Genomic DNA, 71,711 nt, shown 5'->3' on the forward strand with positions numbered 1-71,711 from the left:
GCTGCGGGGCAGAGTTGAGTGCCTAGGGCGAAGGAGCTGTGATTGGCACTGCCAATCAAAACAAGACCACCTCCTCCCCACCACCCCCACCTGAAGCAGCTGTTTGGCACTCACAAATCAGGTCGCAATTCATTCCCCAGGGTCAGTTAGTGAATGACAGGGCAGCCAAGCTGTAAACCGGCCTCTGTTTAGACACAGGGAAGGAGAGCCAAGAGCAGGTCAAATATGCAGACCGCAGGCCACTCCATGGGCCTTGCAGAACTTGTTCAACACGGCTCCCTGTGAATGGGCAAAAAGCAGGTGGTTAGGCAAAATCCCAACTCTTCCGAAACCAGGGTCTTCTATTCCTAAGGGTGCCTGGTGGGTGTGGGTGGCCGTGAGTTTCCGGCATGGCTTTCCCCCGCCTCCCTGCAGCAATCCTGTTGGCATTTGGAAAGAATTTAGCATCATTCCCGTCAATTCCATGGTTACGCTACAAGCCAGGGCAATGGGCCTCCTGGGAGCCTCGTCCCCTGGTCTCTGGAGATACACATCGAGGCTTAAAGGGCAGTTTCTGTCCACAAAAGAGTTATTCCACTCCTTGGTGGACCCCAGGGACTTGACTGTAGAAGGAAGCCAATAGTGTTTTATTAAATTATCGAACTTTAGAGCTGTGAAGGGAAGTTCCCAGAGCATAAAGGGCCTCGCCTGCGTTAAAGTCTACAAGGTCAAATGACTGAACTTGGCGATTACGGAGCGTTGAAAACGCTGCAGGCCAGACCCAAATTATCTCGGGTTATTTTCAGGCCCTTGGAAAGCCATTCATTGCTCTCCCTGGTGTCTCTGAAAGGAACATCCTTGTGACTATCAAAACTTCTAAAGTGCACTATTAGGGGCCAGGGGTGGCTCAGTGGTTAGGAATGTTCGCTGTGCAAGCAATGAGGATGGAGGGCAGGGTTTGAATCCCCAGAAGCTTGTAAAAGAGCTGCATGTGAAAGTGTGTGTATTGGGAAGTGAAGACAGACAGATCCTGGGAGCTCACTGGCCAGACAGCAGAGCTGAGACCCTGCCTCGAGGCAGGAAGGAACCTGACGTCCTCTGGCCCCTACATGTATACACAAGGGAGAGTGTGCCCCCCATATTCACCTACACACCACACACACACACACACACACACACACACACACACACAAAATGTATTCTTAGCAACTTCCTGACTTCCACCAATTCAAAAGGCAAGGATGTTAGATAGCATCTGAAACCTAGGACATGGCTTCAGATGTAAGCCATCCCCTCTGAGGCTCCCGGCCATATCTTTGGTAAGTGCTTTGATTTATGACTTTCTTTCTTATATAACTAATAAAATCTCATACAACCACTTGTGCAGTGGGACTTGGGATTTGAAGCAACCTGTATTGTGTCTATAAGCCTCTCATATTCGGCTCCAGAATAAACTATCCCTTATTCCCTTTGAGCTGAGAGCCGTATTTTCTTGTGGACGGATCTGAAGTCTTTGAGCGTTTGATGTGTGCGGTTGTGAATGGCCCAGTCTTCCCCACTGCCAGCGTGTGGGAGTGTCGTTGATAATGACAAACGTTCACTGTAGGGCAGGCCGTTGTCTAAGGTCTCCTGTGCCATCTCTGTGATTGGCAGGTATGTCCGCTTTGATTCTGCATGGCTAACAGGGACTTAATGCTGCCTTGACTGCTGCTGTGGAACTCGGTCTGGTGAGTCAAACAGCCGCCATCTTTGTCGGGTCAGCCAGTACTTGTTTACAATGGTTCATCACGGTCGTGGTCGTGCACACCTTTAATCCCAGCACTTGGGAGGCAGACATAGGCAGATCTCTGTGAGCTGAAGATTAGGCTGGTTTGTAGAGCAAATTCCAGGGCTATACAGAGAAACTCTGTCTCAAAAAAAGAAAGAAAGAAAGGAAGGAAGAAAGAAAGGAAGGAAGGAAGGAAGGAAGGAAGGAAGAAAGAAAGAAAGAAAGAAAGAAAGAAAGAAACAAAGAAAAACAGACCATTACTATATTGTTGACATTGTTTTACAGGAATGGGTGGGAAGGGTCATTGGACCCTCACCTGAGGTTCCAGTATGCAGTTTGTCCCTAAATGCTTATGCCTCCGGGTGCATAGGCCAGGCAGGGGGATATTGGGGTGGGGGGAAGGTTAATGGAAGGGCTTCATCCATGCAGCTGTGGAGAAACCACTAGTGTACTGGGTATAGACTTTCCATGTGGTTGCTTTGGGGTCACCCATGCTCACCCCAGGGTGAGCTATGGTGGCATCTACTCTGGTTTATTGTTGGGACCTTAAGAAGAGGGGTCAGACATCCTTTCTGTCTTCCCTGCAAGGGATTCTCTCAGTCGGCGAAGAGCCCCCTGGGTCCGCAGGATGGAGCCTGGAACCTCTGCCCTCACTTTAGGTCTGTCTCCTTGACTTTTCTCGAGCTAACACTAGGCATACAGAGGTGAGCTCACTGCCAGGGAGTCTGCCTAACGCAGATCACCGCCTCTGGAGGTTGAAGGCAGAGAAGCAGGTTGAGGTCTGTACACCTGTAGTCCTCTTGGATTCCAGCAACAGCAGAACCCCAGCAAACAGCACCCCAAGGCAGAACAGTTATCTCGGTTGGAGAGACTGAACCTTCAAACAGGACATCTTGGTGGATCCAGATGTGGCCCCAGGTGATTAATACTTACTGGTCCACCTGGGGGGAGGCTTGAGCCAATCGTGACAGACCACAGATCGCCAGGACTACAGAGTTGGGCAGATCCAGCCCCGACTCAGTTCCTCCTCTGCTTAAACATAGAGTTTGTATCGGCAAACTTGGGATCACTAGACCTGTTTCCTAAGGCTGTGGTTGATTTACCATATCTGTTTCTTATCATTGCCCAACTGGTGGCTCGGTCTAGCTTATTGGGACTGATGGACTTTAGGCATTTGCCCCCAAACCCAGTATCTGGGTCAGGATAATGTGTATGCGCACGTGTACACGTGTGTGTGTGCATGTGCACACGCAAACACACACACACACACACACACACACACACACACACACACACACGTAGAGGTCAGGGGCCAACCACCTTTGGGGTGATTCCTCAGGAGCAACCTACCTTGAATTTTGAGACAGGATCTCTCACGGGGAGCTGGGGCCTGGTTGGTCAGTGAGCCTGAGAGTTCTACCTGTGTTTTCCTCCCCACTGCGGGTGTTATAAGCCAAAGCCTTCACGCCCAGTTCCTCCTCCTCCTCCTCTTCCTCCTCCTCTTCTTCTTCCTCTTCCTCCTCCTCTTCCTCTTCATCTTCCTCCTCCTCCTCCTCCTCCTCTTTTCCTCCTCCTCTTCTTCCTCCTCCTCCTTCTTCTCTGTGTAACCTGGTCTCACACCCGTAGAGATTCGGCTTCTGGAATTAAATGCTGGAATTATAGGCATGTGCCACCACTCCTAATTCATATCCGGCTTCTTAGGTGGGGGGTTATGGGGATGGGACTCCTGTTTTCATGCTTCAAAGCAGGCTCTTTATCTCTCCCTTTTTTTGTTTTTCCTTCCGTTTCTTTTTTCTCCCCTCCTCACCTCTCTCCTCTCCTTTCCTCTTGTCTCTTCTCCTCTTCTCCTTCATGGAATTGGGGATGGAACCCGGGACCTTGAGTGTGCTGGATGAACACTCTGCTATTGAACGGCATCTTTAACCTCAGCCCCAGATAGCTCTTTGCCTGCAGGGCTGTCCTGAACACCGAGTCTGCTGAGTGGCGTCTGGGGGCTCTCCTCCACAATGAACAACCCTCCTTAGAGGGTGACCCAGTGTCTTAGACATTTTGGAACCTGGATGGAGCATTGCCTGCACCTAGAACTAGAGTATTTAAGGAGGTAGAGAAACCGCAGGGAAAGGAGGAACAGGAAACCAGGGGAGAAGCGGGCAGAGAAAAAGGGATGGGGCAGAGTGGAGGGACCCAAGTTAGGCTTAGCCCATGGCCTGGCTCAGGCTCTAGAATCTGTGCTGTAATGGTGAGGGGACCCTAGAACACCCCTGCCCCCCATTCTTCCATCTGCAAATTGAGCACCTGTCCCTCCGGATGTGCCGTAAAGAGCGACTTGGCTGTCTTTTGGGGCATGAAGTGCACTGGTTTGTCTTGTCTGACTTAAGCTGTAAATTGGACCCCTTTGTAATTCAGCCAGTGTTACCTGAGTCCATCCAGAGGTGTTCCAAGGTCTCTGCCACTGCTGCAGCCTCAGTCACTATCAGAGCGGAAACCAATGAAGGGCACACCTGGGTAGAGCTGAGACAGGCAGGAGTGGTGGGAGCCCAGGCACAGGGGACCGTGTTGTAGAAGAGAACACTGAGGCTTCTGACTACAGAGCCCCTGCACTGCTGCATTCCTGCGTTCCTGTCTCCTCCTTCTTGTCACCCCTCCCCCCAGTCCAGCGCAGCCCCTTCTGGGAGTTAGAGATGGAGTTCTGTGTGCTATTCTGTCCACACACCAGCAGGAGAAACAGAGGCTTGTGTGGTCACCCTCTAAGACTAGATCAAGGGACTTCACTCATCCAGGGGCCTCCCTACACTGACCCTGCCCAGGAGGAGAAGCATTTGGCATCTTGTGTAGCCCCAGAGACCTGGCCCCCTTCCCGGGGTCACTCAGCCAACCCAGGTCTGCTGTTTGTCCCTGGCCACTCTTGGTTAGGTTAAGACCCTGTGGCAATTTCCACCTGCAGCCCAGCCACAGGCCAGAGTCAGGACCTGTTGGGAGGTTCAGAGTCTAAAGGAATGGTGTAGATTAAGAGGGCAATAGGTAGAGAAGGAACACAGAGTCAGGCTCACTGAGACAGCGGCTTCTAGATAGGACAAAGAGGGAAGCAGAGGTCTCAGGGGACCCCATGGAATTCCCGAGCAAGCAGCTATCTAACAGACTCCCAGCCATAGGCCTCTCCCACCCTGAATGTCTGATGTTGGGTTTTTCTCTGTGGTTTGGCTTCCTGTCTTTCCCTGTCTTCAACTCTCTGTTTTGTGCCAGGGAATAAAGTCGACAATCCCCTAGACAACCACTGACACCTCCACTCCAGGAACACTGTGTCCCCTTGCACGCTGAGCCGGGACACGTGGCTGGTTCTCATCTGTGAACTCTTGGGATTTGGTTCAAAGTTTCATCTTTCTCTCGTCTACCATTTCCACCCAACCTCTCCCTGGCAAAGTAGAACTGACCTTTTAGAATGGGGGATGGGAAGGTGACTGGACAAGGGTCACCTAGACTTTATTATTATTAGGTGTTCAATGTGTGCGTACATATGTGCGAGAGAGAGAGAGAGAGAGAGAGAGAGAGAGAGAGAGAGAGAGAGAGAGAGAGAGAGAGAACGAGAGAACAAGGGTCTTATGGTGTGCACGTGGCGCTCAGAGGACAACTCTGTGTCCATCTTTATGTGACTTTGTTTGGGAATTGAACTCAGGCCACCAGGCTTGTGTGGCCAGCAGGCTTGTGTGGCCAGCATCTTTTGCTTACAAGCCATCTTGCTTACCCCATGACTTTGTCAAAAAGTGGTCTGGTAGGCTCTACATGTTTTCAGAGTTAGGGAGAGACTTAGTCTTTCATGCTGTGGCCCTCAGTGGACATTAAAGGACACTTAGCTTGGGGCGTCCCTAGCATGGCCTTTTGCAGGTAGGAGTCACCGTTGTCTCCCCCTATGGTGGCTCTGTGAGTCCCGGGGAGCCTTGTGGCTGTGACAAGGACCTTTTCTTCTGTGGTGTGCCATCCTAACTCTGACACTTCCTCAACCCTGCCATTCCCCTTTCATCTTCACGGTTGTCAAGGCAACGGTTCCCTGGGTAACCTGTTGACTTATTTGACTGCCAAGTTTGTATGATCCAGAGTGGGGAGCTGTAGTGGAGGACTTTAAAAAAAATGTCGTCAAGGTAACCGCCAGCAGCCATGTAATTATAGTTTTAGGTAAAGATAAATTCTCTTTTGCAAATGTTACTGTATTTTTGGTTTGAGGAGGGGAGACTCACCCAGAGATGAACGTTCTCAAAATTAGAAGCTTTCAACCGTGGACAAGTCTGTAACTTGGTTTCATTCAGGGCTAATTCCTCTCCTAAAAGAAAGAAAGAAGAAAAGAGAAAAGAAGGGAAATAATGAAAACAAAGAGCTAAAAATAAATCTGATAGGAAGCAGGCACCAAGCATGGTGGGGCGGCCGGGGCAGGCACTGCGGAGGCAATGCCAATGCCTTTGCCCACGCTTTTCTGAGGCAGACTCTCTCCAGATTTGGCGGGCAGTGTGGTACAGTGGTTATCCATCTGGTCTCTGAAGTCAGGCTGCCTGGGTTCAAATCCCACCTCAGCAACTCCTCAGCTGTTGACCTTGGACAAAGGGCTTAACCTTACATATACATATACATATACATATACATATACATATACATATACATATACATATACATATACATATACATATACATATACATATACACATACACATACACATACACATACACATACACATACACATACATATACATATACATACATATATATGGAGTCTGTGATTTCCTAAAGGGGCAGAGAAGTCACAAAGTGGCCATAGGGAACCAGGAGAATGGGGCCCACAGGCTGCCGTAATGGTCTTTCTGGAGCCAGGGTCAACCCTTCCCTTAGAATTCTGGGAGAGTATGGCGTCTCTCTGTGCCTCAGTTTCCTCATTGGCAAGGAAGCCAACTCAGGGGTGTGTGGCCGTGACCATGACAGTGTGGCTGTCCACCAGGAGTGGTTTTGGAAGTTATCTGGGTTGTAAGACAATAGCCAGCTACTACTTACTGCCAGCTTCGTGGCCAGGGGACACTAATGTCAGTGCAGCCTGGGGTGAGGAGGGATGGCCTGGTACTTTCTTACTTACTCTGAGCTCACCATCTGTAGAGTGGACCCACAGGCATATGTCACCTTCTGGATACCTTCAGACCCCCGTCTCTCCCCACCTCTCCCACCGCCCAGCTTTGCAGACCTCTCCCCACTGAGACTCAGCTCCCTGCGCTGGTTCTGCTGGGAAAGCATTTGTACCTTCTACCTCTTCCTGTGGATTCCAGGCGTCTTCATCATTTCCCAATGAAGACCGGCATAACGATGAGGGCACAGAGAGGCTGGGACCGTGCGATCCCTGAAGGAATATTCCAGGGCTAACTGGGTTGATGGGGATATGGGGCACAGTGGCTTTGGTGGGGCTCTGCTCCATCCCATCTCTTTGCCTTTTACTTTATAAACATCATGGCCTTTCCCGGGAACCACGGGTACAGCCAACATGTTCTTCCCCGCTCGTCTTCCCTCTAGGGGCCAAACAAGATTTATTGTTTTTTTCTGGGCATTGCAAATATAGCTTCTTCATTCCTTGCCCTGTGGGTTTTTTTTTTTTTTCCTCTAAAAAAGGTTCAACGTTAGATGGAAAGACTGTGTTCTGCCAGGATGATTGAAGAAAGGTAATTATGTAGTATTAGAAAAAAAGAGAGAGAGAAAGAAAAGAAACTGTGTATCAGCCCCGAGGCTCGGTGGGAAGGGGAATTGGGACCGCTTAAGGCTACATTCTTGCCTGGGGGTGAGGAGGCACTGTGCTCTAGATTTAAGGTCAGCGTTTCCGGGACTGCACAGTGATTGGCAGGGGGTGGGTTGGAAAGACCCTGTGACAAGGGATCCCTCAAAGGGACGTGGGTGGGAATTTGGGCTCTGCGGAATTCCCAGCAAAGCCTCCGCCTTGTGTCGCCTTGTCGTCTGAGGTGGGTGCCCGCCCTGTCGTGGGTGTCACAGAACCTTCCATGTGCACTGGCAATAATGACCCCTACATCTCTCCAAATCCCACGTGACCCAGTGCTTCCCCTTTCTAGTCTGCAGGTATGACAGGCGTGGCCGGGAGGGCGAAAGAACCCCGAGTCTCAGGTTTGCTGCTCATCAACTGCTGTGTGTCCTTGGGCAAGCTACGGAAGCTTTCTGGTCCTGAGTTCCTCATCTGAAAAGGGAGTTGATGCTGACATTCACACCTCAGAGCTGCTGCAGACGGAGCGGACAGGCGTAGAGCAGACAGAGCTAGGGCTGCAAGCCGTGGATTAATAATTACGTTGCCATCCATGTTCATCACCGGCATCCACACCAAGGAAGCCGGAGACCAGCTCTGCTTCCTCACATGGCCACCGACAGGGGAAACCCAGGGTTTATTGGGTTTATTTTGCGGCACTGGGGGGGATCAACCACAGTGCTGCATGTGTGTTTTGCAAGTGTCCTCCCAAAGGCAGCCTAGCATCACCCCGGGGACCACAGGGATGCTTGTGGACACTCACGGGGACAGCATGACAGGAGCCGGGCAAAGAGAGGCAGGTGCTTCCTGGTGTCAAGGCTTGGGGTCAGAGCTCTGTCCTCACAGTGTCAGGCTGTCTGTTGCTCTTTCCTGTGCGCCTCTTGAAGCATGGAGCTCCTCGTCTAAATCCACACGGTGAGTGGGACCCATGTCTCGCTCTCTCTGCTTCCCAAGAGAACGGTTGTAGACATTCCACCCTCTTTCCACCCTCTTTTTAGGTCCCCAGTGACAAGCCAAAATCCAATTCCACCAACATCTGCCTGGGTGAGCGATGAGTTCCTTGGTCCTACTTCCAGGGATAGGTGAAGGGTTACTCACAGGAGAACGGGAGACATCATTCTAGCATGGACGATGACTTAGAATAGCAGCAAAGAGGGTGTCCCCGTCTCAGCTGACCTTCCACAGTATATACATACACTCTAGCATCTCCTGTGGCCACAGGGCATGTAGTTAGGATAGAATTGTACACAACTAGACACAAGGTGCGAAGAGCTACAACATCTCAGGTGAGACTCCGGTGACCTTCCCCACACCCTCCTAGGAGGGCCTCTCAAGAGGCCGCAAATCTGACCTTAAGGGTCTCTAGCACGAAGTCACACCTCCCTTGATGAAACGCTTGGAGGGTGGCACCCTACCTACAACAGGGAGGCAGCGGAGGGGGTTGCCTGCAGCTCTGCACTAATTGCACCTGGTTAATTGAGTAATTGGCAACGGAGTGTTTGGCACTACAAAGAGGGAGTGACTCTTCTTAGAGTCTCCTTCGGGACCCATCACCTGACCCGAATGGGTGGTAGGATTTAACTGCGTATGGTAGGGAGAGGCTCCCAAGGTGAATTGGGTTCAGACTCTGAGAAGGAGGCTCACTGTTGGGGGATTCCAATTATATTCACTGTTTAAAGCCAAGGGTGAAATCCGGCTCAGGCTTATCTCCCCTGCACATCACCTGGAGCTAGAAATTCAGTTCTTGCCTTTAGCCAAGCTGTGAAATGTCAAAGAGGCCCTGAGAGTCATCTCTCGGCTAGGGGTCTGGCGTTCTCAAGTCAGAGACCTCAATTTCTGTCTGTAACAAGATAGCGGAGCCTTGTACAGGGGATGTGGAGCCGCAGGGATCTGTAGAGTACTCAAGGTGGGAGGCACTGATAGTGTCCGTCCCATGTCCCTATCTGCCCCCACCCGAGCGGGGTGCATTAGCATTTTGCCTGGGTGGCTTGGGATGAAAGATGAGGACTTTACTATCGCTGCCAGCCCACAAGATAAATGCTCATTTTTGCTTTTAAGTTTAATTAACTTTTACCTTTTATTTTTTTAAATCAGTGTGAGTGTCTATGACATGTTTGAGCTGCCTTTGGGGTCTAGAAGAGAGTATTGGCTTTGAATCCCCCGGAACTGGAATTACAGGTGGTGTGAGCTGCCCAGAGCTGGTGCTGGGAACTGAACTCTGGTCCTCTGGAAGCTCAGCAAATGCTCTTGCTAAGCCGTCTCTCCAGCCTGAACGCTCATTTGAAAAATTATACTGGTTCTTTTATTTTTTATTTTCTTGACACAGGGTCTCATGTAGCCCAGGCCGATCTCAAACTCACGATGTACCTGAGCTGACCTTGAAGCAAAAGCTGGCAGCCGTTGAGGGAGGCGGCCAGGAGAGGCAGGCACGCAGGAAGGAAGTTTCTGACCTCCTATGTCATGCCTAGACTCCAGAGCTGTGGGAGGGGAGCATCAGGCAATTATCCTCTCTGAACCCAACACAGTTATTAAACAGCACTGAAGCCTTTAATTACCAGCGTATTAGCATACTACAATGGGGAGCAACACTTGGTGGATAACAGCCTAGGGCCTGCGGAAGCAAGGCCTGTTCTTACCACTAATTAGGAGAAAACTGTAGAAGCCGGAGGAGGGAATTGGTCTTTCCCGGGAAGATAATTGGATAAAGATTAGTTCTTCCTCCGCCCATCACTTGCAGGCAGATGGTATCGTGCCTGAGATCCGTTTGCCAAGATGTTTCTGTGCAGCATGTGATGGTTGTGTGGATGGCTATAGCACTTTACAGTTTCCAAACCCATTCTCTGTGCATTACCACACTGAGTCCTATGGCATGGCCAGGACACCACTGTCCTCTTTTTTATGGTGATGAGACAACAGAGAGAGACTTCAGTGACTCCCCACAGCTCAGAGCTCTTGGGCAGAGGCGACTTCTGGGGTGCAAGCCCGCTGCTGGGAAATTTGAAGGGTCATGGGCTCCACTTTACCAACTGCAATCCCAAGGCAAGTGATGAAATCTTCATGTGCTTCAGTCTCTCCATATGAACCGGTGCGTGTGTGTGTGTGTGTGTGTGTGTGTGTGTGTGTGTGTCCTGGACTCACAACATCATCACAGGGCCTAGATGTCCACAGGAAAAGGAGAAACACCTGGTCTGGATTCACTGATCTAAATGAGATCCATCAGTAAGTAAATCAACTCCCATCGCTTTACTAATGAGGTAATATGCCTGAAGTCACACAGCCATAATCAGAAAGATGGGCCAGAGATCCAGCTCAGTTTCTCATCCAAGTGGCAGAGAAGAGCAGTGTGTGTGTGTGTTTGTGTGTGTGTGTATGTGTGTGCATGTATGTGTGTATGTGTGCAGGCGTGTATATATGTGTTTGTATATGTGTTGTGTGCATACATGCATGTGCATGTATGTATGCATGCATGTGCGTGTATATGTGCATGTGTTCATGCATGTGTATATGTATGTGTGCATGTGTGTGTATATGTCTCTGTGTGTGTGTATTTTTTGTCTGTGAGTGTGGGTGTGTGTGCATGCATGTGTGTTTTTGCGTGTGTGTATATGTGTATTATGTGTGTGTGTTCATCTGTGAATCCGTGAATGTGTGTGTGTACCTGTGTTGTGTGTGTGTGTGTGTGTGTGTGTGTGTGTGTGTGTGTGTGTGTAGACGTGAAGACAGAGCCAAGAGACACTTTGTTGCTGGAGACTCTTTTTAAAGCTCGCTTATCGCACAGGGGTTTTATTTTCCTGTCTTCTATACAATAATTCGAAGCTCTTTTACTCTGTGTGTGCTTATACAACCCCCACTCAGTTCCTGGTCCCTAGCAATGCACAGTGATGGAGACCGAGCAGGCTCCTGCTGCCATGGGGACGGTTAGTGAGCAAGCCCAAGAATAGTTTTGTTGTTTGTTTGCAAGATCTCCCATAGCCCAGGCTGATCTTCAACTCATTGTCCAGTGGAGGATGACCTTGAACTTCTGATCTTCCTGTCTCCACATTCCAAGTGCTGGAATTCCAGGTGTGAACCACCGTGCCTGGTTTATGTGGTTGGGGGAACCAAACCCAAGGCTTGATGGGTAAGCAAGTGCTCTACCAACTGAGCCACACCCCAGTCCCTCTGCCTTTTGTTTTAAGATAGAACCTCACTTTGTATTCCAGGATAGCCTTGGTCTCCCAATTGTCCTGCCTTAGGTCTTGTCCTTCCAATACCATGGCAGAATGCCCGAGACAGCCCATCCATAAACAGTTCTGAGCCGGGAGTGATAGTGCCAGGTGTGATGGAGCCAGGTGTGAGGGTGCCAGGTGTGATGATGCCAGGTGTGAGGGTGCCAGGTGTGATGATGCCAGGTGTGAGGGTGCCAGGTGTGATGGAGCCAGGTGTGAGGGTGCCAGGTGTGATGGAGCCAGGTGTGAGGGTGTGTGCCTGTGATCTTAGTGCTTATTTGCTAAGGCAGAAAGATCAGGAGTTCAAGACTAGCCTTTGTTGAAAAACAGTCTGGGCTAGAAAGAGAGCCATCTTAAATAAACAAATGCGCGCGCGCACATGTGCGCGCGCACACACACACACACACTCACACAGAGGTGGGTATTTTGGCTCAATGCTTTCAAAGAGTTCAATCTAAGTTAAATTGGTCCCTTGCTTTTGGGTCTGTGGCGGAACAAGGCAGGAGAGCTGGGTGGAGGAACACTGTTCACCCCACTGTGGCCAGGGAGCAAAACCAGAAAGGGACCAAGCTCCCAATACCCCCTCCATGGGCATAACCCAATGACACAACGAGCTAACTTCCTTCTATAAGCCTCACTTAAAAAAGCTTAAATTAACTCGAATGTACAGCTCAAAAGGGCAGCTTGCAGGAGTTGGTTCTCTCCTTCCAACATGGGTTCCTGGGGATGGACTCAGGTCATCAGGTTTGGTGGCATGTGCTTTTACGGATGAAGTATCTCACTGACTCACCTGGGTCCTTCTTGTCACCTCCTTAGGGAGACCTGTGATGCCTGCTATCAGCCCGGGGCTCTGTCATGAGTCAGGACAGAGCTTTAAAGCCAACTTTGTAATACCCACCCTGCTGTGCCCTGCTGTGTCCTGCTGTGCCCTGCTGTGTCCTCCTGTGTCCTGCTGTGCCCTGCTGTGCCCTGCTGTGTCCTGTTGTGTCCTGCTGTGTCCTGTTGTGTCCGGCTGTGCCCTGCTGTGTCCTCCTGTGTCCTGCTGTGTCCTACTATGTCCTCCTGTGCCCTGCTGTGCCCTGCTGTGTCCTCCTGTGTCCTGCTGTGTCCTACTGTGTCCTGTTGTGTCCTGCTGTGCCCTGCTGTGCCCTTCTGTGTCCTCCTGTGTCCTGCTGTGCTCTTCTGTATCCTGCTGTGTCCTCCTGTGTCCTGCTGTGTCCTCCTGTGTCCTCCTGTGTCCTGCTGTGTCCTGCTGTGCCTTGCTGTGCCCTGCTATGTCCTGCTGTGTCCTGGTGTGCTCTTCTGTGTCCTGCTGTGTCCTGCTGTGTCCTGCTGTGTCCTGCTGTGTCCTACTCTGTCCTCCTCTGTCCTGCTGTGTCCTGCTGTGCCCTTCTGTGTCCTGCTGTGCCCTGCTATGCCCTGCTGTGCTCTGCTGTGCCCTTCTGTGTCCTGCTGTGCCCTGCTATGTCCTGCTGTGACCTGTTGTGCCCTGCTGTGCCCTGCTGTACCTTGTCTCAACCCTACCCTGCTATACATACTTGCTATGGACCCGGATATGGACTTGGGACTTTTCTGCCACTGTGCTCAGAGCCCCAAGGGCTGGAAACAAAGGTTGGTGCACAGGAGACCCTCTGCATGTATTTGTTGTTGAGCGACTCTGGGGGTGGCCAAGCTGGGAGACTTCAGAGCTGTCTTAGTTAGGATTTCATTGCTGTAAAGAGATACCATGACCACGGCAACTCTTAGAGAGGAAAAGATCTAACTGGGGCTGGCTTACAGTTCCAGAGGTTCAGTCCATTATCATCATGACAGGAAGCACGGCAGTATGTAGGCAGACATGGTGCTGGAAAGGAGCTGAGAGTCCTACATCTTGCAGCAGAGCGAGACTGTGTCTCAAACTGGGAATAGCTTGAGCATATATAACCTCTAAGCCCTCCTCCACAGGGATGCACTTCCTCTAACAAGGCCACACCTACTCAAAAAATGCCACTCAAACACATGAGTCTATGGGGGGGGGGTCATAGCTATTCTAACCACCACAAGAACCATGGCTTCATTTGTAAACAGAAAGAAAAGTTCACCAAGGGTTTCAGAGCCAGGATCTCTGAGACTAGAAGCCAAGGTCAGAGGAGGACTCTGGAGGTCTGGCCATTAGGGCTTATCCTTAGAGTAGTTCTGAGAGACATGGGGGCTGCTCTGTGGACCAACTGAGGCTGGGCTGTAAATACCTCCCAGGAGGCCTATGCTGGGCATAGTGTGAAGCCAGGTGGAATGGAGAAGGGGACCCCCCATGAGGAACCTCCATAATGTTATAGGAACTCAGAGTCACAAGGAGGTGACTGAAGAGCCTGCCTCACATACTGTATGCTATGGGGGACAGCGGGAAGCCTTTGGTGACCTGTGACCTCGCTAAGGAGCCACCTGCCATGCTGTAATACACTCTGCCAGCTTCCGTCTGCCTTGGCTTTGCCATGGTAGGTCTGTGTCCCAGCCTGCTCATCTTGTGGGACTAAGATGATGGTTTATGCTGAGAACCCTGCATAGCCATAAAAGTTAAGTGTGTTTATACGCTGCAGGGACCTGCCTGCCAACAGAGGGAAGGAAGAACAACTTCAGCCTTTAGACAGCCTCCTAGAGATGGAGTCAGGACCTCCAAGCTCTGGGTGGCACCACGGCAGGAGATGAACAGTCGGTGTATGGGGGTAGGGGGTCCTGGGGTGGGCAGACTGGAGAGTGGCATACCATCCGGGGAGTAAGAAAACAGCCAGCAGGTAGAAAGCTTTTCCAGGATTCTACTGCTGTGAACAGACACCATGACCAAGGCAACTCTCATAAGGACAGCTTTTAATTGGGGATGGCTTACAGGTTCAGAGGTTCAGTCCAGTATCATCAAGGCAGGAGCATGGCAGCATCCAGGCAGGCATGGTGCAGGAGGAGCTGAGAGTTCTACATCTTCATCTGAAGACTGCTAGTGGAAGACTGGCTTCCAGGCAGCTAGGATGAGGGTCTTAAAGCCCACACCCATAGTGACCCTACTCCAACAGGGCCACACCTTCTTCTAATGGTGCCACTTCCTAGGCTAAGCATATTCAGACCACGACACAGGCCACTTACAATGGCTTGTTCCAATCTCACAGTCCATCAGCTGGGTAGGACATAATGTCTTTGTTGTGGAGTCAGAGAAACCGAAGCACGGAGAGGTTACCCAAGTTCTATGTCAGAGGTGGCAGACCCAGGCTTTGAGTGAGCCTGGGGTATATCTATGCTGAGTCTTAACTAAACAAAGTCAGGGTATAAGAAAGAAATCATTCTAGTCTGTTCTCAATATGAGGTCCAGTATGAAATGTGCTTGGAGCTCATCGGAGGGGCAGGTAAGCAGGAGCCTATCTCCTCATTCCCGGCTGGTACTTGCGTGTCCCAGAGCTCTCAGGATGAAGAGTCGAAGGCAGAGTGCTGTGATGCTCCCTGCCCTCAGTGATCGTTGGCCAATACGGTCCATGAGGGCAAAGGGAGCCGAGAAGACACAAGACACACTGGGGCCAGCTGCAGGGAGGAAGGTCAGCTTTACTTGGGGTGATTCAAGGCTCATATAATTTTGGGGACTGGGGATAGGAACATCCAAGATGGGCAAAAGTCATTGGCTGAAGGTTTAGGGTACTGAAATGCCTCATTAGCATGGGGAAGCATTTCAGGACTCTCGGGTGCTGGTTGAATGGGTTCTTATCAGAAGAAAGGAACTTGAATTCGTAATCTAACTAAGGCTAGATGACAGTTTGCAGGTAGAGGTGCAGGGGGTTTTAAACTCCCCAGATAAGGTCAGAGAAGGTGAAGCCCTGTGAATGGAATCTTCCATATAGCCCCAGAAGGCTATCTGGTCAGTGGTAGACTTCCACCTTAACTAGAAGAATTTTCCCGCAGTCAGCTACACAACTGAGCCCACAATCAGAAAAGGAGGCCACCGGGCGTTCTAAGAGAGTCATCCGTGAAGGCCTTGTGCTTTGAACCAATAGGATGGGGGGTTTGCTAAGAAGACTGTACCACATGGTCCAGACAATCGCAGCTCTCAAAAGCACCAGCCTGTGGGGGAGAGGGCAGGGATTTCTCAAATCAAGGACTTTAAAAACCACTGCCCCAAACCAAATCTGCGCTCCAGTCATGTGCCTTCTCTGCAGACTGGAGTCCACTTCCGTGAAAACCAAACAATTATTTTCTAGCCTCTTGAGATGCTATGGCAGAGCAAGGGTCTAGTTCCTCACAACCTGGAGTTCCTCTGTCCAGCTATCTTATGGCCACAGCAACGTGAACCTGGTCTGCCGGCCACACTGTAAAGGCCTTTGAAGATGCTTGACCCTCGACTCTGCCCCTGAGGCTAAGGGTCAGCTGAGTCCGGCTCCCTGGCAGGGTGGGAGGAGAATGAGTGCTTTATCCTGCCTGACCCTTCACAGTGAGCCCTGTGACTGTCCTATCTCACAGATGAGGAAACCAAGGCACAGTGACAATGTACTGTGTCCAGGGCCCTGCAGCTGCCAGGCCATCAAACCAAGCTGGACTGGAAAGCCTTTGTCCTGGGGCTGAGAGACGGCAGAGTCAGTGGTTAAAACACTGACTGCCCTTCCAGGGGATCAAGGTTCGATTACTATCACCCACCTGGCAGCTCACAAGTGTCTGTAACTCTAGCTCCAGGGGAGCCGATACCCTCGCACAGGCATACATGCAGGGAAAACACCAATCCACAAAATGAGCAATAAACAAATAAATAAATCATTTTTTTAAAAGACAAGGAAAAGAATAAAAATCCAGCATTTAAAAAGAAAAGGAGAAAGAAAAAGAAAAAGAAAACCTTTGTCTAAAGCCCTTGTGTTTCCTTATACTGGCTAGGGTTTGTATTGTTTGTTTGTATTAAAGATTTATTTATTTTATGTATATGAGTTCCTATCTGCCTGTACACTTGCACACCAGAAGCTGGTTTCCGGGTATTGAACTCAGGACCTTTGGAAGAGCAGCCAGTTCTCCTCTTAACCACTGAGCCATTTCTTCAGTCCTGCACTGGCTAGTTTTATCTCAACTTGACACAAGCTACAGCCATCAGGGAAGAGGGAGCCTCAACTAAGAAATGCTTCCACAAAATCAGGTTGTAGACAAGCCCGATGAAGGACATATTGTTAAGTGGTGATTGATTGATGGTGGGTGGGTGGGGTATTGGGGGGGCTGCCACCCTGAGCTGGTGATCCTGGGTTCTATAAGAAAGCAGGCTGAGCAAACCATGGGACCAAGCAAGTAAGCAGCACCCTCCATGGCCTCTGCATCAGCTCCTGCCTCCAGGTTCCTGCCCTGTTTGAGTTCCTGCCCTGACTTCCTTCAGTGATGAACAGTGATGTGGAAGCATAAGCTGGACATACCCTTTGCTCTCCAAGCTCTTTTGGGTCATTGTGTTTTATCTCAGCAATAGTGACCCTGACTAAGTGTCATCCCCTAAGTGTCAGCCACTGGGCTCATCTGTTTCTCTGAAGCCCCCAGGCTGTGGGTTTTTATTTCTTTTGCCTTCTAAGTCAGGATATCTTTATTCCTTTGGTGTACTGAGACCCAGAGAGGGAGAGAACTGGGTCCAGGGCAGGATTCAAAGTGGGAGGGGCCTAAGGTCTGTCAGTCATTTTTCCCTTCTGTGTCACTTGTCTGAGCAGCTCAGATCATCGTGACTTAAAATAATGGACGAGGCATCTTTCTCTTCGATGAGGTCTTTTCCATTGGGTAGCTGGGGATGATGGCCTATAGTCCAACCAAGAAACCAAGAGGCAGGGTTGGGATCCAGGTCTGGAGTGGCCTCATCTGTCCCTGACCACATCAGGTCAATCTCCTCTCTGGGCCTCCAGCCTAGGCTGCAGAACATGGTGAAGAAATGCCTGGGTAACTATAGTAAATTCTTATAGATGCTTCCTTTCCCTATACGAAAGTCAAAACTCCAGCCTGATGAAGTGTGGGACTGACTATCCTGGAGGGGAGGGGGGTAGGAGGGGAGAGGAGGAAGAGAGGGGAGAGAAGGGAGAGGAGGAAGAAAAGGAAGAGGAGGAAGAGAGAGGAGAGGAGGAAGAGGGGAGAGAGGAAGAGAGGAGAGGGAAGAGGAAAGTGGAAGGAGGAAGAAATGGGAGAGAGGTGGGAGGGGGCACATGCTTGTACACACACACACACACACACACACACACACACACACACACACGACCAATGGGTCAGAATCCCTTTGTGAGTGTCAAATGACCCTTTCACAGGGCTCCCCTAAAACCACCAGAAAGCACCAATGTTTACATTACAACTCATAACAGTAGCAGAGTTATGAAGTAGGAAGAAAAGTAATGTTATGGTTGGGGGTCACCACAACATGGGGAACTGTGCTAAAGAGCCTCAGCTCTAGCAAGCTTGAGAGCTGCTGCTATAGGCTGAGAGGAACCCTGACAGCGTCCTTCCTGAGCAACAGCACCCTGTCTGAGCTGCTTGTGCACGACCTTCCTCCCCACAGGGCTTCGCCGGACAAATGCATTGATGTCCTCTGTCACAAGTATCCCAGAGTGGCCCCGCCATTGTAGTGATTACATCTTTCCCTGATTGCTCCCACCAGAAAGGGAATGATCCAGATCCGGGGGCCAGCTCGCTGCGTACTCTGAACTCTCGAGGGGGTCTGCAGTCTAAGGGTGTGGCAGCAAACCCTGGGCTGTATGGGAACCAGGTAGCTGTGAGTTTCTTCTCACCCTGACAGCAAAGTCAGACCTGTAACTCCGTTCCTGTAGGGAACTCAGAAACCTGTTGGGCCCAGTGTGGGCAGGCCCCACGTGTGGCTTTCTGCTGCCAACTGTGAATCACAGACGTCTTTCATTTGAGGCGGCCATCTGCTCCAGCAGGCAGCCTGTGTGAGCAAGCGTCTCTCTCCTTCATAAATGGGAGCCACCGAAGAGAGCTGAAGACGCGGTGTTCGACGCCCAGGCCTGGGCAGGGGCCAGATGCTATGGATCTGTTTGGAAAGCTTTGGGGTCCAAATCTGGGGACTGTCCCTGGAGCCCCTGGGGCGCATGCTACGTCCGATTCTTTCCCACTGCCGCTCACAAACAGAACCCATTTCTGTAGGACAGATAATGTTGGTTAAGTCAGAATCTCAGACTTAGTGAATTCTATGGCAGGAGACATACACTCTTGTTTGTTGTCTCTCCAGGTCTACAAGGCCACCTGGGCTCCCTGCAGCTTCTCTGAGAAACCGCTTTCTGGGGGAAGCTTCTGTGTCAGTGCCGTAGACGCTCACCAGCCCCATACCTCACCGTGAAGTGAGCTGTAGGCAGGGCACTCTAACTGCCAGAAGCTTCAGTTCCCCCCCCTCAGTGAACATAGATAATAAGAACGCACGTGTCTCTGGCTGCCATCACTAGAAGATATAACCATCTTGAGATGCTATGCTCTCAGGAAGCGGTAACGCATTACATTATACCTGTACAATTGGGGGAACTACCAGAAGCATCTTCTTGTTTTCAACTATCAATGTTATAAATTCTCTACTCCTAATTATAAGATTGCATGCACATTATGAAAAGTGACGGGCTGGAGCGATGGCTCAGCGGTTAGGAGCACTGGCTGCTCTTCCAGAGGTCCTGAGTTCCAATCCCAGCAACCACATGGCGGCTCACAACCATCTGTAAAGAGATCCGATGCCCTCTTCTGGTGTGTCTGAAGACAGCTACAGTGTACTTTTATAAATAAATAAATAAATCATTTTAAACGAAAAAAGAAAGAAAAATGAGATATTCCTGACAGAAGAATGGCCTGGTGGTGCAAGCCTGTCACCCTGTCTGCTCAGGAGACTGAGGCAGGAGGATTGCAAGTTTAGAGCCTGTCTAGGCTTCAGAATGAGTTCAAGCCCAGCCTGGGTAACTTAGTAAGACCCCGTCTCTACATAAAAAGAGGGCCAGCAATGCAGTCCAGTGCCAGAGTGCTTGCCAAGACTGTCTGAGGCCTTGGTTTCCATCTCCATCGATGCAGAGCACAAGAGGAGGAGGGGGAACGAGTTGGGGGCCTCGATTGAAGCATGAAGAGCAGATGGAGTCCAGTGTTGTTGGCCTGGGCCCAGCCGTGTCAAGGACCCAAATGCCCCAGGCCCGTGAGGGCGGCCATGCCTCCCCGCACTGCCCCACCTGAGGCTCCAGCTGATAATGTCTTCTTGGGTCCACACGTGAATGATAGGAATGAGTGCTTCTGAACCATGGATCTGCCGTTGTGCGCAAAGACAAGCTGCCGTAGCCCCCTCCTCTGGTAATTTATAGCCCGAGTGTGCTCACCCACAGACATGGCCTACCAACACCAGCCCCACCCCTTACTGTACATAAACACTCCGAGGGCCTGGGTGGCCAATAGTGAGTGCTGCGTCAGCAGAGCGTGGGTGGTCCACTGGGTCTGTTTTCAGTATGTGTGTCCGTGTGTCTGTTCTTTCTGCACTCCCCCTCACCAGCCCAGTCAGGTCCCTAGGACCAAGAGGCTCAGGGGGACCATCCCTGGTACTGCAAGAAGAGAAGAGAAGATGAGACAAGACGAGAGAAGGAGGGGAGGAAGCGATGAGTTCTTTGATGATTTATGATTATTCTGCTTTTTAAAAATGCACAGAAAAGTCCAACATGGGCTGTAGCTGCTGTTTCCCCTCCCCGCAGCGCCGGGTCTTAAGTACTTCTCTAATTTGTTTGATCTTTGAAAATCCCTCTTCTCCCTGTGGGTGCCCGCCCTCATCCCCGGCCTCCCTGGCTCACCCAGGGTTCAGCGCTGCTAAGTAGCACATTCGTGGAGTCTTTGACTTTTATTAAGGACTGCGTAGCCCGGCCGCGTTGGTCCCGAAGGACTCCTCCTGGTGGTGTCTGTGGTTCGATGGCTGCTGCTGTCACCAGGACAGCTTCGGGAGGGCGGAATGAATGGGCTTCAGCTGGGGGCAGGGACCAGAGCTGCCCAGTGATGCGAACTTACCTCACTGTCCCAATGTGAAACCCATTACCCTTTGATCCGTTGGATGGAAGAGGACCCCGTTTGGATGGCCTTTTCTGTTCCCAGCTGCCTGGATGACATTTCCATGTGCACTTACTTCCTTTGCCATTCCCATTTTATGGAATTGGGGTGGGGGTGGGCTCGGCTTGTGCGGCCGAGACCCCCACGGTCCACTGGGCCTTCAGACAGTGTTCCAAGGCCTGGAAAGAGCCTCACAGCACCATGCTCCTGTTAGCTACCTCAGGAACTTGGGTGGTCGTGCAGCGTTTGGGAACCCCACAGGTATCTGTCATTTGTGAAGAGAGTATACAGCCCAAGGCTGGCCTCACCTGGGAGCATGACTTCCCAGGAAAGCCGCTGTGTGAGAAAGCCTCCCCTCCCTGCCTCCCCACCCCTTCCTCTGCCACCCCTGCCGCTGCAAGCTAAGTCACAAAGAGAGGCAGGCACAGGCAGAATGAGGCCCGCTGGGTGCTCAGGCTCTGCTTTATGGGTGTTTTAATGTTTGACATTTTAAGTTGGGGAACATTGTTCAGGTTTATAGAAGAACTCCGTTCCAAGGCAGACCGTATAAAAACATCCTAATGAGTTTCCACGGGTGGAGGCTGGCACACAGGACTCCATCTCACCGCACTCCTGCCCCAGAACCTTCTGGAATACGAGGCTCAGAGCGGATTTGAGCCAGCCAATTGATTCAGTCGTGAGACTCAAGTAAAGCCACAAACATCATACAAACATTTGGGGCACACATATGTGCTCGTGGGGGGGTCAGAGGTTAACCTTACGTATTTTCCTCAGGCACAATCTGCTTTCTTGTTTTGAGACAGGGTCCCTCACTGGCCTGGAGCTCGCCACGTAGGACTGGAATCGAACTCTGCTCCACTGTGCCTGGCTTTTTAAAAGAGGGCTCAGTAGATTTGAACTCAGACCATCCAGCTTGTGTGGCAGTCCCTTTATCAACTGAGCCATCTAAACCCAGCCTGGGCAGAGTTTTAAATTAAAAATAATTATATGCAAATCCACCCAGCTCTCTTGGTGTTTGGTCCCACTCTTATGGCTTAGGTACGAACCCATCCCTGACAAAGGCTTGTGCATTGGGTGCTTGATCCCAGTTGATGGCTCTGTTCTGGGAGGTTGAGGCCTAACTAGAGGAAGTAGTCACAGGGGGCGGGTCCTGGGGTGTGCTTCCTCTCAGAGCCTTCCTGATTCTCTCTGTGTTTTTGGGCCACCCTGAGGTGAATTGCTCAGTTCTGTCCTGTCTTCTCTACCATGATTGACCCATAAAATATCTCTGAAACCATGAGGCAAAATAGATAATTCTTCCTAAGTTGTTTCCATGGGTATTTGGTCACAAAAGCAGTGAACATAGGTGCCCTGGTTTCTGTTTGGGGGCGATTCTAGAGAAATGAAAGCAATTGTCAGTACCTAGAAAGTAAAACCCGTGGGTTTCTGAGAGTGTGCTGTGCAACGTGCTCTCAGTTTCTCTGTGGCATTGTGATGTCAGTGTTGCTGCTGTACCCATTTTGCTGCTGAGTAAACTGAGGCTCCCAGAAGATGCGGAACTAAGCCAGCACTCGGCAGAACTCTGTCTATTCTCTAAGGGGAAGTAGACTGTAGGAAGTAGAGACCGGGGAGATTTGGGCAAGAAAAACAGGTGGGGTCTCTGTGAGTAGAGGACAGGGTGCCGGGCAGGGATGTATGCCTTGTCCCTCCAGGTGCCATAGCATCATCAAGTGTGTCACACCTTCCACACAGACCTAGAGCTGAGCAAGTTTCTCAGGTGTTCAAAGGGCAGTAGCACGAGCAGCTTGTGGTGAGTCCGCAGCTGAGCTGAACTTACCCGGCTGCTGGTACAGAGAAGGAAGAGCCACACTGTGTCACTTCCCAGGCTAAGCACCAGGCACACAGGCAGTTTTGTGTTTGCAGCTGAGCTTACAGCCCGGTCGGTTGGCAAGGTAGGGTTGACAGAACCCAGAGAGCCATAAAAGGCCACCCCAGAGCGACGGGGCCACACACACTGTTAACCAGATGGTCTAACTCTACCTGACCGGATCCCACTCCCCGGGGAATAGTGATAACCATTTGGTCGAGATTCACCTGGTAGACACCTCTGAAATCAGTGCTGGTGGGAACCCTGCCTGGAGAATTTTGTGCCCTTTGGGCTACCATAGCAGTAACACAGGGAGGCTGGGGATAGATTCTAGTTGTCTGAGCTTGGAAGATGTTCAAATTCCTGGGTAATAAAAGTTAAGCACATTAAAGCAAGGTGCTTGAGAATGGAGGTGGGTTGGGGGTTAAAAGCACTGGTTGCTGTCCCACACAGGGGACCTGAGGTTGGTCTTCAACCCAGTGTGTTGGGTGAGGGGAGACCCCCATGGCTTGTATCTCCAGTTCCAGGGAGTTTGATGGCCTCTTCTGACCTCTATGGTATACATGTGCATGCACTCTCCCTTTCTCCCTCCCTCCCTCCCTCCCTCCCTCTCTCTCTCTCTCTTTCTCTCTCTCTCTCTCTCTTTTTCTCTCTCTGTCTCTGTGTCTCTCTGTGTGTCTCTGTCTCTGTCTCTCTGTGTGTCTCTGTCTCTGTGTCTCTGTCTCTCTCTGTGTGTCTGTGTCTGTGTCTTCTCTCTCTCTCTTTTTCTCTCTCTGTCTCTGTGTCTCTCTGTGTGTCTCTGTCTCTCTGTGTGTCTCTGTCTCTGTGTCTCTGTCTCTCTCTGTGTGTCTGTGTCTGTGTCTTCTCTCTCTCTCTCTCTCTCTCTCTCTCTCTCTCTCTCTCTCTCTCCAGTTCCAGGGAGTTCGATGGCCTCTTCTGGTCTCAATGGATACACACAAGTACACACACACTGGCACTCACGCACATACACACACACACACACTCACACACACACACACTCACAGATGCATGTGTGCATACAACTAAATCTCGAAGCAAAAGAAGATGCTTTTTACTACTTTTCTGTGGCCTGTGAGGTTGGCCATGATTAGGAAAGACAGCACTCTGTGTTGGTTGATGTAGAGAGACGAGCCTAGGGGCCTAAGCACACAGCACTTCTCAGGAGGCGGACATAATGCTTTTTTTTTTTTTTTTAAGATTTACTTATGGGGTTGGGGATTTAGCTTAGTGGTAGAACGCTTGCCTAGCAAGCGCAAGGCCCTGGGTTCAGTCCCCAGCTCCGAAAAAAAGAAAAAAGAAAATAAAAAGATTTACTTATTTACTATTTATTTTACATGTATGGGTGTTTTGTCTCCATGTATGCCTGTGCACCACAGGTACTCAAGGTGTCCAAGGAGGCCAGAAGAGAGCACCAGATCCCCTGGAACTGCCACTGTAAACGATGCTGCGCGGCCATATGGGTGCTGGAAATCGGACCTCTGCAAGAGCAGCAATGCTCTTCAACAACGAGCCACCACCCAGCCCCGGAGGATGTGATCTTAGAACCCAACATCCCGAGAAATAGGGAGACGGCTGTGGAGAAGGCTCAGTGGGTAAAATGCCTTCCTTCCAGGTAAGTGTAGGGATCTCAGTTTGGAGTCTATGTAAAGGCCAGACTTGGCAGTGCTTGTCTGCGACCCTAGAGACGGGAGATGGGAGACTTCCTGGAAACTTACAGGCAGGAAGCCTGGAGCGTAGGAGCGTACAGTGGCAAACAAGAAATCCTGTCTCGGGTTGGGGATTTAGCTCAGTGGTAGAGCACTTGCCTAGGAAGCGCAAGGCCCTGGGTTCGGTCCCCAGCTCCGAAAAAAAGAACCAAAAAAAAAAAAAAAAAAAAGAAATCCTGTCTCAAGGAAGGCAGAAAACAAAGACTAAAGTCTGCTGGTCTTCTGATCGTCACATGCACAGTGTGGCATGCACATGCGCACACCCCCCGGCACACACACACTTAGACATACATGTACTTGCACAATGTGCTTACATACATATGCTTACATACACGCATGTACATGCACACACATATACTTATACACACCCATATACACTTATACATGCATGTGCTTACATACACGCACTAGCACAATGCACTTGCACACACTTGCACAACACACAAACATGCACACACACATACACACTTGCACACACACTTATACATACTTGCACAACACCCCACACACATGCACACACTTACACTCACGCACACTCACACACACTTGTACAATGTACTTACACACATACACGCACACTTAAATGCTTGCACACGCACACACATGCACATGCACGCACACACACATTTTTAAAAGTGAAGATGTGAGAACCAAGATATGTGCTCAAGGACAGGGTCTGCATTTGGATCACGCACAGCGTCCGGGATAAGGGGGTGAGTCCCTAGCTCTAGGCAGGCGTGCCATGGTAAAGCACTGCTTTTTACGTTGCTATGGCACAATGGTCCAGACATATCGCCGGGTAGAACATATGTTAGACAATAGTGCACATGGTCTCAGCTCGATTTGCAAAGAAGCAAACAGGACCATCTCTACCTGTGTCTGTCTCTGCATGTGTAAATGAGGGGGAAGTAGGAAAGCACTCGCCCCTGGGAGTTGGAGTTATGGCTGAGTTCTGCGCTTTTTAAGTTCCTTGTGTGTGTAAAAATAAAGCAAGGACCAGAGTGAACCAATTAGAGCCAACGGGAGCCAATGAGTGGGTTCTTCAAGGGAGGGTGGCATGACGGTCCTGGGTTTGCAGCTTCTCTGATCACTGTGCAGATGTGGACTGTCCCCACAGGTTCATATGTATGAACGTATGGTCCCCAGCGGGTGACTCTGTTCTTGGAGGTTGTGGAACCTTTAGGAAATGGGTCTTTCCTGGAGGAAGTGGGTTACTGGGGACAAGCTTGTGGGTTTATATCCCCACCCCACTTCTGGTTTCTCTTTGTATCCAATCTGTCCAGATATTTGAAAGCTCCCTTACCCTCCATTGCCACAGCTCTGAGCTGCTCCCAGCACCATGCCTTCCCTGCCCTGACAAACCTTTAAGCCGTGAGCCTATTTGAATCCTTCCTCTTTCGGTTAGTTCTTGCCATGTGTTGGTGTCAGTGATATTGCTAAGAGGACAATGTCTGTCAGGTTCATGGCCCAGAGAACACACTCAACTGTACATGAACGAGCTGTGACCAGAAAGCTCTGGAGGAACAGAAGCCCCAGTGCCGACGATGATGCACGAGAGTTATAGGTGGGCAGGTCCAGCCATCGGGGCTTCTCTGGTCCTCACCCTGAAGTCTCCAGTGTGGGAATGAGAAGATGGTGCAGTCAGGACATCTGGGGCTCCTTCTCGGTCCTGCCCTTCATGAACTGCAGGTGACACTGGGTGGCATCATCTCTCTCACCTCTGTGGAAATGTTATATGAATCGTCAGTAATGAACCCTGGTACAGTGTGACCGGCTGCCCAAGCTCCTGCCTCTAGGCTTTCCCTGCTGTGATGGAACGGCACTCTCAGCCTGTGAGCCAAAATGGACCCTTCCTCCTGATAAGCTGCTTTTTCTCGGGCGTTTTGTCATGGCAAGGAGCAAGTGACTGATGCTATCGTCGTGTGCTGCCTTGCCTGCAATTTTGTGTTATTTTTTGCTGGGCTCCTATACTCTTACAAATACCTCTTGGCTTGTGTTTTTCAAGAAACGTAGTCCCCTTGGCAGTGTCTAAAGGCTGTATTAGCTTGGAAGTCTGTTCCCAAGGACAGAGGCCCTGGGAATAAAGTGCTTCTGGTTCTGCGCGAAGCTCTCTCCGCTCTCGGTGTCCTTTGGGAGCCGTTTCAACCGTGATGGGGCAGCGAGCCTTTGATGGAGCGGTTGGATCTGCCCAGCTGTGACACATGCTAAGTCCCGTTCCTATCCCTGCAAATCTAATTTTGCTGCTCCAAATCTCTACTCCAAATATTGAACCGGAAGAGGGAATTAAATTCTCTCAAGTTCAAATGTACTTTGCTGTCACTTGAGGAGAATGGGTTTGTCCCTAGAATCTCCGTGATGTTTCCTCACAGGCTACTTAGGTTGTAGGTTTTCCTGAAGACAGCGAACATTTGCTCAAATGAAACTGTGATAAAAATGACCTCTGGGGGTTGGGGATTTAGCTCAGTGGTAGAGCGCTTGCCTAGCAAGCGCAAGACCCTGGGTTCAGTCCCCAACTCCGAAAAAAATAAAAAAAAAATGACCTCTGTTTGCAGACCCTAAGCAGGTGGGGTGGAAACTTGCTCAAATCCCAGACCTGCCATGAGAGCAGACTTCCATTCTTCTGCTTCTCCTCACGTTCAAGCAGGAACAGACTGTCCTTGGCAACTGTGCCACCTGGTTCTCCTCACATGGCTCTCTGGAGCGTCGGCCTATCCACCAAGCCCAGAAGTTTAGCCACATGCTTAAGGTCACCCAGCAGGCTATCTTGGAAAGTGGAACTTGAACCCAGGACCAGGTGAGCCTTCCAGACTTCTGGGCACTTGGGCACCTTGCTGAGAGCCCACAGTGAGGCCGAGTACCAGGCTTGCTGACAGGTGTGTGCGGGAAGTCGATGCGTCCACGCAAAGTAGGTGACAAGGGATGGGGCTGTTCTCTGCTGCATCCACACTGCTGAGACCACTCTCTCCCTCCAAGCTGCAGCGGCTCCCTATTGCCTTCTGGGCAAGGTCTCTCCCCCTGAACTATTCCTTGTAGAAATGTTTCCTCTTACATCTCTGCGGGGTCCACAAGGGATTTGTTAAAGGGCTTTGCTGGGCACAGCATCGGCAATACCTCAGCTCCTCCACCTTCCTTTGTACCACAGGATACAAAGAGGCGTGGTTTAGCGCTAAAAATGCACTGGGGCCCACGAGCTTGTCTCAGAGGTCAGAGGTCACTGCCAGCCTAGGCTGATTAGGAAGCAGCCAGGTTAGCGGGACACATTAGCAGGATGTCATGAGATGTTCGCTAATAATTATAACCAAGTAAAAGAAAGGACCGGGCTGGGGAGATGGCTCTGCAGGTAAAGTGCCTGATCTGGGTTTGATCCCCAGAATCCAAAGTCAAAAGCATCTCCTATGGACAAGACAGAGACACACATGCACACACAGAAAGACAGACACAAACACACAGACACACATACAGATAGACACACAGACACACGCACAGACAGATGCACACACACACACACACAGACAGAGAGAAAGGGAGACAGAGAGACAGAGAGACACACATGCACACACAGAAAGACAGACACAAACACATAAACACACATACAGATAGACACACAGACACACGCACAGACAGATGCACACACACACACATACAGACAGAGAGAAAGGGAGACAGAGAGACAGAGACAGAGACACACATGCACACACAGAAAGACAGACACAAACACACAGACACACAGATAGACACACAGACACATACATAGACAAACACAACTGCAGACATACACACAGAAAGACAGACACAAACACACACACAGACGAACACACACACACACACACACACACACACACACACACACAGAGCTCCATGCTCCCAGGGAGTGGCAAGCCCCTACCTGATCCCTTTAAACAACATAGAGGAGAGAGGCACATCTGCTTCCTTAGCACACAGACCCAAGGCAGCCGGAGCAGAGAAAATATCATTAGGGGCAGAAGATCCATGCTTATTCAACTACCTGCCCTGCTTGGCCACAGGTAATTGAAGTCGGAGGAGAATCGTTGAAAAGTGTATTATGTTGTCCTGTAGCCTGGGGCCTGGGGCCTGCTATGACCATTATACTCAAGTATGCGGTTCTGTGGTTTCAGAGACCATCTGTCAGCATCTGTATGCACATTGATCCCATGAGCCTTTGCAGGTGACTTGCTGTGCTTGGTCTATCACCAGGTAACCATGGTGATATCTTTAATCCATGGTCTCAGCAACACAAGGGCTCTTCACCCCTGATCACCTTTTTGTTTTGTTCTCCTGGCCCAGAACTTACCCATGTAGCCGAGGCTGGTTTTGAACTCCTGATCGTCCTGCCTTTACCTCCCAGGTTTTTATATAGACTACCATCCCTGGCTCTTTGCTTTTGTTTGTTTGTTGGTTTTATTGTTTTTTTCCCCCCAAGACAATGTTTCTCTGTTGTAGCTCTGGCTATACTAGAACTAGCTGTGTAGACCAGGTTGGCCTCGAACTCACAGAGACCTGCCTGCCTCTGTTTCCTCAGGGCTGGGATTAAAGGTGTGCACCACTACCCCTGCATAGTCCTTTGCTTTTGTCATTAGACTCTCGGGGCCAGCCAGTTGGTTTGCTGAGTAAAGGGATCTGCTTTGGAGACCTGGGTTCGATACCCCAGACTGACATGGTGGAAGGCGGTAACTGACTCCACACACACATGCACTGTGGTACACAGGTGCCCCGCCAACACCGTACACACAGCACACACATATTACATAAATAAAAAATTAAAACGAAGCCTAAGTATAAAGTGGCTTTTGCATCTGCTTGTGGTAGATTTCCGTTGCTGTGATAAAATACCTGAGATTAGAAGGTTATAAAGGAAGAAGGTTCAGCCGGGGGTTACTTTACTTCATTGCTTTGGGGCCAGAGAGAAGGTAGGAAACACGTAGTTGGACAAAGCTGCTTTCCTCATAGAGAGGAAGCAAAGAGGAAGCTGGGGCAGGCCCCCCAGTAGCTCCTTCAAGGATACTCCTCAGGACCTACTTCTTCCAGCTACGCCCCACCTCCTGAAGCGCCCTCTGGCCATGGTCGTGCCACCAGTTGGCGAACAAAGCTTCAATGGGTGAACATCTCCCATCCCAATCATGTCTTTGCTTCAAAGTAATATTGTGTTTTCTAGAACGGTGTTTGGAACCAGAAGGACGGAGATGGAGATTCAAATTTAGTCACTTACTTGTTTCCTTGTCAAGTGGGTGATTTGGGGGCAAACTCATTTAAGATTTCAGAATTTGGGGTTCCTTACTTACAAAGGGGGGTGGTGGAGCCCCAATCCTCCTTAACGAAGGCGACATAGGCATCCGTGTGGCCCTCCATGCTGGGCACCTAGGAGAACATGCAAGCATTGCTTCATACACCACAGTGGCCCTGTGAGGATGGACTCTTCTCTCCGGCTTGTGTGTGCAGTGTGCGTGCGTGCGCATGGAGACCAGAGCCTGATGTCCTGTGTCTTCTTTGACCACCCCACATCTCCGGTGGCACTTAGGTGCCAACATCTTCAGGCTCTTCTCCCACCCTTGTATCCTCCTGGTGAGGTGGTAGGGACCCCATGGCCAGGTCCCCAGTGCTGGCGTTTGGCTTCCTGAGTTCCCAGGTCACATTGTTATTCTGATTGGCTCAGTGTGAAGGAATCTGCTTTGGTGTGCATCTCAGATTTGCCTTATTAACATATCATCCATAGTTTCACCGTACTTGTATACAAACCAGACTATGGTTAACTTAATATTTTGTTAACATAAAGCTGTATACCTTTAGTTATATGTCACTATGGTAAACCGAGAGCTGACATCTTGTTCTATAAGTAAGCTTAACTAGGAAAGCACTGGAGGCATTATTAGATGGTGGTAGCCCAGGACCCACCCCTTTCTAAATGGGGGTGTACAGGAGCAGAGGTGAGCTCCCCCACAGCCTTCCCCTCATCTTTAAGGGTAACTCCCTCAGAGCTGGCCTGGGTCTAGTGAATGCATCTGGACTGCAGCTGGACTCCTGGAGAACTGCTTCATGGGAATGAGGAGAGTGAGAGGACCCACACTGGCCACCTCACCTCCGCATTCGGCTCTTCTCATAGGCTGTACGAACAGGGCAAAGGTCATGCTTAGAGCAGCGGTTCTTTTTTTTTTTATTTTATGTATGAGTACACTGTCACTCTCTTCAGACACACTTATTCAGAAGAGGGCACCAGATCTCATCACAGATGGTTGTGAGCCACCATGTGGTTACTGGGAATTGAACTCAGGACCTCTGGAAGAGCAATCAGAGCTCTTAACCGCTAAGCCATCTCTCCAGCCCTAGAGCAGCGGTTCTTAACCTGTGGGTCGGGACCACCTCAGAGGTCAAAAAACCCTTTCACAGGGTCCCCTGAGACCATCCGAAAACACAGATATTTGTAGTACAGTTTATAACAGTTATGAAGTAGCAATGAAAATAATTTTATGGTTGGGAGTCCCCACAACACAAGTGTAGGAGAAACAGCAACGGCCACCTCTACACTGCAAAGGCATCTCCTGCTGGAGGACCTAATTGAGGACTGCCTGAGAGACCAAGGGTTACTGATGCAGACAGTGTCAGCCAATCGAGAACTGCTGTTTCGAAGAGATGCTCTCTAGGGACCAAAGGGGCCCGGGCGATGGTATTAAAGGAGATTGCAGCAGTGCTTGGGTGAGCTTGCCGCTGCTCACCTGCTGTTTCTCACCTGCTCTGAGTCTGTGGTACCTCACCTCTAACCCTCAAGGACAGATAGTATCACACAGTGAGTAGTCCAGGGCACGGGAAGCACACGAGGAACTGTATTAAAGGGTTATAGCATAAGGAAGCACTAGGAAGGTTGAAAACCACAGGTTTAGAGAGAGAACATCTCAGGGCTTTGCAGTGAGGGACCTTTTAGGGAGACATAGAAAGTGTTAGCCATGAATAAAATACCTGTGAACGGGACTACACACATGCACACACACAAAGATGTACCCAGACATGTACACATGCATGGACACAGGTACATACATACGCATGCACACAGGCGTACACACATGCACACACAGTATACACATATACACATTTACAGATACATGTACACACATACACACGTGTACACAGAGAGATGTACCCAGACATGTATACATGCATGGACACAGGTACATACATACGCATGCACACAGGTGTACACACATGCAGACACACTGGTTTACATATACACATGTATACACACATACACACATGTACACACTTCAGGTCCACTAAAATGATTGACTAAACAGACTGACAATTCTCAGTATTAGTTAGGATGTGAAATATTGCGGACTCTCACGTGCTGCTTTGAGGGTCATAAATTCAAACACTTTAAGAAACAGTCCTCTCTTCAAGATCCCCGCCCCCTCTATCTCTATATATCTCCTGGTCCAGTGTTTTCTTTCCTTAGGCATCTTCAACAAAATTACACATGTCTGTGCACCAAAGACACAAACTAACTCAACAAGCTCAAAGTACACTTTATCCATGATCAGCAACAGTTTCCATTTTGAATGAGTTTATTGAGAGGGAGCAAGAAAGAGAGGGAGAGGGAGAGGGAGAGACAGAGACCAGGGAGGGGGCATCGCCAAATCACATGCCCAAATCATTCATCAGGAAATAAGCCCCTTTAAGGCAGCAGCTGGGAGAAGCAGAAGCCCAGAGAGTCTCCACAGGTGAGGCATCAAAGTAAAAGAACAAACAGCAAGAGAGAGAGAGAGAGAGGGAGAGAGAGAGAGAGAGAGAGAGAGAGAGAGAGAGAGAGAGAGAGAGAGAGAGAACTCCAAGACATCTGCCAGAAACCAACTGGGGCGATTGAGGCACCAGCTGGAGTCCCTGACTGAGCCTTCTCTCCACGACAGAGCCGGCAGCTTCTCCTTCCCACTGCGGGTCATAGAATAGACACTGGTGACTGCTGCCAGGGCTGGAGACCTGCCAGCTTCTCTCAAGGGCACCGGGGTCTCTTGGGCTGTTTTATTGTTCTCGTTGCCTGCTGTTATGGAGTTGGGGGCAGCCCATCCCCAGACAAAGGCCTCTGCTGCAGGAAGGACACTGTGAGACAACACACTGGGGTCTGAAATCAGCCCCCCTTCCAGAGAAGTTTCCGAGAGCTCAAAGAGTCCCTAGGAGTTTATGTCTAAGGAGGATGAAGTCAGTTCCAACCCCCACAATGAGACAGACCACAAATACCTGGTGAGCAGAGGGAGGCGTAGAGGAGCCTTGCAAGTCAACGCAAAACCAGCTAATACGAATATAAACATAAAGCCATTACTATGAAGGTTAAAATTGGCAAGGTCATGTAGTCACAGATATCAATAACAGGCTGTCCTTGGGAAGGATGGCGGAGGGAGGAAGGCCCGGTGTAGCAGTGCTTTTGGACCCTTTCTTTCCTTTCTGCATTTTATTTATTGATTTTTTTAACTTATGATGCAGACTGCCCTTGGACATGGAGGTGGTTGAAAACAGCCTTGAGCTCCTGGTCTTGCCTCAGCCTCCCAAGGGCTGGGATTGTTGCTTGTGATCCGGGTTTGGCTGTTCAGGTGAACTCACCCTGTGATGACCTGTGTGGGGTCTGTGACTTTCCCACTTGCCCGTGTGTGTGATGCTTCAGTGAAATACGTCGCCTGGAAAGGATAAATGTTGGAAAAATAAGCTTGCTCGAGCCGGTTCTCCTGGACCAAGGATTGTGCCGGGAAACTGAGTGAGTTGATGAGGAGCCCTGACATAGACTGCACATATGTGTGTGTGTGTGTGTGTGTGTGTGTGTGTGTGTTTATGCTCAAGAGCATAGGTATGTGTTTGTGTTTATGGATATGTGTTTATGTGTGTACATCAGTGGGTGTATGTTTGTGTGTATTGTGTATATGTGTGTGTGAGTATGTATGTATGGTGTGTGTATGTGTGTGTATGTGTATATATATGTGTGTATGGTATGTGTGGTATGTGTGTGCATGTATGTGTGTATATATGTGTGTGAGTATGTATATATGTGTGGTGTGTGTAGTATGTATCTGTGTGATGTGTGTGTATGTGTGTACATATGTGTGCATGGTGTGTGTATATGTATGGTGTGTGTGTGCATGTGTGTATATGTGTGTGAGCATGTATGTGTATGTGATATGTGTGTATATGTGTATGTGGTATATGCATGTGCTTGTGTGTGTAAGATGGCCTCCGGGAAGCTTTTCCTTTCTGGTCACATTGCATGTTCTGGAGACAGTTTCTGGCTTAACCTCCATATGTTAAATTATCGTGTGCCACTGCAGGGTACTCTCAGGGATCCTTCTGTGGAAGTGTTCTTCCTCCCTTCTCAGTCAGCTGGCTCCCCAGATCCCTGACCACCCTCCTCACTCCTCAGGTTGTGTGTGGTGCCCTCTCCAGACCCAGCTGAGTGGCTCCTGTGAAAAGATCTCACAAAGCCCCTGGGTCAGTTGACCTCCTTAGGGTCGCACACCCATCGAGGCCAAGCTGCAGCTGGGCAAGCAGGGCACTTGAGTTGGACCTACATGTGCTACCCAGCGCCTGCCTGTTACACAGGACGGGCTGAGCATGTCATGTGACAGAAAGGTCAGGGTGGGGATGGAGGGTGACCTCGGTGCCTGCTGGCTTATGATCCAACCTCACTTCCCACACCTACATGGTTTTATCCTCCTAGTTGCCACCTCCCTCCCCTTAGCAACAAAGTATAGGCATTCGCGTCTCTCTCTGCATTGTGCTGCACAAGGCTCCCTGGTCACTCAAAGCTGCCGCAGACTGAACACGGCTGGAGCTGGCCCACTGAATTTGCTATGCAGTCTGGTTGTTCCCCGACTTTCTCTCTCCAGACTCTTCAATGGCCATTCATTCGTCTTTAGAGCTGACCCACTGGGCTTAAAATATCTTAACAAAGTTGGGTGCGGTGGTGCACACCTTTAATCCCAGCACTTGGGAGGCAGAGGCAGGTGGATCTCTGTGAGTTTGAGGCTAGCCCCATTTACATAGCAAGTGTCAGGACAGCCAAGACTACATAGAGAGACCTTATTTAATATATATTTAATGTATAAAATATATTATAATAGGGGTTGGGGATTTAGCTCAGTGGTAGAGCGCTTGCCTAGCAAGCGCAAGGCCCTGGGTTCGGTCCCCAGCTCCGAAAAAAAGAAAAAAGAAAAAAATTATTATAATAAAATAATGAATTATTGAATAATATTAAATATAATAAATTATGATTACATATAACATTAATTATTTTATTAATTATGTAAATTATATATCCATATCCTCAACAAGGGCCAAGGAGATGATTGTCTTCAAGACCCAAGTTCAATCCCCAGGACCCACATGGTAGGACAGAACCAACCTCTTACCTCCATATGTGTAATGTGGCTCACACTCATACAGACGTACACACATGCATACATGCAGTCACATGCAAGCATGCACACACACATATACACATGCATATACATGCACTCACATGCAAGTGAATGTGCACACTCATATATATGCACATACATGCACATGTGCACACTCACACACACACACACACACGAGCGCTAAATAAATAAATGTGTAATAAGAGAAAAGTTTAGATCCTTACAGTTTACTCTCTTTTTTTCTGGAAGACTGAGGTAAAATTTACAGAGTGCAATGCTAACTGTCATGGCTTGAAAGTCGAGTGTCACCACAAGCCCTTGTGTGTGAGGACCTGTCTGCAGCTGGTGGTGCCGTTGCGGGAAGTTGTGCCGTCTTCTGAACGTGGGCTACAGCTGCTTGCCTTAGGTTAGGGGACGAGGGGAGGCGGGACTTGCGGGTTCTAGGGCTCTTTTCTTTCAGTGCTCAATGGGATTCCTTCTGATTCCGCCATGTCTCTACCGTGATGGACAGTATCTCCTGAACCATGGGCCTAACTAAGCCTCTTTCCCCCCAGGACCTTCTGTGGTATTTGGCCACTAACTCGGTCTTAGTTAAATGTCATTGGCTGGATTCAATTCGCCTCATTGTGCTTTTATCTATTTCTAAGCCATCATTATTTCCTAAATGGAGCCTCTGCCCACCATACAGTCCCTCCTAGTTCCTGCCTCTTCTTGGCTGCTGGCAGGCACAGAACACCCCTGCCCACCCAGGCCTCCGTCTCTTCTTACATATTCTGGACATGTCATAAAAACAGAATCGTACAGTGTGTGGCCTGGGTCCAGATGCTTGCGTGTGACACTGCTTTCATCGGTGATTCGTATGGGGCTGTCGCGTGTACCAATATTTTATTCCTTTTTAAGGCTGAATAATGTTCCATCGTGCGGCTATAGAACATTTTGTTTCACCGGTGGGTAGAAACTGAGGGCATCCGAGCCTCTTAGGTACCCGGGTAAAGCCTCTGCACCCACATTCTTTCTCTGGAACATTTGTTGATTTGTGGGTGTATGAGTATGGGGCATATGTGCCACAGCTCATGCATGGAGGTCTGAGAACAGCTTGTAGCAGTCAGTTCCCTCCTACTGCCATGTGGGTCCTGGGGACGGAGCCCAGGTCGTCAGGCTTGGTGACAAGTGCCTCCACCTGCCTCGCAGTCCCTGTCTCTCCACATTCCCCCGACCACATGCTTTCCACGAGGTTGTTTTACATTCTTATTTGCCAGCTGGCCTCTGCTGATGGATCTGGAAAGCTCCAGAACACAGCTCTGATGACGTAGGCAGGGTATTTTCTGGGGCTTCAGGCCCACTCTGCAGGAGGACCTTGTGGACAGCTATTGAAGCCACAGCTGATGCCACTGCCCAGGCTCTCTGTGAAGCTGGATTTGGTGAGGGTGATCTGGGGGTGGGTTGCCTCTCCAGACATGGTCCTCACAACCTGTATCCATTCTTCTTCTGCCACCGGGATGGGAGACTCTCTGGGAGGATGGGAGCTGGATTTCCACACCTGACCCCTGGCGCCCCCAACAGTAGAAGGAGAAGCAAGGTGAGGACAGACGCTTTTGACAGTGACTGTACCCTGGTGACAAGTGACAGGAGGCAGGCAGGCTTGGGCAAGAACAGCTGACACCCACAGAAGCAGCTTCCACTCGGGCAACACCAATTTCAGCCCAGGTACCCCAGACTGGAACACCCGGAGCGGTGTCCATGGAACAAGTGCCAGTTAGGGTGTACAGGGAACTCCTCCAAGGACCTGGTTTGGGGACAAGTCAGAGAGGCTAATTTGCAACCCAGTCTGTTCTGAGTTCTGATGGGTGAGTTAATTCACCAGCTCCTAGCTGAGACGTGGAGAAGGCGGGTGGTGCTGGCCCCTTGTTTACCCAGGTCAGTTCAAACAGTCCACGGTTTGACCTCCAGACCTCCCGCCAGTGTGAAATCAATCCTTCCACAGTCTCTGTTCCTCTGAGGAAACAGGGGCTGGCCAGCACCTGATCTCCCTCCAGCAGGTCAGAGGCCAATCTCCTGGGCCCGGGAGCTAAGATGAGCTAAGGTGTGTAACACACTCTGCTCCATGGTGCCGAGCATCTGCCCAGGTGTGAGGCCCGCCATCTCCCCCGACAAGGAGCCAGATTTACAGAGATGAGTCTGACCTCAGGGCCAGACCTTGACCCTTGGTCTCAAGTCTTAGACCTTTGCATCAGCGCATGAACTGATGGCCCTGGGGGTCCAGGGACTCATCTAAGAAACAGAAGCTCATTAGGCTGTGAGGCAGATGCATCCATGATAATTCAGAACATGCAATCTTGCCAAGGAGAAGAAAATAAAACCCGCAAGCGTTCTCACCGCCTGGGGACCGCCAAGGCTGCCGCGTGTATTTTCAGCCTTCGGGGGAAACTTTAGAAGCTAACATTGGAGGTGCCCTGCTGGCTCCCAGCCACAATCTGGGGCTTCTGCCGGGTTTCCTACTGCACAGAAGTGGGCTTCTGAGCCTACGGTTCTCTGTCACGGGGCTGCCCTGCACACCGAAAGATGCTTGAAGCTTTCCTGGTCCTCTCATGGTCCCCGCTTGATCCCTGTAGTACCCTTGAAGCCAGGACCATGGAAACCATCTCTAGATATTTCCGGGTACCAGCTGGCCCTGGATGAGCATCTGTGAGTTTGGGGGTGAAGGTGCTGGGATCAGCCAGACTTGACTTTCCATCTCTGCTTAGATAAGGAGCCGTGCCAGTGACCTCTGACCCTACTCTGGAAAAGGCAGCACTGGAGAGGAGGAAACCTAGAGCACCCCGGGGGACTGTGTTTGCTGTAGGGAGCCACAGCAGCCTTGGTGAGGCCCAACTTCCCCCAGACATTAAGAAGTACAGTGAGCCCTCCTGTGTCTTTGGGAAGACCTCTGACAGAATGCTCTGTGCTGCTTGTCTCAGGGAGGTAACAGGAGCTGGGACAAAGGGCAGCTTTGGGGGTAGCCAGCTTCAGTAAATGGCCTTTCTAGGCCTCCATTTCTTTGTCTATAAACAGAAGCAATGGCGGTATCTTCTTGTCGAGGCCTCCAGAAAGGAGGTGATTTTACCTACCAATGGCTATATGAATATGATGTGAGGCCAGTGCGGGCTTGCAGGGGCATGATGGACACAGCGAGAGCAGCCTCTGAGGCTGCTGAAACTCCAGCAGCCTGCAGACCAAGAGAATGTGGTTAGCTTCATGCCTGCCTCCCACAGTTCCTGGACACAGCTGCTGTCCCCTGCGGCATCGAGCTTGTGAATGACACCTGACTTCGGAGATCTGGGATGATGGTGTCCACTCCCTGAGACATTTCAGTCTAAAAATACCCATTGTGTCCTGAGGGCTCCGGAGAGTTCACTTCAAGTTCTTGCTGTTCGTAACTGTTGCAATATTCGTAACTTATTAATATGGAAACAATATTAATATATGTGATAATATTCCTACCTCCTGCAACTCCCCTTCCCTGCTGCTGGTTTGTTTTCTGCTTCTATGAACGTGACCTCAGACAAGTAGGATCTTAAACTGGGCGTGTCGCAGTGCATGCCTTTAATCCCAGGACTTGGAAGGCAGAGGCAGAGTTCCGGGCCAGCCTGGTCTACGTAGTGAGTTCTAGGACAGCAAGGACTATGGATAGAGACCCTGCCTCAAAATACCAAACCAAGCAAACAAACGAACAACAAACAGAACCCCAACCTAATGAACAGAACCATGACATGTTCTTCCTTTTGCCTCTGAATTATTCTTGGTGTCATGTTCTTGAAGCTCATCCGTGGTCCAGCACACAGGAGCATTTCCCGAGTTTCTGAGATCTAATGATGCTCCCTCTTGCCCTAAAACTGCATTTTATTGATCTGACTGATATTTGGGTAGTGTACTGGCTGGTTTTGTGTGTCAACTTGACATAAGCTGGAGTTACCCCAGAGAAAGGAGCCTCCCTTGAAGAAATGCCTCCATGAGACCCAGCTGTAAGGAACTTTCTACACTAGTGATCAAGGGGGGAGGACCTGGCCCATTGTGGGTCGTGCTGTCCCTGGGCTGGTGGTCCTGGGTTCTATAAGAGAGCAAACTGAGCAAGCCAGGGGAAGCAAGCCAGTAAGTAACATCCCTCCATGGCCTCTGCATCAGCTCCTGCTTCCTGACCTGCTTGAGTTCCAGTCCTGACTTCCTTTGGTGATGAACAGCAATGTGGAAGTGTAAGCTGAATAAACCCTTTCCTCCCCAACTTGCTTCTTGGTCCTGATGTTTGTGCAGCACTAGAAACCCTGACTAAGACAGGTAGCTTCTGCCTTTGGATGACATATACTGTGAGCCATGGATAAGGGTGGGGCTGAGCCCACTTTCAGCCCTTTGAGGCCAGACCTAGAGTCAGAATTGCTGGACTGTATAACTGTGGGTCACAGAGTGAAGGGTGTGAGACATCTCCCAATGGTACCCCCACCGGCCCCCCTAACCCTGCAGGAGCTCCTTGTCCACACCATGGACAGGGAGAGGAGGCCAAAGCTCTCCAGCTTCTCACCGGCTCTCTGTGTTGCCATGCCAATGCCTGGAGGGCAATTTGGGAAGGTCAATGCCATTTTGGGTGAACTGCACGCTGATGTTGGCATTGTGACAGTGTGGCATCATTTCTGGTGAGCTTGGCACCCTTTCTTTAAGAAAGTCACTTTCCGGGGCTGGAAAATGACTTATTGAGTAAGAGTACTGGCTGCTCTCGCTGAGGACTCAGTTTCATTCCCAGCAAACACATGGCAGCTCACGACTGTCCAACTCCAGGATCAGGGGATCTGGGGCCATCCTCTGGCTTCTGATGGTTTTCCTGTAGAGCCCTGAGGAGCTGGTTTTTTTTATCCAAGCCTAAAGCCATGTGTCTTTTACAAACCCTAAAAGTAGGCTGTGGTGGCCTATGCCTGCTGATCCAGCGCTTGGGAGGCCAAGGCAGGAAGACTGCCGCAAGTTCAAGACCAACCTGGGCTACGGTGTGGGATCCAATCTCAACCTGCAGAGACAGTGGAGGAAGTCAAAGCCCCCATTTCTCCAGTCTGTCTACCTCTTCTGTTGCTTCTCCCTCAAGCTCAGACACCTTCAGCTTCAGTTGGGGTTAAAGCGTCTGCCTTCTGCCGCCGTTCACTTTGGCTGTTGTGTTTTTGGACCCTGGAGGCTATAGTTCATTTTTTAAAACTTCTTCTTTTTTTTCATTTTTACCGATACTCCCTAGGTTTGCTCACTATGGATATTTTAAGACTGAAATATGAGAGTAATTGTATTCTTGCCTGATACCCTGTGATGCCTGTGATCATTTGTTTTCTTTTTTTCTTCTTTTTGTTTGGTTGGTTTTGTCTTATTTTTTCTTTTTTCAGACAGGGTTTCTCTGTGCAGCACTGGCTGTCCTGGAACTCACTCTGTAGACCAGGCTGGCCTCAAACTCACAGAGATCCACCTGCCTCTGCCTCCCAGGTGCTGGGATTTATTAAGTTGTGTGCCGCCACTGCCTGGCTGGTTTTGATTTTTTAGAAGGGGATCTTCCCCCTAACCCAGGCCGGCTTTGAACCCTGCACCTTCCTGCCTCAGGTTCCGAGTGCTAGGATGGCAGGCCTGTAAACACTCCTGCCTGGCTGCCGTGGGTATGGATTGGGCGTTCACACTTCGGTATGCGTGGAGCCTGCTGATTCATGACCAGATGGCACCAGTGAAGCGCTGTGCACAGCCCAGGGTCATGCTATTTCCCTGAGGAGTGAGTGACGCTCATTACAGGAGCATGTGTGGATAGACCGAGACTCCAAACCATCTGTGCAGGATCGAAGCGTATGCTTAAGATCAGATCCCAACTGTAGCTTTCACACCAATCCCTGGGCTCCCGGCACAGGCTCTGTGGTTGGCCAAGGCTTTGGAGGATGTAAGCAGTCTCTTCAGCTTCTCCCTGGGTCTCGATGTCTCTGTCTCTCTTTCTCTCTGTTTTGTCCTCTCTTTCTCTCTCTCTTTCACTCTCTCTCTCTCTATATATATATATACATATATATGCATACATATATGTGTATATATAATACTGTATTATATAGTGTAATGTATAATATAATATGTGATATATGGTATAATATATGAAATATGATATGATATATAATGTATAATATATAATATATAACATATATATGACATGATGTATAACATATAACATATGATGTATAATATATAATATATCTGTGTGTGTGTTTGTGTGCATGTATGTATGGGTGCCTCTCTGTCTCTCTGTCTCTCTGTCTCTCTGTCTCTCTGTCTCTCTGTCTCTGCCTCCCTATCTGTCTGTCTGTCTGTCTGTTTCTCTCTTTCTCTCTGTCTGCAAGAACTCAATCCTTAATTTCTGACTGCTTTCCCAGATGGCAACCTTCTCCTTCTGTCAGCCCCAAACTGCTTCCGGATTGGTGTGCAGCTTCTAGCCAAAAGTTCCCACCACGTAAACTCAACACGTTGGATTCCAGGACTTCCAAGGACAGGGTCTCACTCTGTGTGTACCCATCTCTACTTGCTTCCAGAACCCTCAAGAAGGTGCTGCTATCTTTTTTTTTTTTTTTGGTTCTTTTTTTTTTTCCGGAGCTGGGGACCGAACCCAGGGCCTTGCGCTTCCTAGGTAAGCGCTCTACCACTGAGCTAAATCCCCAGCCCAAGAGACCCCCATCTTAAGGTGGGAGATGAAGACTTACAGCCAAGTGTTGGGACCCCAGTGCCATGACGCTTGTAGGCTTGTCTTCTGTTGCACCTGAGTGTGGACACGCCTCTCCTGAATGCTGGGATTAAAGACGTGTACCACCGTGCCTGAATTTCTTCACCTAGAACTTGCTCTGTCCCAGGCTGGCCTTGAACTCAAGATCTGCTTGCCTTTGTCTCCTGGGATTAAAGGTGTGTACCACTATGCCTAGGCCAAAGCTTTTCATGGCCACTTTTCCTCAAGATCTGGTTCAAAAGCCCGTGTCTTCTGGCTGCAAGATCTGGATCACGAGTGTGCCCTCCATTTCTGGACAGTAGTTCATTCCAGATTAAAAGTCCAAATGAAAACAATAACAAGTAATAATACCTAACATGACACAACTATTTGGCAAACACACAAACAATAAGCTTAGCTGGGTGGGATCTTGCCCTGAGCTCACCATTCTCTTAATGTGTTTATCTCCTTGAGCATAGGATTCAGCTCCATTCGACTTCTTGGTGCCCCTTTGTTCTTTGAAGCAAACATTTTATATTTTTCCTTTTGAAACTTGCTATACTTCATCAAAATACTCTTCATGATAGGACAGAGCCGATGGTAGGGTTTTTTTTTTTTTTTTTTTTTTGACACAATTAACCTGATTATCTTCACCTTAGCCTCATGCAGACTTTTCAGACAAGGGTGAAAAGCAGCCACATTCTTCACCAAAACATCACAAGAACAGTCTTTAGGTCACATACTAAAATTCTTGAACCAGTAGATCTCCACAGTTCAAGTCACACTCAGCATGACCATCTTCTGTATTCCTACTAGGATGGTCCATTAAGCCCCACTTAAAACATTCCACTACTTTCCAAGTCCAAAGTCCCCAAATCCGTATTCTTCTGAACAAAAGCATGGTCAGGCCAATCATAGCAACACCCTACTCCTGGTACCAACTTCTGTCTTGGTTAGAGTTTTCATTCTTGTGAACAGACACCATGACCAAGACAATTCAAATAAGGACAACATTTAATTAGGGCTGGCTTACAGGTTCAGAGGTTCAGTCTATTATCATCAAAGTGGGAGCATGGCAGGATCCAGGCAGGCATGGTGCAGGAGGAACTGAGAGTTCTACATCTTCATCTGAAGGCAAACAGTCCTGGCTTCCAGGCTGCTAGGAGGAAGGTCTCTGAAAGCCCATCCTCATGGTGACACACTTCCTACAATAAGGCCACTAATAGTGCCACCCCTGGTCCAAGCATATTTAAACCATCACAGTGGACCTGCTCAGAAAGACTCCCAGGTCTCTACAGTTTTGTAGAAGAGGCAATAACCAGGAGTGGAGCCTGCACTCACTCGTGATGTCAGAGGGCGCACCAGAGGCAGGGTCACCTCTGGCTGGCTCTAGGCTCCAGCCTTTCTCTCTCCCCAGCCTGGGATTCCTGGGTTTTTGGAAACCATGGTGGCATAGTCTGATGGTCAAGGGAGGGGCAACAGTGGCATAGTCTGATGGTCAAGGGAGGGGCAACAGTGGCATAGTCTGATGGTCAAGGGAGGGGCAACAGTGGCATAGTCTGATGGTCAAGGGAGGGGCATACACGTTTTACTTTACACTAGCCCCACCTCCTCCCAGGACAGATACTCCGGGCCTCTCCTCCGCCAGGGTGGCTGCTATGGGCCTCTCCCTGGGGCTTCTTTCCAATATTCCTGATCACCTCTCCCCTCCGTCCAACAGTAGCTGAACACCTGCCATGTGCACAGGTTGCTTCGGAAGCTGGCGATGCTGCAGTAACGTAGACACCGCACAGTTGACCTTCATGGCGTTGACCTCTGTAGGCAGGGTCATGACAGTGATCAGGTCATAGTGCTGAACTCAATGGGGAAAGGCAAAGCTGCGTGAGAGGACCCGAAGGGCATTGCAAATTCTCCTGAGCTTCCGTTCCCCACTGCCCTGGCTATTCTGAGATTTGTGTAGTTCATCCCTTAGGGTCAGCTCTGGCTTTGGCTACTTCTCAGCTCCGTGGCTTTGGAAAAATCCCCAATGTCTAGTGTGGTAATACACACTTGTCATTCCAGCTCATGAGAGATTTGAGGCCAGCCAGTCACATGGGACTGTACATCAAAGAACCGAAGTATAGAAATCTGTAAAGTCCCCACAGGGACACATCTATTTCCTTCTTGGTGACGTAGAGGTAAGAGGTTTCGGAAAGACTTGAGTGAGTACCAGGCACACACAGGTAAGTCTCCATAAATACCAGCCACCCAGTCGCAAGCAGGCATGATTTTTTTTTTTTTGGTTCTTTTTTTTGGAGCTGGGGACCGAACCCAGGGCCTTGCGCTTCCTAGGTAAGCGCTCTACCACTGAGCTAAATCCCCAGCCCCAGCAGGCACGATTCTTGAGTCAGAAACAATGAGTGAAGGTCTGGATACTGACATGTGATCCATTGCTCTTCCTTCGGCTGGGCCAACCAGAAGGAAGTCTTCCCTTCCTATTGGTGTTAATGGAGAGGGCAGTTAGGATCAGTGGTCAGCGTTGCCCATTGACACAGCCCTCAAAAACCACCTGGGAATACAGCTGGAGAGATGGCTCGCCCAGCACTTGCTGCTCTTGCAGAGGATCCAGGTTCTAGTCCCAGCACCCACATGACTCACCACCACCTGTAACTCCAGCTCTTCGGGCCTCCAAGGGTACAAGGCACACACAGTGCACAGACAGGTGTAACATCCATCCACATAAATAAATTTTAAAGAGCCACCAGAGAAGAGGTCAGGTGGGATCAGAGTTGGGAATGGTGCTCCCAGAAGGGCTTCAGCACATGTGTATGACAAGGAAATCCTGTCACTGAGCCGACACTGTGACTCTGATGTTGCATCCGTGTTGGAGACAGTTCCAGAAATGCCAGTTCTCACTACTGTCCGGTGCCACCTTCCCTGCTTGTCCCTTGTGTCCCTGCCAGAGACTGTCCCTTCTCTCCCGCCCCTCCCAGGGAGAGCTTTGCCTAGCTTGGGCTTGTTGTCTTCAACTCCCTGCTGTACCATTGATGAGTCCCAAATTGTCAGGCGCCCTCAGGGAGGAAGGAGCCCACGATCTGCCAGTCTGGCTGCCTTGGATCTAGCATCCACCGTGCCCCACACTTGAGAGGGTTGTTTCTATTTTGTTTTGTAATTCTTGGGGAGGATCTGGCTTGCAGGAAGCGAACTGTTAATTGATGCTGTCAGAGGAGCCAGATGGTTCGTGGGTGGCTGGTATTGCAGATGCGGGGACGGGCCCACCTAAGAGAGTCGGGTGTTTACAAAGTACCACCTGTGAACCCCAACTCAGCTGCCTCTTGACTCCCAGAGCACCACCGTGAGCCAGGTGTTCTGTTTCCAAGAAAACAGGGGACTTGCTCTATGAGACTAGGTTGTTGAAACCCCTTCCTTGTTGTGACATTTATTAAGCATAAAACCTCCGAGCTGAGACAAACAGACCCAAGGAAAGCAGCTTCAGGCAGGCAGAGGTCGTTTATTCTGTAATAAATAGTCCAGCAGTGCAGGGCTGGGTGTGTAATGTTGCTTTGTGATATCCCCTGGGGATCTGGGACCCTGACAATCTAGGGATCTGGGACCTTCCCAACCTATCATTGTATTCTACATGGCTTCCATTTTCTTAGGTTTCTTTTGCTGTGATGAAGACCATGACCAAAAGTAACATGGAGAAGAAAGGGCTCATTTCAGCTTATACATCCATCACTGAGAAAAGTCAGGGCAGGAGCTCAAGGTGGAAACCTGGAGACAGGAGCTGATGCAGAGGCTGTGGAGGGATCCTTGTGGAGAGCTTTGGGGGCCGCTTGGCCGGAATTGACATTGGGCCAGGATAGGGAAGTAAGCTCACAGAGGAATCCGATTTTAGACTAGAACAAAGAAATAGGCTTCAGGCAAGAATATGGCTTTGGGCTTAGGACAGGGAGGTATGTGCAGGTATCTTGGTCATCCTGATATGCCCCTAGAAGCAGTAATCATGGGGGACTTTGTTTATTGTCTTGCTTGTTCCTGAACCATTTGTGTTTATCGTCCTTCCTGTTCCCTTAACCTAGAACTGACCTTAGTACTTGCATGTAATTAAAATGATATAAAAGCAGATTGGGAAAAAATAAAGCGGCCTCAGCCTCAGAACTAGCTGGGGCCATGCTGCAATGTTGTCTAATTGCCTTTTTTCTTTTTAATCCTCACTCCTGCGCTGGAGAACCTGTTGACTGACTGCGCTGGCTTGGTCAGATGCTGCTTACTGGCTTGTTCCTCCTGGCTTGCTCAGTCTGCTTTCTTATAGACCCCAGGACCACCTGCCCAGGCCCCACCCACAGAGAGCTGGGCCCTCCCATGTCCGTCACTAATCATAAAGAAAAAAAAATGCCTCCACAGACTTCCTACAGCCCAATGTGATGCGGCAGTTCCTCAATTGAGGTTTTTTTTTCTTTCCTGGTGACTCTAGCTTGTGTCAAGTTGACAAGGAACCAGGACAGTCACCTCATGACCCAAAAGGACTGTTGCAGCTCCTGCCATCATAGCTGGACTTCAGGCCATGGGGAGGCAAAAGGGCAAAGTGGGATACACGCACTGTCTTGAAGAACTCTTCCCATAAGTTGGTCACACTTTTACTGACATCCTCATTGGCACTTAGTCATGTGACCACTGCTAGCTGCAAGGGAAGCTGATACACATGGCTTTTATTTCCAGCTGTCAGACTTTCAGGTGTAGAATCTGTGCAAGTGGTGGAGAGCTAGAAGGCTGGTTGGGAAAGCACGGCAGAACAAAATCAGCTATGCTCACATTCCAGCCTTCCTCTGGTCTTCACCTCTCCCCTTGTAAGACTTGAAGTGAGTTTAACTACCAGAAGACCCCCCGAAGTGAGACACGAGAACGGAGTTTGATACAAACACAAGAGGTTTATTTTTTCTGGCACGTTGGAGTCGATTCTCAATCAGCCCTTTGTGGCGAGTGACTAAAGGGTGATCCTGATTGGCTATTATAAACAGTTTCTATACTTTTTAGGGGTACAGGTTACATCAGTAAGGTTACAGTTTAAACTTATTGGCTAAGCATATTGACCTTTGAATCTATTGGCTAGCAAGCATATGACATGCGTTCAAACTCTATCTGGGCCCAGAGGGTCAGGTGACTGTCAGTCAGTACATCCTGAGATTTTTCAAGAATGTCTCTGCTCCTCCCAAGAACTGTGGGTGGAGAATGGAACTTGGCCTAGCCTTGACTCAAGGCAGGAAGCTGGTACTTGGCCTAGTCTTGACCCGAAGTGGTGGGTATAAGGCTGGTGAAAGCCCCTAGGGTCCTTCACAGGAACCCTATAACCTACCTACTTTCTACCAGGGCAAGCTTCTTAATAGCTCTTACACTTCAGTAAGAACTAGGGTCCTTCACCCTCAGAAGTGAGGTCTGGGGCAGGTACTCACAGTGTGTAGAGATCCTCTCCTTTGTTGTATTGGTAGACACCTAAGCATCTCAGAATGTGTGCACACCCAATGTCCTGCAGAAAGTCACCTTAGGCCCTGACAACATATGTGTCGAGTGTGTATGAAAACTGAAGGGCTAGCCCCACGCCCCACTCACCAGGGATTGGTACCTTGGGCTTCACAGCTTCTCTGAGCTGCTGGATGGTAGAATCTTGTGTGAGGGCTCTAGGGCTCTTTGTGGTAGACTGTGGTGTTGTGAAGACTGGCAGGGACACAGGAATTCTAGGGTATAATGTGGGTATGACCATTGCACAAGGTGATTTTAAATGGCAAACTTAAAATATTATTTATTTTTGTATTTGTATGTGTGGAAGAGATGTGTGTGTGCATGTGTGTGTGTGTGTTTGTGTGCACGCACATGTATGTATGTGTGTATGCATGTGGGTGCATTTGTGCCCATGAGTGTGTGTATGCATGTGTGAGTGTGTGTGTGTGCGTGTGTGTGTGTCTGTGTCTGTGTGTGTGTGTGTGTGCGTGTGTGTGTGTGTCTGTGTCTGTGTGTGTGTGCATGTATGTATGTGTATATGCATGCGGGTGCATTTGTGAGTTTGTGTGTGTATTCATGTGTGAATGTGTGTGTGTGTCTGTGTGAGTGTGTGTGTGTGCATGTATGTATGTGTGTATGCATGCAGGTGCATTTGTGAGTGTATGTGTATGCATGTGTGAATGTGTGTGTGTCTGTGTGAGTGTGTGTGTGTGTCTGTGTGTGTGTGTGTCCATGTATGTATGTGTGTATGCATGCAGGTGCATTTGTGAGTTTGTGTGTGTATTCATGTGTGAATGTGTGTGTGTGTGTGTGTGTGTCTGTGTGTGTATGTGTGTGCATATGCCTGTGAATATAGGCCAAAGGCTGGTGTTGAGTGTCTTCCTCCCGAAGGCTGGGTTACTGGGTCGGGGACAGGGTTGCCATGTTCACCAGAAACTGCTGGGAATGCCAGTTCCTGTTCTCAGACTTGCACAGCAAGTATTTGTACTTGCCAAGCCATCTCCCCAACACCTTACAACTTTTAAAATATTGGTTTGTGTGTTTTAACATATCACTAAGAAAAATAAAATCAGGCTTGGATTGGTGCTTGCCACCAAACCCGATGACCCGAGTTCAGCCTCTAAAACTCACAGAGTCACAGGAGGGAAGAGGCACCGGGAAGTTGTCCTCTGACTTCCACACACATGCTTCATGTGAGGCCCTGCCCTGACACATCCCAAACAAATAACGTGAGGGTTTTGTGCACATGATTATTTAGGCTAAGACTGGGTTTAATGTCAGTAATTAGTGAAGTGTTCTTTGAGTTGGGCAGAAGTGTAGGTTACAGACCTGGTTAAGAGCAGGACTTGGGTCTGATGACACCCAGGTCAGACCGCACTAACAATTCTAGGTCAAGCTTTCAGTGAACTCATGACACATGGAGCCCCCAGGTCTGTGGTGACGTTGGTTCCTGCAGAATTAGAGAAGCTTGAAGAAAGCCACTGTCTTAGTCAGGGTTTTACTGCTGTGAACAGACACTGTGACCAAGGCAACTCTTATAAGGACAACATTTAATTGGGGCTGGCTTACCAGTTCAGAGGTTCAGTCCATTATCATCAAGGTGGGAACATGGGAGCTGAGAGTTCTACATCTTCATCTGAAGGCTGCTAGGAGAATCTTGTCTTCTAGGCAGCTAGTTTGAGGGTCTTAAGCCTATGCACACAGTGACACACCCACTCCAATAAGGCCACACCTCCAAATAGTGCCACTCCCTGGGCCAAGCATATACAGACTATCACAGTGTAGAATCCCTTCCCAGAGACAAGTGCCCACTGTGGAGGTGCCTCAATCCCATGAATCTCCGGGGAGATTCCAGTACATGGGAGCCCATTGTTTGAGCCTCTGATGACTGACAGGAGTCTCTCTTTAGAGCCCCTTTGCTTCTACGACACCATCTTTCTTGTTCTGTTTTTGTTTTTCAAGACAGGGTTTCTCTGTGTGGAGCTAGCCCTGGAACTGTTCTGTACACCAGACTGGCCTTGAACTCACAGAAATCCACCTGCCTCTGGCTCCTGCTGGGAGTTTGCAGCAGCTACAGCCCCATCTTTTTCAAGGAAAAACCAGAGTTGTTGCTGTTGAATGAGGGTCATTCCCAGTCAGGCACTGTCCAGCTGGAGTCTTTGATGTGATGTCATCTCTCTTAGATGATGAGGTCATCTGGTTTTCTTTATTCTTTGAGGAAACTGTGAGGAAACTGCTTTAGAGTTTTAAAAGTCCTTTATAACATCTGCTCTTATACTAATTGGTTATGGAACTGATTTTAGAAGCAGATTTCAGCATTCGTCCATTAAAATGCATTTTACAATCACTACACATCTGGAAGGGAGGGAGTCTGTGGGTGAAGATTCTGGCTGGGGGTGGGGTTGCTTTTCAGCTAAGTCTCCAGCGCTGCTTCTTTGCTCTCCAGCTAGAGGCAAAGGCATTAAAGTTGCAGAAGGGCTCTGAGAACACGAGGTTCACGGGGTCCTCTGGGCTCCTCAAGGAATCTAGCCCAGGCCATCAGGCAGCCCCTAGGACCTCAGGCGGATGTGCAGGAAAGTCGCTGTACCCTCAGGGCACACACACAGCAGCCTATGCAGCAGCTCGTGTGGGAACAGGAGGCCCATCAAAGAGCTTCGAAAGGGGGTCAGTCCAGGGAGCCTCACACAGGGGGGAGTCCTTGCTGAGGCCAGAAGCTCTGGGGATGGGCAGACAGCTGGGCCCAGGGTTGGGGAGGCACTTGGTGAAAGGGTTTGCCTACTGGACTTGGGTGAAACATGGCAGCCAAGCTGGCCAGTGGTTAGCTGCCCTCTGAGAGATGCAAAAGCCAAGAGAAACTATGTGGTGGGGCTAGGTCAGTGAAGTGTAGGTTGACCATTATCTCTGGATTGGTTCTGTGAGTAGTGAGAAGAATTCCTTATTGTTTAAAGGGACAAGCTGGTCCCCAGGAGGTCCCTAGCCAGTCCCCAGAAGGTGGCAAGCAGGTCCCCAGGAAGTAACCGCTCCATCTCAAGGACATCTGTCTTGCTCTTCCTGGAATTCAGGGTGACCACAGGTTTGGAAGGATCGCTGCTGTTTGTGGAGAAAGCCAAGAGAAACTGTATGTGGGGGGCACAGTAAAGAAACTGCTGGTGTGACTGCTCCCTTTGGGATGTGGTCAAGGTTTTTCCTATAGGTATGTGAGAGAACAGCCAGGGGTGTCTACAGGAGGAAGAGAGAGAGAGAGAGAGAGAGAGAGAGAGAGAGAGAGAGAGAGAGAGAGAACTGAGTCTGACGTAAAACCTGGGAACAGCCAGGGCTAAGGAGGTGGGAGAAGGTGGGAGAGTGGGAGAGAATAGTGGAGAGAGAGAGAGAGAGAGAGAGAGAGAGAGAGAGAGAGAGAGAGAGCAAGAGAGAAAGAAAGTCAGAGATAGTGAGAATAATAGTGGAGAGAGAGAGAGCAAGAGAATTAGAGAGAGTAAGTCAGAGTGTGAGAGAGAATTAGAGTAAGTCAGAGTGAGAGACAGACAGACAGACAGACAGTATAATAAGAGAATAATAAGATGGAGAATAGTGAGAATATTCAGATTAGGAGAAGGATGCCTAGCTGCGGGGGTTGGAAGCCCATGAGCTGGAGGGATAGGGCAGGGGAGGAACCGAGAAGGTCGCTGGCAAGGACTCTCCTGTACTGGGAGAGCCTGGAGCCCAGCATGGCTTTGACACGCTAATAGGCACCACAGATATATGTCAGCAAGTGTGTGTTCTATCAGAGGTAAGGGAAAGGCTTCATTTTGGCAGACAGGAACTACACAAGATCCTGAGGGATGCTGGCCTTTATCTCACTGCCAGAAATCCTAATATATACTCCAGGTTGATCTCATTTCTGGATATTTGAACTGCCCGTGAGACCGAACAGAAACAAGCTGGAAGAGAAATCACAAATGTAAGAAACCCTCTCTCCCTAATTGACAAAACTTTTATTACCTTTAATATTAAATGTAAACCCTTCTCCCGGATCCGTAAGGAAGAACCAAACACTGCTGGAGAAAAATGTCACGGTTTTAAAACAGGAACTCACAGAAGGATTATAAATGTTATTACACAGAGGGAAAGAGATGCTTCGCTTAAATGACATGTTCATTTTAACTCAGACTTCAGGAGGGAATGGAGGGAGGGACAGGAAGAAGGAGGGGAGGAAGTAGGAAGGGACAGGGGTCAGAAAGGAAGGAGAGCTCCTCGAGTGTTTGAGGCTTTTGTGTCTCATCCAAGCGTTAACTGTGGATGGAGTGTATGCCACGCTTCACTTCCTTCTGGAAAACTGGCCAGAAAATGGTGTGTTGGTGCCCGTCTCTCTGAACTGCTATATCCCTGAGTGGGTCACCGAGCACTTTACCAAGCCCACCCCCCACACGGTTGTTGTGTGATTCACGTTTGAGAAGGTACTTTTCTTGCTTACCATATTTTATGATCTCCATCTGCTCTTATATTTTTGCCTTAGGGGTTTAACTGTTTGACCACCGCATGATCTTGCAGGCGATACAGGAAGACAAGCCATGCAGATGATACGGCGAATGGTTTGGTAACTTTTTCCCACTTTTTCCAACTTTTCCGGTGCCCATGAGATACGCCCTCACAGCTTGTCTTGTCTTCCAACAATTGGGTGCAGCGCTGTTTACTGACGAGATAGTTCGAGTTTTGCTGGGTGGATCTCATTTCCAAGAATAGATCTTCCTTGTCATTTCTTACTGACCCCGTGGGCAAGGGTGGGCCTAAAAGGCATGCACTGCTCAATCTGACTGTGAGGTTCTCAGAGCCAGAGGCACCTCCTGGCACCTCCTGGCACCTCCTGGCATGGGCATAGCAAGTAGTCAATAATGATTACACAGTGACAGTCAGGCCATTTAGAATCTCAACCGAACAGCAACGGGTTCTCCAGAGGCTGCTGTGAATACTCCTGTTTAATGTCCTTACTGACAGCTCAGAGGACCTGACGGCATGCTTGTTGTGTGGAGCAAATGAGAGACTGTGTCAGTGCTCTGGAAGTCAGGAAGGGAACTCGAGACGCTTCCAACAAGCAAGAGGAATGTATACTGTCCCACAAGCAAGCACTTCCACTTGGGGTAGAAAGGGCACGGCTCCACTCACTCTGTCACTCCCAGGCTGTGTGAGCTTCTCGCCTTTAAACAAAGATAGTAGCACCAGACCAGGGAGTAGTGTGGTTGGTACAGCATCATCTAGTATGCAGAAAGTCTTGGGATCAATTCCTGGTGCCACATAAAACTGGGGTTAGGGACGTGACTTTAATCTTTAAATGCAGCACTTGGAAAATGGAGGCGGGAGATGCAGAAATCGAGGTCCCTGTCATGCAGTCCATTCAAGGGTCAGCCTGGGCTACTTGAAATCCAGTCTCAAAAACCAAACCGAATCACCACTTCCCATCTGCCTGCTATGTAAGGGCCAAGGAGGGAACAGAGATGAAGCAACTGGCATGGATCTGAACACATAGTAGGTACTCAAAAAAAATGTCACTTGGTTTATGAAATATCCACCTAAAAGTTGAGGAAGAGCCACAGGAGGTCTCAGGCACAGTGACTAGAGGGAGAGTGGATTAGTTACTCTTCTGCTGCTTGGAATGTCATAACCGAGGCAGCTTGTAGAAGGAAAGGTTTCTCTGGCAGCAGAAAGAGCTGAGGACTCACATCTAAAACTGCAAGCAGGAAGCAGGGAGAGGGCAAACCAGGAAGGCTGTGGCTTTGAAATTCCCTAAGGCCCACTGTGGTGGTTTGAATATGCTTGGCTCATAGGAAGTGACACTATTAGGAGGTGTGGCCTTGTTAACAGGGCAAGTGTGCCACCATGTAGGCAGGCTTGGAGGGCCCCTGGTGCTCAAGTTCTGCCCCGGGGTGCACGAGAGTCTCTTTCTGGCAGCCTTTCGGTTCAAGATGGAGACCTCTCAGCTCCTCCAGCACCATGTCTGCCTGCGTGCTGATGTGCCTCCCCCCATAATGATGCTGGACTGAACCTCTGAACCTGTAAGCCAGCCCCAACTAAATGTTTGCCAGTATAAGAGGTGCTGTGGTCATGGTGTCTCTTCAGAGCAATGGAGCCATAACTAAGACACCAACTCTCAGTGATATACTTCCTCCAGCAAGGCCACGCCTCCTAAATTTACCCAAACAGCGCCACCAACTGGGGACTGAGCGTTCAAACACCTGAACCTATGGGGGACATCTCATTCAAACCACCACAGAATGTACGGAAGTACAGGACTCACAGCGTCTTCTAAACTGAGGCATAGAAGGCGTTCTGTTATCTCTAAAGCAGCTGGTGTGTCCTGAGAGTATGTTGCCAGATTGTTATGAATTTGACTGAGATGGTCTTCCGGGTCCCCATGTGACAGTTAGTTCATTCTGGATGGACCCAGCCATCGTACTAAAACACAAAACAATAACAAAAAATAACCCTGCGAATGTGTGTCCGGTGTGTAAATGTGTGCAAAGGTGTGTCCGGGATGATAGGAGAAGGCGGACTGTGCACCTGCTGTCATGTGTATTTCTTTTTTCATCCTCTTGTCTCTTCTACCCAAGGGTCAGACATTTGACCACCACCCACTGTACTGGCTATGTAGTGTAGTGTAACAGATTGTGATGCTCCCAATGACTTCAATTAGTGTAAAGTTACTGCCTCACAGTTTTAAGAGGGCAGGAGTGGAGCTAGAAGAAGTAAGGGTCGAGGGTCAAGGGTCGAGGGTCGAGGAGCGAGGGGTGAGCAGTCATCAGCCTTGAAGTGAGAGGGAGAAAGAGTCCTCTGAGCTCGGAACAAGGTTCTAGGACCACATGGAGGGAGGAGTCCATCATACGGTGCCACAGACCCTAAGCACTCCCAGCTATGTCAGCATCTACAGATTCCACTCAGGTCCAGTGTGCTTCTGTGGGGGGAGGGGCTTACAGAATTCCACGCCAGCCGTATCACTAGAAAATCTTATACCTGCATGGGTGATGCCCTCCCCAGAGCTGGGGTGGTTCCCTGCCCCGACCCAGCCAATGCTCTACTTCTAGGACCCCGTCCCCACCCTCCCCCCCCAGAAACCCTGTATAGGCAGGATGACATGAAGCTGGTGCGGGGCTCAGGAAGACGTGGCTGGAACCTCAGATGAGGATCTGATGTTTCCCCAACTCCTTCTACAAGGCAGAGGTAACAGGCCTGATCTCATGAGGAGCTTTTGAGGGTCATTGCAACTGCTCTGAGGTCAAGATGGTGACGGACATGTCCTGTCCAGAGGACAGTGTTCACCGCAGTTGTTAATCCTGGAATTGGAGTAAGAGAATTCTTCATCGACACCTGTTGAGCGACTGGTGGTTGTCTCCCACCAATAGACCTTGTGGGGACGAAAAAACAATCAGGTTATGGCAAGCAGACAAGACCATTGAATGTGGTTCAATATTACATTGCAACTTCAAAATAAAATATTAATACGTTACCAAGCACTTGTCATGGCAACCACAGGAAAACACTGAGCGTTCATCTTGTACCAGGCTGGTTTAGGCCTGTGACATGCGCTGTCTGACTGGCTCATCTCCCCTCACAGCATGTTCTGTTGTTTCTATTTATCCCAAGAGGAAGACAGGGTCAGAGCAGGCCACGGGCTGCTCAAGGTCACACAGATATAGGTACCTGGTGGCTCTGCCGCTCACTCTCAGCTTTGCCACATGGATGCCCCAAGACAGTTGGGATAGGGGTGGATCACATGATGTCCATTTTCCCAGAATGCCCTTCTGCTCAGGGATGTGCTTTGCATATTTCTCCCCAAGGTTCTTGGCACTGGGAAATGATTTTCTAAATGGTTTACATTATTTTAAAAATATTTTTTGGGGGTTGGGGATTTAGCTCAGTGGTAGAGTGCTTGCCTAGCAAGCACAAGGCCCTGGGTTCGGTCCCCAGCTCCGAAAATAAGAAAAACGAAAAAAATGTTTTGGGGGGGCCGCTTGCCCAGAAGCCAGGTGTGGTGGTACACACCTGTAATCCCAGTTCTTGGGAGGTGGAAACCGAAGGATCAGAAGTTCAAAGTCATCCTTGTGTAGTAGGGGGTTTAAGGGGCTAGCTTGGGCTACATGAGACCCTGTCAGGAAACAAAACTGAAACAACAAGAAACCTACAGAAGAGCAGTAAGGAAACTGGCCTTTTGGAGGAAAGACCCATGGTGGAAGTCTGAAGACCCGGTTCTTGTCGGAGGAGGGGCGGTGGCTCTCAGATGATGAGCAATGGACTTTGCTGGACGGACCAAGAGGCCCCAAGTCTGTGTGGCTCACCCTGAGAGGATGCAGGAGGCTGGGCAGAGGGTAATGGATTCATGTTTAGAAGATCAGGGAAGAGTGTGGCTCAAACATAAAATGTGTTTTGTCTTCTTCCCTGGGCCATTTGAGGGGTGTCTTGGGCAAAGCCCCACAGCTGAGCAGCCTTCCCCTGTGATTTTTTTTTAAAGATATTTACTTTATGTATATGAGTACACTAGCTGTCTTCAGACACATCAGAACAGGCACTGGGTTCCATTACAGATGGTTGTGAGCCACCATGTGGTTGCTGGGAATTGAACTCAGAACCTCTGTAAGAGCAGTCCATGCTCTTAACCACTGAGCCATCTCTCCAGCCCCCATCCCTGTGATTTTTTTTTTTTGCTTCTCTCTTCCAATGGGAGTGGGCAAGAATGGGTGGGAGTGTTCCCTCGTGCATGTGCATGTATATGTATGAGTGTGTGCATATGTATGCGTGCATGCTTACAAGCGTGCATGTGTGTGTGTATGTACATGCAGTGTGTGTGTGTGTGTGTGTGTGTGTGTGTGTGTGTGTGCATATATGGATACCAGGTAAGTGCTCCAGCACTCGGTGCTTGCAGAAGTGGAGATGGCTCCAGAAATGAAGGAGGGAAGGTGTTAGATGGGTTTTCTGCTCCAGGCAGAAGGAACCTGCCAAGGAGATTGAGCAGGGATTGAAATCCACTCTGTGATCCTGATGGCTGAGGAGACAGGATTTCCTGGTCTGCAGTTAGCATGGCTGGTGATGGGGTCTTTCCCTGAAGATTTATTCTCTGCTCTTTTCTCATCATCCCCTAATGTGCTTTAAGTCAGGCGTATGAGCTCACTTCGGGGCCTCTCCATCTTGGCGATGGGAGACCCCAGCACGCTGGACTTCTACGGAATAAAACATTCTTTGCGATTACACACTGTTTGAGTCTGGGCTGTCATCATGCGGTAAATCACGAACCCTTACAATTTATTAGTACAGATGAGTTAGGTGTTCTGGCCAGTGGCTCCGTTTGTTTGTGTCCTGAAGATGCCACCGTTCAGTCACCCAGGTCAAAGCTGTTTCCTTATAAACCGGAGTCATTCGAGGCCAGATTCAGCCTGAAGCTCATTTTTTGTGTAATGGTGACTCACCCAGAGCAGCAGCCTGCCGTCTCCACCCTCCCCACCTGCCCTAGAGGACACTTGAGGTGGTGCCCGTGGGACCAAGTGACTTTGGAGAAAAATGATCTTGTTTCTGTTCTGGCCCTATCTGATGAAGACTGCTCAGCTCCAGGACCCTCCCCAGGTTTTGGTGTCCTCAGGACAGAACAAGGGGACGGCATCCTGATCTGGAAAAGCAATTAGTAAGGAGTCAAGAAATGGGAGGGAGAGGGGTGAGGAGACAGCCCAGTGGGTAGAGTGCTCACTACGCAAGTGTGAGGCAAGCATTCGGATCCCCAGACTCTGTGGAAAAGAACCGGGTGTGGAGTCCCATGGTTGGAACCCCAGTGCTGGGGAGGCAGCTGGATGGATTTGTGGGTCCACTGGCTATCCAGCTCAGCCTAGCTTACTCAGAGATGTAAGTGGGCGGTCCTAAGGAGGAAGGGCAGCTGAGGTTGACCTCTGGTCCCGGGTGGGGGTGGGGAGAGGGGTGTTGTCTGCCATCAAGTGCTCCTGGCACTTGTAAGGTATTTTCTCCTCAATGTCCGATCTCACCACACTCACAGTCAAGCTCCATCGAGCTGTACCCATGGAGTGTCCTACCATGTGTGACTGTCCTGGCTAGGTTGGCTGTGGAAACTCCTACATCAAGCAGACCTCAGCCCTGTGGCAACGTTACCATGATTTCCCTGTCAGACACTGGCTGGCAGGTCATTTGGTGGCTGCAGAGGTTATCAGGGTGTTATCCCTCACATCCATTCCCCTGCCCGCCCGGATGTTGGTTCCAAGTCACGGTCAGCTTGCTGAGGACATCTGGAAAACCATAGAACTGTCACTCCTGTCACCCCCTAGCAGCCTAGCCTTTGCTAATCATCTCCCCGGAGACCTTTTAAAAAAGAGAGATGGCTGCGGTCTGGTCTGCCTTTTCCAAACCACCGTGCGTCTCAGCTCTGATCACTGTGCTTTGCAGCAGATGGAATTCCGTGGAGGTTTAGCACGAGCTTCGGGAGCCGCTCCCAGAGAATCCTCCAGAAGGGAGGCAGAGGTGGGATTGCTTGCTCTCTCTACATCTGTATAGTAAAACTTTCCAAAGGGAAACAGCTTGGGTGTAGGGGATTCCTAGGGGGACTCTTTCATGAGGATGTCACACATGCCACCAAGGGCTGGGAGCTGGACTGTCACTGTGGTGGTCATTTCTACCACTCTCCAGCACGCCAAGGGTGTGTACAGGAAGGTCACATCCTTGGATCATTACAACCAGCTTTGTGAGGGAGGAAATCAGGTGGCTTCTGGCACACAAGTGATTTTAGCCACCATGCAGAATCCAAATGGAAGCCTTCTAGGGTGGTGCCCCTGGCCTGCCTGCCTCTCTCGGCTGACATCTCACAGGTGTTTATCCCAGCCGCTGGCTTCTGGACATTGTGTGCCACCCTGTTCCCTACCTGGCCAAGGGAAGAATTGCTCTCCCCTGAGCTCTGTGTGTGGAATCACTGCCTGTAGACATTAGTCACAAGCTCCTGACATAGAGGTCATGGGACGTGGACAAAGACTGTCTCCAGGGATGATCGGAGGGAGGCAGTGGTAAGTGGAGTCAGTCTGAAGAGGTGAGGGAAGAGAATTGCAAATGTGGACGACTTTGAGGTGTCTGCAGAGGACAGGGAGGTGGGGTGGCAGCATTGAGGAGTCTGTTTATTCTTGAGGGGTCTTGCACATAACTGGGGAAGCCATCTACCACTGAGCTGAGGGCCCAGACTCAAGGTCTCACCGTGTAGTCCAGACTGACCTTGACTTCACAATCCTCCTGCCTCAACTTTTTTGAGTGTCGGGATGAGATGAGGAGGGTCAGACAACTAGTCCTCAGGAGCTGTCCAAGATGAAAAGCATCACCACAGGAGACATGGAGAGGAAGGAAGGGTTGCTGGGCTTTTCCACAGCACTTCACAATATGTGAGGAGACATTTCTATCCTTGGCCTCCCAGACAGTCCGGGATAAATAATTTAGATGATTTTTGAATAATTGAGAGACGTAAAGGTCTTTATTTCATATCGCCGTGCCCATGTTTTCCGAGTGGGTTACTCAGGGCTTGTTAGCCAAGAATGTCACACATGTGACACTCCCTCCTCCCAGTTCACACCAGCCTGTCCGTCCACTGGGACGCCATGGCACCTGGGATCGTCCGCTCTGCAGGTGACCAACCCTGTCCAGCTCCCAGTCCCCTTCTGCAGTGCACCTCCAACAGGCACCCATCCTCCCTTCTCTCCCTTGCGCCTGACACCTTCCCTCCAGGTCTCTATCAGTTCAGAGCTGATCTAATAGAAACTCAGCCCAGCCTTGCTGGCTCCAACCTCTCCCTGCTCCATCCATCCTGCCTCGGGAATGCAAAGCACTGTGTTCTTCCTGCAGTGAAAACACAAAGCCGTGCCCTGGGCTTTGCAGGCAGAAATTACCTGGCCCAAGATGACCTCTTTTCCTACCTTCTGTAAGAAGGTGCATTTTCTCCCTACGCACTTCAGGATCTTTGGTGGTATATTCCCACACAAAATCCCAGTTTTGTTTAGTTTTTCATTTGTTGCATTCGGAAGCTTTGCTTGGATCCGAATCTGTGTGCTGCATACATGTGGTGCCTGGGTAGGTCGGAAGACAGCATCAGATCCCCTGGAACTGGAGTTCCAGACAGTTGTGAGCGCCATGTGGATGCTGGGTATTGAGGTTGGGTCTCTGGAGGAGCAGCCAGTGCTCTTACCCAGTGAGCCATCTCTCCAGCCCAAATTCAAGTTCTTTATCCCAAGACACCCCAGAGAGGCTGCCTTCTTTACTCAGCTCATTTTCCCAGGTACAGCCCTTTCCTTCCCCAGGACCTTAGCACTGGCTGTGTCTCCTTCCCATGGTGCCCTCAGCCTAGTTAATTCTCAGCTTAGATAGCACCCACCAGCGGCATGCTGCGGGGGAGCAGAGGGGAGAGTGGCTGGTGTGTGGTGGGGATCCCTACATGGGCTATGCTTGGCTAAATGTTCACCTAATCACTTGGTTTCACTCACTGGCTTCTGAACGTTTTATGGGTGGAGACCCAAGCCCTGAGCATGGCTCAGAGGGCCAGACCTCATGCTAGCTACCTCATTTCTGCCCACCTCCTTTCCTCCTCCTCCTCCTCTCCTCCCGCTCTCCTCCTCTCCCTCCTTTTCCCCTCCTTCCCTTCCCCTTCCCTCCTCCTCCTTCCACCACTGGTATAGACTGGCCAAAAGAGGAAGTCAGAATGGCGGTCTGGTGTCCACTTCTCCCCTTGAGGTGTCTGCTTGCCAGGCAGAAAGAGGGAGGCAGAACCCAGGACTAATTAGATCTGATCTGATTGGGAGTGAGTGCCGGAGGACACCTTCTTTTACTGTGGCTACCTTTAAGGAAGCAGCTCTCTGAAACGACCCTTGCTGGTTCACACTGCTTTATTGGGTGGTGGATGTAAACACACTTTATTTGGGGTCAAGCAGGGATTATATACCTCTTGGGAGAAGGACTTCCAATGACCTTGGAAGGAAGGTCATTGGCTGAAGGCTTAGGGCGGAAACACGTCATTAGCATGGGGAAGCATTTCAGGAACTCAGGTGCTAGCTGAGTGGGTTCTTATTGGGAGGAAGGAAGTTGAACCTGCAATCTTAGCTAAGGCTATGTGGAAGTAGAGGTGTGGTGGGTGGGGATTGAACTCCCAGCCAAGGTCAGAAGGAGAAGCCTGGTCAATGAAGGAAGTCCTCCGTATTGCAATGGGCCCAGAAGCCTATCTGGTCAATGATAGACTTACGCCTTAATTATCTGTTTTCCTACAACGCACAAATGTGCCCCCACACAGGAAGGACTCTGTAACTACAAAGTCGTGGGATATATTGGGCATGGCCACTCCTGAGACCTGCTGGCCCGTGTGCCCACATTCTTCATTTCCTCTCTAGGGAGAGAGAGGATTAGGTAAAGCTTAGCATTTAGGAACTCTTGGGGTCTCCCCCTCCTCCCTTTCTTCTTCTTCTTCTTCTTCTTCTTCTTCTTCTTCTTCTTCTTCTTCTTCTTCTTCTTCTTCTTCTTCTTCCTCTTCCTCTTCCTCTTCCTCTTCCTCTTCCTCTTCCTCTTCTTCTTCTTGTTCCTCCTCCTCCCCCTCCCCCCTCCTCCTCCTCCTCTTCTTCTTCTTCTTCTCTCTATTGCCAGTGAGGTCCACACTGTTGAAATGTTCACATTTTCAGTTCTGTGAGTTGTAACAAATGTTAACACACTCATGACTGTCACTTGAAATCAAGATATAGAACAATTCCTGCAGTCTGGAAAGTTCCTTGTGTTCTATTGCGGATAGGCCACTGACATAATCATTGATCTGCTTCTATTACTAAATATTAGTTGTATTTGTTCTGAAGATTCATATAGCTAGAATCATTCTCTCTCTCTCTCTCTCTCTCTCTCTCTCTCTCTCTCTCTCTCTCTCCCACTTTAGCTCAGTGACACATGAGGTTTGGTTGCTTGTCTTTGCAAACACTTCGTGTTGGTTTCTTTTGTAGCCTCTCACTGTGGCTGGGTAGCTTACATCATGGTTTTAGTTCACATCTTTGCATGTTTGCTCGCTGTAGGTAGAGATCTTTTCCTGTCGTGTCTGCTCAGGTCTTTATTCCTTCTGGGATCAGGATTTTGTCCTATTACGGGCCTGGGAGGATTCATTATGTTTCATGATGTCCATTGTATTTGTCAGCATTCTCTAAAGCAGTGGTTTTCAACTTGTGGGTCACAATCCCTATTGGGGTTAAATGATCCTTCCACCGGGGTCACATATCAGATGCCCTGCTTGTCAGATGTCTACAGTATGATTCCTAACAGTAGCAAAACCACAATTGGGAGGTAAAATGAAATGATTTTATGATTGGAGGTCACCACAACATGAGAAACTGTATTAAAGGATCAAAGCCTCAGGAAGGATGAGAAGCACTGATCTAGAGGAGCAGAACTGATTTTATATCTATTGGAACGGTTTGCAGCTGGTCCAACAATGGCTACCTGCTGTCAGAATAGCCAAAAATCCCATTGTTCGGTTTGTGAGCCTGGATGTGTCAGCTGTCCCAGTCTGGAGCTGGTTTCCTGGAGTTCCTCAGTCTTATGTGGGAATCACAAGGAAGCGGGTTCTAATAACAGGGAAGAAATGCCTGCCTCAGCAGCAGGGTAGATGAACTCACCAGCAAGAGCGAGGGCGAGCAGGCAAAATGCAGACGCTTCCTTCTTCCATATCCTTTTATTTTTACTTTTTAAAGATTTCTTTGTTTTATGTATATGAGTGCACTGCTGCTGTCTTCAGACACATCAGAAGAGGGCATTGGATCCCATTACAGATGGTTGTGATCTGCCAAGTGGTGGCTGGGATTTGAACTCAGGTCCTCTGGAAGTGCAGTCAGTGCTCTTAACCACTGAGCCATCTCTCCAGCCCTTCCATTTCCTTTTATATGGGGCTGCCACCAGAAGGTGTGGACCAGATTTAGAGTGGGTCTTCCCACCTCAGATGATCCAAACAGGAAAATCCTCACGGTTGTGCCCAGATGCTCGTGTTTTAGCTGATTCTAGATATAGTCAAGTTGACAAGATTAGTGTCACACTTATCCTCTGGCAGACATATATTGTGAAGACCGGCCCGTCCCGGATGGCGGCTCGCCTATTCTCTTCTCCTTTTCTTCTATTTCTGTTTGCTTGTTCTTAAATAGGCCTTTGCCAAAGCAGAAGTTATGATTTTTAAAACTATCATTACATTTAAACTCATTTATACTGTGTGTGTGTGTGTGTGTGTGTGTGTGTGTGTGTATGGGTGTTTGTGTGTGTGTGTATGTATGGGCATGTGTGTGTGTGTGTATGGGTGTATGTTTGTGTATGGGTGTGTGTGTGTGTATGGGTGTATGTTTGTGTATGGATGTGTGTGTATGGGCATGTGTGTGTGTATGGGTGTATGTTTGTGTACGGGTGTGTGTGTATGGGCATGTGTGTGTGTGTTTGTGTGTGGGTGTATGTTTATGTATGGGTGTGTGTGTATGGGTGTGTGTTTGTGTGTGTGTGTGTGTGTGTGTGTGTGTTGTGGGTTCCGACATGCTGCAGTGTATCTGTGGAGGGCAGAGAACAACCAGAGGGGGTTAGCTCTCTCCTTCCACCATGTAGATCCTGGAGCTCAACCTCAGGTGTGGCAGTGAGCATCATTAGGCACTGAGCCATCTCGGCTGAAGGTCCAGCTTTTGATAGAGATGGGCCTATTCGTGTCTGCATCGATGGTTGGCACCGAGCGAGCGTCATGTTATGAAAGCTCTGTGGAGGGAAAGGAAGGATGCCTGCTCATTGAATTCATTCTGGGTGCAGTAGTGACTCGCCTGACCTTGAACAGGCCACCTCCCCACACTCCCACAACTCAGAGGCCTGGTCAGGTGCATCTCCTAGCCCTGGTCCCTTCTCAGGGTGGGCTAATGATAGGACTCCATCAGTGTGCATGCACTGAGGAAAGGGCAGGTTCATTTCTATACTGAAACACTAAAAAACAAAGCTAAGCCAATATTTTCCTTGTACACTGGGTGCATTTCCCCCAGATTCCCCCTAGGGCCGAGATTCTCCAGAAACACTGCCTCATAAATACTGAATCACGTCCTTACCTTCTGTGCCGGCCTCTGGCAACTGCTTCCTAGAAATGAATTTGGAGTCGGGCAGTAATTACCCCTGGAGATGTTCGCTCAATCTGAGAGCAGATTAAATAATGAATAGGAATGTCATTTGTGTGTTCCAATTTAGAATCCCCAGCTCATTCTTTTTCTGGATGAAATTGAATGTCGAGAGTGACGGGGAATCATTGGGTCAGGAAGGAGGGACCGGATGGCCTCAGGGCTGGGTTCTCAAGCAGGAGCTCTGAGCCTTGGGCTCCCGATACCCCTTAAAGACCAAGCAGGGAGTGGAGTCATGGGGAAAACGTGGGCCATGAAGGCAGTGTTAGGGATCTGCCCATGCAGCACCTGGTACCCATCTTTGTGACATTTATCTCTCAGAGGAAAAAAAAAGGTACAATACGGAAAATCACTAAGGAGAGGGAAAATAACCCACCCATTGTCCTGTCAGGCAAAGACAGCCGTTATTAGCATTTTTTCTCTCCCAGCCTATTTTTTCATGCTTTAAAAAAAAAAGAAAACATAACTTAAGCCTATAGTGTAGACACTGCTGTGTCTCCCGCAGAGAGCTGCGCCATGCTCAAGACACAGGCATTTTAAAAACTTGAGTGTGTGCACTTCTCCAATACCCCTGGGAATTCCTGCTTTATTGTGTCCTCTGGGCACTGGGTGTTGGGTAAGAACTTTCCAGCGTCTGCCTTATACAGCCAGTACCATGTTCAGAAGACACCATTCTTTCGGGACCTGAGCACACAGACCCTGGAGTGAGGCTGTGAGTGGGGTGTGACGCTTGGGAGTATGGACTCTGTAGCCCAGAAGCTGTGAAATCTCGAGTAAGTCACTTCCCCTCTCTGAGCCTCCGTGACATACAGCCAAGACTCTAGATAGATAAAGACTAATAAAACTACCTCAGAGGTGTTTGTGGTGGTTCGTCACCAGTATCAACTTGATAGGATCTAAAAATCAGCCCTGGACAAGTGCTGGACACAACTGAGGGATTATCTAGATTAGGATCATTGAGGTGGCAGGGTCCACTCACTGTGGGTGGCACCACTCCTGGGCTGGGGTCCTGGACTGTATACAAAGGACAATGCAAGAGCAGACAAGATGGCTTAGTGGGTAAGGGGGCTTGCGGCCAAGCCCAACAACCCGAGTTTGATCCTTGAAACCCACCTAGCAGAAGGAGAACACCTACTGGTAAGTCGTTCTGACCATTCTGTGTGCACTGCAGCCAGCCAGCCTAGCCTACTCGGCAAGTTCCAGACCAGGGAGAGGCCTGTCTCAAAAAGGCAAGGTGGGTGACCTGTGAGCAGCAATAGCAGGCATGCATGCATGTGCCCACACATGTGAACACACACATGTAAGAGAGAAGTGAAAAAAAATAGAAAACTGATACTTATTGAATACCTGCTATGCTAGGTGCTTTTGCTTTCTGACTTACGTCTTAATTTTTATTACGTCTATTTGGTTAGTTATTCTGTGTGCATATATATGGTTTGAATATGCTTGGCCCAGGGAATGTCATTATTAGAAGGTGTGGCCTTGTAGATGTGGGTGTGGCCTTGTTGGAGTGGGTGTGGCCTTGTTAGAGTAGGTATATCACTGTGGGCGTGGGCTTTAAGACCCTCATCCTAGCTGTCTGGAAGTCAGTCTTCTGCTAGCAGCCTTCAGATGAAGATGTAGAACTCTCAGCTCCTCCTGCACCATGCCTGCCTGGATGCTGCCATGATCCTGCCTTGATGATAATGGACTGACCCTCTGAACCTGTAAGCCAGCCCCAATTAAATGTTGTCCTTATAAGAGTTGCCTTGGTCATGGTGTCTGTTCACAGCAGTAAAACCATAATGTATGTGTGTGTGTGTGTGTGTGTGTGTGTGTGTGTGTGTGTGTGTGTCTGTCCGTCCTGTATGTATGCATATGTTATAGCATAAGTGTGGAAGTAAAGGACAAGTTGTGAGACTACATCTGTTCTGGGTTTCGAACTCAGGTCCCCAGGCTTGGTGGCAAGTACCCTTACCCACTGAGCCAACTCGACAACCCTCTGACTTACACCTTAACTGACCCTTAGAAATTGGGACCAACATGTGTGCTATGAGTGAAGGTGAGGAAGATTTCTGAGGAGCTGCTAGACTTTGGCACTCTACCATGTGCTGTGTGACTTGAGGTGAGTTACTCAGTGTTGCCAGGCACGTCTGAGTTTGGGATCAGTGAAGTCCTGACTTCATGTAGATCGTAGGGGTTAAATCTGTTGATACTTGGACAGTGAATGCCTTCTGCGAATGCCCACATATATCAGCAGTTTGGGGCAGACACCTATTTCCCACTGAACCATGTTTGTCCCAGCTCAGCTGACAGTACCATGTGTGTCTACCGCTGACCTTTCCACTGGTCTCTGAAGCTGGCTGTCCCCTCACCAGGTTCGTTTGTCTGTCAGTGTCCGTTCACAGTGAGTCTTGAAGCCAAGCCATGTGATTCCTGCAACTTTTCTCTTCAGACTGACTCTGTCTGCCCTGGGCCTCTCACAGCACCTTTTATTTTATTTTAGAGAATATTATTAATATATTTTAATGGATTTTTCATTTTTATTTGATGAATGGAAATGGTGTAACTGTCTCGCTGCAGAGAAAGTATTCTAAAGAGAGGCGTGTGTATTCGTCCTTTCACTGTCACTATTGAAACAGTGAACCTCAGGGGACTAAAATTTCCCCATTCTAGGGCATAGGAAAGGCCAAAGCCCTTGCACTGTCCTGAGCAGGAACTGGCCTCCCAGGAAGACGTTTCAAGAGCTGTGGCATGTGGGACCGCTTTCCAGGAGAGCTTAGAACTGAGACGTGGGTTGCTGTGGTCAGGACCACACCCTGGCTAGAACGTCTGAGTAATGCAGATTTCATTCCTTCTATTTAAGCCTAAACCTTCTCCCAGAACTCCTAAGACTGGGGGTGGAGGAGGTGGTGGACCTGACCCTCTTTATTTGCTCCTCTTCCCACGGCAGCCACGCTGACGACACCTGCTTTTTCTGCCGGTCACCATAACTGTCTCTTTAATCAGTGTGCTGGAGATGGCTGCTTGGCCCCAGGTGGCTGGGACCCTGTGCTGGCCAGTTTTAGGTCAACTTGACACAAGCTAGAGTCATCAGAGAAGAGGGAGCCTCTACTGAGGTCACGTCTCCATAAGACCTGGCTGTAGGCAATTGATGTGGGAATCCACTGGAAATGGTGCCATCTCTGGGCTGGTGGTCCTGAGTTCTGTGAGAAAGCAGGCTGCGTGACCCATGGGGAACAAGCCAAGAACCACACCACTTACGGCCTCTGCATCAGCTCCTGCCTCCAGGTTCCTGCCTTGCTTGAGTCCCTGTAGCTGTTGTCTATACGCAGGTGAGGGCAGGCACAAAACAAGGCAAGGCCTGTGATTGGGCAGTGAAAAAGTAAGGCAGGCACGGAGTTTTGGAGAGAGAAGAGAGAGGAGAAAGGGGAAAAAGAACCAAAATGGAGGAGGACAAGGACGACCCAGATCTGTGTGGCCTTAAAGGGCCACAAGTAGTTATGAATATTTCATAAGAGACAGATTTTTTTATAGGACAATTTATCTTATCTAGGTGGGCAGTTTATATCATTATCAATTCGTTGTGAGTTTATCGTGCGGACGTTCTGTGGAGTGAGAATTTAAGACATAAATCTGATTGCTAAATTACAAGCTTATTGACTTCTGACTTTAATGGGTGATCAGTAGTTGTGACTGTAACCATAATGGGCAGACGCTGGGAATGTGGGCGGAGTCCGCAGCAAGAGAGCCTTGAGTTAGGCGGTCTCTGTGTGGAACTGGCATGGCAGTGACCTGCCTTGGGAACTAGATGGATGGCGAGATTGCTGCGGGGCTCAGAGCGTAGCAGTCAGCAGCATGAGATGGAAATTGGGAGCTTAGTGGTTGAGACACGTTGCCCCTTGAAATGAACATAGACTGCGATGCCATGTGGCCCTATGGTGCGGGCACTAGTATGGGTTGGTAGATTCTTTTCTTAATATTTACTGTTACAAGTTCCTGCCCCCACCGCTTTTGATGATGAACTGTTCTGCGGACCATGAATGAAATAACCCTTTCCTCCCCAGGGTATTTTTTGTCCATGTGTTACTATGTTTCCTCACCACAATAGTAACTGTAACTTAGACAGACTTCCACCCTAACTCAAGCAACAATAACACATACTTGTGAGGTCTAGTGAGACCCTCAATACAGGCATACAGGGTGCCATACTGGGGTCATTGTGATTGCAGTGACTGTCACCGGAGATGTCACTTCTTTGTGTTGGAAGCATTCAGACACGCTCCTAGCTCTTTTGAAATATATCTTTTTTTTTTTTTTTTTGGTTCTTTTCTTCGGAGCTGGGGACCGAACCCAGGGCCTTGCGCTTCCTAGGTAAGCGCTCTACCACTGAGCTAAATCCCCAGCCCCTTGAAATATATCTTAATAGCTTGCCAACCATAATTATCCTACCCCACTGTAAAACACAGTAAGTTATTTCTCCAGTCCATTTGGATCCTGTGCCCCTTAGTCATCCTCTCCCCCCATCACAGGGTCCTAAAGCCCTGCTGACTGCTATTCTATGGAATCCTTATTTGAGATCGTAGTTGTTAGTAGGAATTCACCTTGTGGTTGACAAGGTGTGAATAAGGTGTGTGTGTGGGGGGACTGAAGATGTGTATTTTAAAAGTCTCCAGGGTTGTGTGATTACAGGGTTGGGAACGGCAGAGGAAGAGGAAAAGACAGATACACACTAAGGGACCAAACTCATCGGTGAAAAATGGGATCACTGTGGACTCGGCCTCTAGCCGACTAGTAATTAATTATCTTGGAACTCCAGCCTGCAACAGGAAGAGGAAGCTTACAAGGGTCTTCTCTATATACTGTCACCAAGAAGTGTGCTGGGATTCTAACTGGACACAGTTGGAGGCACGGAGTTCGTGGCTAGCCTCTGCCTGAATGTCCATCCTTGGAGTACTAGGGTAGATCTTGGGGGACATTGGAGGACTCCATAGCCTTTGGCTCTGCTCTGTCCCTGGCTGTCTGGCAACTATAACTAGAGTCAGATAGGCCCGAATCCAGAGTTCCTGATATATAGATGACTTAGCCACTCTCCGCCTCAGTTTCCTTACATGTTCAATGGGAACGGCAATGTGCATTTAGAGTGTGTGAAGGGTTAAGTGGCCTAGTCCATGTAAGGTACTTCTCGTCTGTTGCGCAGTGCACAGATGGGTAGATTCATTAGGGGTCTTTAAAATAAACAAACCAGCATCTCAGGCCCCGCCCAGCACCTCCGGCCCCTCCCAGCACCTCAGGCCCCTCCCAGCACTTCCGACCCCTCCCAGCACCTCCGGCCACTCCCAGCACCTCCGGCCCCTCCCAGCATCTCAGGCCCCTCCCAGCACCTCCGCCCCCACCCTGTACCTCGGGCCCCTTCCAGAATCTTCACCTGCAGAGTTCTCTTGAGATAGACACAGAAAGCTGGGACTGGGTGTTCCTCAAGCATCCCCTGTTTTCCCTGCTGAGACACTGTGTTTCTGAGACAGCTGGGTTTCCCACAGTCTCATCCCAGGCCTTCTCCACGGGCTTTCCCTCCACCCACATTGGGCAATACTCAAAGCACACAGCAGCGGGAGATGCCAGGCTCTTGCAGCTTTGAGGAGCCCTGACTAGTCTGGGTGATTATGCCTTAATTCCCTCCTTTCACTCACCCACCCGCCCCCACACGGAAGAGAAGGATCTGTGAGCTTCTGCTACAGTTTGTTAACAGTGGTGACTAAATCGCCCTTGGCAGCTTTGCTCCTTCTTTTTAAAGTGCACCTATGGGAGCCCGCCATCAAAAGAAACCCCATGGCGCTCAATTCTGCAAAGCTAATAATTGCAGGCTAATTCGCCCATTTACAAAGCCCAATTTTTACATATTATAGTTTTAGAACAAAACCGGTTAAGCTGTTGGAAGCTCGAGTTTTTGATTAGCTATATTCATAATCTCCCCCCACCGCCCAGCAAAATGAGCTTCTTTTCCTGGTTTTTTTTTTGGGGGGGGGTTGGGAAGAATAAAATTATTATATACACACACACACACACATATATATATATATAAGTGTATATGTATGCATATATATGCACTTTTTAAGGTACACGAATCTTGAATGCATAGCTTGCCAATTCTCACACGGGAATAGCCTGTGTTGACTGAAACATGAAAGTTCATAGCGTCCCATAGCTTACATGTCGGGTTCTCACCCAGGTGCAACCTCCTCAGAAAGTGCCCACCTCTGATTTGTCTGGCATAGCTTAATTTTCCTGTTCTTGGATGCCACACGGGGCAGCAGTGGCTTGTGGATTCAACGCCTGTTTCTTTCTTTCTTTTTTTTTTTTTTTCGGAGCTGGGGACTGAACCCAGGGCCTTGTGCTTGCTAGGCAAGCGCTCTACCCCTCTACCACTGAGCTAAATCCTCAACCCCACCCGTCTCTTTATTGGTCCCCTCCGCAGTCAGTGGATGGCGAGTTGTTCCAGTTCTGTGTCGTCATACAGGAAGCCTGCTGCACTGGGTGTGGTGGTGTAGGCCTGCTATCCCAGCATCAGGAGGCTGAGGCTGGAAGATCACAAGTTCAGGCCAGCCTGAGTTACATAAACAAGGCCATTGCGAAAACCAGAATCCGTTTGCTGCGTTTGGTGCTGTCAAGTGCCAGCGCTCCGTGTCTTTGTTCGGACAGAATTCCAAAGCCACAGACCTGTTCATGTTGGGCTTAAGTCGACACTATAAAGAAGTGGCTGGATGTGGAGCTGTATTCTCATTAAGAGATCCAGGAAAGGGTATCAGGACAAGATCACAAAGTTTTTAGCTTGGGAGGGCATGCAGTGGGATTCCTTTGTTGCTGTTACCCAGGTCACTCGGACCCAGCTGGGCAGGAACTGTGGGCTTTTTGGTTCTGGGAAGATAAAGAGCAACCCAATACTTTCTTTTTAAAACTTAAGATTTATGGGGCTGGGGATTTAGCTTACCTAGGAAGCGCAAGGCCCTGGGTTCGGTCCCCAGCTCCGAAAAAAAGAACCAAAAAAAAAAAAAAACCTTAAGATTTATTTATTTAATGTGCATGAGTGTTTTGCCTGCATGTATGTCTGTCTATCACATGAGTGCAGTGTCTGTGGGGCCCAGGAGAGGGCTTGGGGGTCCCCTGGAACTGGAGTTATGGATGGCTGTCAACCACCATGTGGGTTCTGGGAAACCAAGCAAACCCTGTTCTTTGCAAGACCACACATGCTCTCACCCACAGACCCATCTCCTCCGCCCTCTTTTCCTCCCTCCCTAGATGTTTCTTAGAATGTATGTGGAGAGGCTCACCGCCAGTGAAGACCTATGATGTCCCCGTCAGACCATACGGTGGCCGCTGGCCATTTCTGTTGCATCCTCTTGTTCCTGGTGATGATCTATAGGAACCTAGAGCCCCCTCCGCCTCAGCGGCTATTTGGGGTGAAAGGTAAAAGTTTTAAGGTTGCCCCCCCCCCAGACAAAAGTTTAGAGCAGAAGAAAGAAACTTGTTGGGCCCTGGAACTGCAATTACACCAGCCAGTTCAGCAACTCTTTCCCAGGAACTAGCTGACCATAAAGTTAGATTAAAATCTTAGAGAATAATCTTGAGAAACAGGAACCTTCTCCCAGGAACTGGCTGACCATAAAGTTAAACAATCGTGAGAAACAGGAAGTTTCTCCTTGTGATTTTTCACTGGTATTCTCGACATTTTCCAATGACACCATCCCTACCCACTTGGGATGTGGTTTCTTCCTTTAAATACCCCTTCTCCCAGCTACTCAGGGTTGAACTCCTCTACCCCTGCATGGGATACGAGTCTTGACCCCAGTGCACTGGTTCCTATCAATAAACCTCATGTGATTACAGCAAGGACGGTCTCTTGTGAGTTCTTGGGGGGTTGCGTCATCCCAAGACTTGAGTGAGGGTCTCCCCGCTCCGGGGGTCTTTCAGGGAGAACATTTATTCTGGGCAATTAGAATCCATGTCTTCTCCGCTGTAGCTGTCCTCATTTGGGCTCCAGTCATTTAACTGTTTTCATACTTGCTGTGCACTGATTGTTAAGCGAACCATTGCAACTACTCCCTGGGAGTCTTTGATGACTGTTGTGGTACACGTCCACCCCACCACTGGGCATGGTCTCTTAGGAAGGCAGAACTCTAGGTGTTTGACTGTGCTTAGCCCACGCTGCGCATGGGATGGGTGCCAGGCTGTTTGGAAGCTCCAAGACACCACTCCAGTGGGAGAAAGTGCAGTCTGAGATGTGGGAGAGCCAGCAGAGCTGATCAGGGGAAAGCTGGAGCTGGTTCTGGGGTCCCTGGGCCTGCAATGAGTCTGGGGCCATGGGGTTCTCAGACTCTTGGATATCTAGGCACTGCTGAGAGTCAGGGAAAAGTGAAGAATGGAGTCAGGAGCCCTCAGGCTGGGGACAACATCTAGCCCTGTGGTTGGGGGAGAGGGGAGCTCCGGCTTGTCCCAGTGGTGATTGTCCTTAGCTTGGCAGAGGCAGGCTTGGCCGTGGTTGTGGCTGGGAGCTCAGAGAGGCCATCTACGGGAGAATTAAACTGTGACTCTGTAGTCAAGAGCCTTCTCCATGGCTCTCCACGGCAGGTCTTTGAGGAAAGAGGCC

The 71,711-nt window shown here is 49.5% G+C and overlaps 1 long non-coding RNA gene across 1 annotated transcript; it reads left to right on the forward strand.

Moving 5' to 3' along the window:
* Window positions 1-1,232: 1,232 nt before the first annotated feature.
* Window positions 1,233-29,097, forward strand: LOC120101792 (uncharacterized). Its single transcript, XR_015683982.1, has 4 exons — window positions 1,233-1,298; window positions 1,633-1,706; window positions 24,000-24,235; window positions 25,788-29,097. It is a non-coding gene; the product is annotated as an uncharacterized LOC120101792 (long non-coding RNA).
* Window positions 29,098-71,711: the final 42,614 nt, after the last annotated feature.

The sequence above is a fragment of the Rattus norvegicus genome, chromosome 3 (assembly GCF_021556685.1).
Source record: "Rattus norvegicus strain SHRSP/BbbUtx chromosome 3, alternate assembly SHRSP_T2T, whole genome shotgun sequence".
Lineage (NCBI taxonomy): Eukaryota > Metazoa > Chordata > Mammalia > Rodentia > Muridae > Rattus > Rattus norvegicus.